Source organism: Diadema setosum, chromosome 16 (genome assembly GCF_964275005.1).
Source record: "Diadema setosum chromosome 16, eeDiaSeto1, whole genome shotgun sequence".
Lineage (NCBI taxonomy): Eukaryota > Metazoa > Echinodermata > Echinoidea > Diadematoida > Diadematidae > Diadema > Diadema setosum.
In genome coordinates this window covers 9380937-9453025 of record NC_092700.1, presented here as the reverse complement: position 1 = coordinate 9453025, position 72089 = coordinate 9380937, and the positions used below count along the sequence as shown (strand labels likewise).

Below are 72089 nucleotides of genomic sequence, written 5' to 3'. Positions count from 1 at the left end.
CGAAACAAGGCGAAAACAACACGGTATGTACAACCCCTAACTGCGATAGCAACGCCAAATGTAACAATTTTTAATCCTAAGATAATATCTTGAGAAAATCCTAACTGTAAGGACTTTTAATCCTGAATGTGACATTGACCCCAAAGGTTATAACTTTTAGCCATACAATATAACATCTACCTTTTTTTAGAGCGTTAACGTTTTAACCCTAAATGTAAAACCGACCCTCCATCAATAATAACTATGAACCCTCAATACAATCTATACCTAAAAATTATTTTGACCTAAATCGTTATGACTTCTACACTGAGTGTAATATTGACCCAAAATGCAATAACTTTTAACCTAAATAGTTATGATACCGACTGTAAATGAAATGTAATATAAAAAATGCAACCACACTGAGAAATGAAGACAAATAAGCCGATTCATTTACTGCATTAAAATGAGATCGCTAGCACAGGATACAATATATTATGACAAGCTAAATAATAATAATGATACAAATATCGACCGAGCATAAATGAGCTGCTGGTTTAATAATTGAACAAGGTCATATTTAAAGACTTTAAAATTGATTCAATGCCATAGGCATACCACTTAAAATTGTGAAATTTTACTAGGTTTTTTTTTCAGCATTGTAGTTTGTATTGTATTTCTTTGCATACCGAAATTGACTCAAATTCAAAGAGCCAACAGAGCTTGTGATCAGGATTTTACGTTAGAAAATTGTTCATCTGGCATTGTCAACATAAGAGTGAAATGTAGAAGCAATAGGACATGTAGTACATAAAAAAGCATCGAATAAGAGCATTTGACATTTGATCCTCATTTTCATGGCGAAAATGGCGCCTTGTGATTATTTTATTGAAAGATCACTTGACAGGGTATAAATGTGTGCAGCATATGGACCGATGGAGGTATAATAGGGCATGGGCTTCGTCAAGATTGGGAATCAAGTTTTTAGGCCTTTGACCCTAGTTTATCAAGATGGTGTTTGATCAAGAAGTTATTTCAGAGAAAAGAACGTGCTTTCATGAAATGATTAGTTCTATTAATCGTTTGGTTTTGGTTGAAACCTAACTTCAGGTTTCTAACATTTTTTTGATGTGCTTTTGAAATAGCTGAGATATACAGGGTAATCTTAATAAAATGTGGGACCCACCTTTTATTACGATCGCTTTGCTTTACTCTGTTATTGGATGTCTCAGCCATTCCAAAACCAATTTTCATCAAATTAACTTTCCGATTCCCCTTAGAATTGTATGCTCTGTACTATTTCATAAGTGGTTTCCTGGTACCTCACAGAAAGTTAAAAGCCCAATCCTCATCTCGACCCCTACCCTTCCCTATTTCTCTCTTTCTCTATTCCCTATTCTATTCAGAGTATAGGTAAGCATGATTATAGTCTCCATACCGTCAAGCCTCGGCTTATTTTGGAGACCCTTCTGCTCAAGTTCCATAAGCTGTTTGTATTTGTCTTGTATAATTGTACTAAAAACTATGTGTCGATATACTGTTTGTCATAAATGACATGTACATAATCATATCTGATGTAACGGAATTAAGCAGAAATAAATCAAATCAAATCAAATCAAATCAAAATACTATACCATCCCTTTTGAGTGCATGCAAGGTATAGGGTGTTCCAAGATTTTTTTTTTTTTAACCTCTGACCCTGGTTTGATAGCGTTATAGGCTTGCCTCAGTTATCACTTGGAATAAAGATTAAGATACATCGCGATTAGAGACAGGAAATCATGCAACTTATGTTAAGTCTATGGGAAACTGAATTCCGATGTCTTTTATCAAAGAAATTCATACTTAAGCGATAATAGAGAGATGCTGACAGATGCTGACAGATGCTGACAGAATCTTGGTTCCCCAGTGGCAGTTGTGTGTGTGTGTGTGTGTGTGTGTGTGTGTGTGTTTGTTTTTACGCCGTATGCAAGTAATCGGAAGAAAAATAGGAGAAAAAGGTTTTACAAAATATACGACACATATAAAAGTAAAGAACATGGTGTTGTAAATACATGTCAATGTGCATTTTTGTTAAAATCTTTTATGTATGGTGGCAGACTCAACGTTGATCTGAATTGCATAAAATTTTTACCAGGTCCAGATATTATCACCGAACGGCACTGCCGTGTTTACCAGTCAGCTTTACGAAGAGCGGTTGGACGATATATCAAGGGAGAAGTCGGCCGACATCCTCCCTCCATTCAATGCTTACTCAGCCGCGGGAATCTTCACCGTAAGTTCGTTGTTTAATCTCTGTGTGCCACATACATTTCTAGTACGTATATTAGCATATGCAATTTGTGTTCATTTGACTCGTTGGCGCAGAAAGGGTTAACTACTCACCTGACTGCATCGAACACGAGGATAAAGAATTGCCAGTTCCACTAATGAATGACTTATGAGTCATATCAAATAATCTCTTTTCCAAAAGGAGGTAAATTCTTTTCATAACATTCTTAACGCATTTATTTTTAGTCGTATACCATAAGTTATATAATAAAATAATTAAGTCATTAAATTCTTTCCAGACAATCAAGAAATCACGCAATAAAAAACAAATACTAGTATTCCAAAGGTTAATATCAATCAGAAACCTGTGTGCATGCTTGAATATACTGTGACCCCGCAGTAAGGCCAGGTTGGATAACTTTCCTGGTTCTGTAGCTTTCCAGATAACCCGCATATTACTTGACTATTACCTGCGGAATTTGTAATTTTTATTCCTAAAACAGGAGGAGAATACGAAGAGATGCCAAACCATCTCAGAAAAAAATAAGAGCCAATAATGATAAGAATTGGACAAAATCAAACGAAAAGCCTCTCAGGAACATTTAATAAAGTACAATGTATGTACAAGCTTTTTTATTTATGCGTCTTACGTATTTCTAACGATATGAGTGTCCTTTTTCTAAGAACTGCTCCTTGTGGTTATGCCTTTACGAGCTGAAAAGAGATCGAGCATCACTATAATGATTAAATGTGCGATACCTTTTGCAAAGTGATCAAACTTGGATCAGACTAATAGACTGTTTGAAGCTGTGATACCTGAAGATTTCTACCTGAAAGTGAGAAGCAAACGTTTTTGTTTTTGTTTTTGTTTTTGTTTTTTTATGGGCGCAAGTAACACTACTCTTTTGACGCTCGCGTCGGCATTCCAAACATAATTTTCCTTCCGTATTAAAAGAATAATAGCAGATCATCATTTCACAACAGGGAGACTTGATATATGTCAACTATGCCAGAGTAGAGGATTTTCAAGAGTTGGAAAGCCTTGGCAACAATTTGACGGGCCGTATTGCAATTGCACGGTATGCAAGATCTTTCGAGGTGATAAGGTAAATATCTGCTTCATAATCAGTAGGCTATTTTTCCTCCACTGATGGTCAGCATAATACTGTATAATATCGTAACGATTAGTTGGGTTAAGGTACTCAGAATATGTACACACATTCAGTGTTTTGGAAAATCTGAACTTCGTCATTCATATGGTCACAAAATAAAATAAAGTTTATAAGATATGATTTGGGGCTATGGACAGTAGAGTGGAAGAACAACGCTAAGAAAGAACTTTTTTGTGTTTTTTTTTTAATAAAATGGCGAGTAAGTACAGGGATATTTTTCCATGGATGAATCAGTTCTGTGCACTAATGATTTTGATGGACACGTTAGGAAATGAATCCAGGGCTTTGAGGGTGTGCATGGAGGAAACGGAATGTTGGAGGGAAATAAGAAAGAGGGACGCGAGGAATAGGAGTTGTGTGGCGAATGCAATCATGGTTAAGAAAAAAATCTCCGAGAAGCGGAAGGTAATGTTCAGTGCAGGAGAAAATGAGACGGATATTGTTTTTGTGTTGGCTGGTAAGGAAAACAGAAAGTAACTGAGTAAAGAAGATAGTGCCAGGGGAGTTACAGCACGGGTTGGTGGCCGTTGGTCTTAATGAGAAGAAACCCCAGAGGTTTTTGAGAAACGGTTCTGTCGAGAGAAGAAAGGTGCGGCAATTTAAGGAGGGGAAGATTAAGAGAAGAGACTTGAAAGGATAGATCGAAGAGATAGATGGTGAAGTGACGAGGAGGTGATCGAACGATGCATTAGAGAGGAATAAGGAGGCTGAAAAATTTGTATTTAGTAATGTATAGTATTATTACAGCAAGTGACGGTTCGGTATACATGTATAAGAACATGAAGAATTGTGCGAAGAAGGTGGTTGTGAAATCTATGAGGAAAGATGCTATGGATGAGTTGGGGAGGTTGGATGATAACTCACACAGAGTTTTATAGGTACAGCGGTATATGAAGTCAATGGAAAAGGATGCGGTAGGTGTTGGAGGAAGGTGTATGAGAGGGAGTGATGGAAGATGGACTGATAGATACAGTGTTTATCTTGTGCTTCGTTGACCTGGAGAAGGCATTTGGTAGGGATCCGAAGAAGGTAGTTGAGTTGGCTCTGAAAAAGAGAGATGTACCAGAGAAAATATAAAAATATATGTAGATAATAATTCAGTTATAAGAGATGTCAACTGCTCTGAAAAAGAGAGATGTACCAGAGAAAATACAAAAATATATAAAGATAATAATTCAGTTATAAGAGATGTCAACTGCGGTGTTCCACAGGGTAGTCTTTTAGGGCCGTTGTTGTTCATAGTTTATATCAATGATTTTTCTTCTGTTTCTGAAGTACTTTCTTTTATTCATTTTGCAGATGATACCACTGTTATCTTTGCTCACAAAGATGATGATATTTTAGTCCAAAAAGTTAATACTGAACTGTTAAAAGTTACTAATTGGGTCAGGGCTAACAAATTATCATTGAATGTTCAAAAAACAAAATATATTCTTTTCAGTAACACTGTCGATGTATTGAATTCTAATATAGTTTTAGATGATTTTAACATAGAAAGTGTTTCAGCCTTCAAATTTCTTGGTATAATTGTTGACAATAAACTCTCTTGGAAAACACATTGATTATATCTGCAAAATCATTTCCCGTAATATAGGTATTTTAAATAGATTGAAATTTATATTCCTCAAAAGTCATTACTTATCTTATACTCCACTTTGATATTGCCTTATTTGAATTATGGAATTCTAGCGTGGGGAAATACTCAACAGACCCTTTTGAATAGAGTGTTGTTACTGCAGAAAAAGGCCCTCTGTATTATTTGTCACTCTCCTACACGTTCACATACAAATTTACTGTTTGCGTCTAACAAGTTACTAAAAATAAATGAGTTGTTTTTATTCAACTTAGGTCAATTTATGTACATGTTTAACAACAGTTTACTTCCGTTTATTTTTGATTCTATGTTCCTAAAAAACCAAGCATTTCACTCCTACCCCACTCGACGGTCAAATGAATTCCACTTACCTTTTTTCCGAACAATTTTAAGGAAAAATTCTTTTACCTACACTGGTCCAAATTATTGGAATTCTCTAAACCACGATATAAAAATAGCTCCCTCTTTGTATTCATTTAAACGGAAACTAAAATCTTTTCTTTTGCAATTTTACAATAACATCTGTAATGAATCGGATTAGCTTTATAAATTCTTCATGCTGATACCCCTTTGTATAATCCGAATAGTTTCTTTACATTGTCGCTCGCACTGGATGACCATCACCAAGTAGGAAGCTAATACGTGAATAAAGTTTTGGGTTACATTAATTAGGATTTTTTTGAGATCTGCTCTCTGTACGCTTATATAATGAGGGAGTTCTTTCCGTCTTGTCCCGTTTTTGTCTAAATTATGTTTGCCATCGTCCAACCCCATGTATCGTTATCTCCGTTGTGCTAGTCTTGCTTTCTGTCGTAGCCTGTCTTTTGCTCTTAACTAGCCTCGTCGATGTTCCTTTGTCGCTTCATGTCTGTTTATACGTTAGTGCTGTCATTATATGTGTTTTTTTCCTTTTCTATCTGACTGTGTGGGCCTCCATTTCTATTTTCATTTTGTCTATTTCTATTTTTACTTTGTCAAATGTTTTAATTTTTTTTCTATTTTCTTCTTTCTTTACTTTTTCTTTTTCTGCTGTTACAACTATTTCCTGCTGTTGTTGCTTCAGTCATTCTTGTTCTGTTCTGATGCCGATTGCTACCAATATCATCCGCTGAATCTTTCTCTCCCGAGGGGCCCACACTCTACAAGCTCCGTCTTTTTAGTGGGTCCCTCCGTTTTTCGCCTTGTGTACGTTGATATTCCACTTTATTTCAATTTACTTCAGGCATTGCAATGTATCTTTACTGTAAGTATAATAAGGACTGCTTCACTTTGTTAAACTCACTTTGTTTGTTCTTTTATGTGATTCCTGTCACTGAAGAAAGAGTTATGTATGCCATGTTGTTTTTTATTGTCCAAAAACGGAATAAATTTGAATTTGAATTTGAATTTGAAAATGGCGAGGGAAGTGATGAGTTTTGTATCCATGATCAGAGACAACAGTTGGCGGTCATCAAGGATTCGTGTTGTCAGCCGTTTGTGGCAACACAATTAATAGAAATCGATTTTGTGACAAAGGAAGCAAGAGAAGAATTGCTATTAAATGGAGATGATTACGTCTGCACGAAGAGTGGGAGATGGATTCATGACAGAATTATGTGCAAATGAGAAGACGCTTTTACGGGACTCCAAGACAGACCAAGATTTTGCACTCAGTGCTGAATATCTGAGAAGATAGAAAGCTTGGCGAATCTATCGAAACGTTGGGTTTTGCTACTCAGGGGATATGGAAGATGCAAGCGATGGATGTGAAAGAGCTGTGTCAGCAAGAGCAAGACTTACTTGAATATAAGATTCGGCGAACGCAGAGGTTTTTATGAGGTAAGCTGCTCCTTAAAGATGACAGGAAGGACTTTGAATACTGGATTTGCTTGAGATCTGCAAAACTGTTTTTACGTGATGTTTTGTGGGAAAAGAGAATGGTAATTTTGAGGAGGAACTGATGGAGGTGCTCCCCAAAGATGTTCATGTCGAAGGAATGAGTAGAACAGCCGGCAAGGGCGAATGGAAAGTGGGTGGACGGGTATGGAATGTGTCGAAGAAGGTTGATCGTCACGTACGGAAGGAAGTGCTGGATTTTAAAAGGTGAACAAACCAAGAACATGAAGATTATCGAAGTAGAATTGACAGAGACGTGTAGAGGTAGAGCTTGGAAAGGATTACGCTCCAAAGCGAACAAGATAGTGAGCGGATGTGAAAACGATTGATGTTACAGTAAGGTAAATCCGACCATCGCTGTTACCAGGGAAAAATCCTGGGTCAAGACTAGATGACGATGAAGCCTGGGTATTGATAGTCTGTCTCGGTAGTCATTTTGTATTTAGAAACTATAGATGGCTTCATTCATTTAATGACGTAACAGAAATAATCACATAATGCCCTACCCCCCCCCCCCCCCCCACACACACACACACTCGGGTGGTCATGCATACCGCCAATGCGCGTTCCCGATTTATCCCGAAAGGGGTATATTTTCGGGGCTCAGCTCGGGGGAAAAAATTCCCGAAAATTCTTTAAAATCTGAAAATTTAGGAATCTGGAACAAGCATACATTGTATGTGTATGGTTGACTGCCCTGGGGGGGGGGGCATAATGCATTTCATTTCAGCTTGCATCAGAATGCAACAGAGAAAATTCAAAAGGAACAAATTTGAAACTCTTCCTTTCTCATGTTGAGCTTTATTCTTGAAGTGGGTTGTATTAATTAACCGTTATACAGAATGTTTTGTTTGATGATTTGTCTCAAACATCGTCTCGTGCAAGTCAACGTTTGATATTTTATGACGTAACACAAGCCGAAATAAAGTAGAAATAATATTTCCGTTGCTCTTCTTTAAGGCTAAGTTCGCCGCCCAATACGGAGCTCTGGGCTTGATCCTGTACTCCGATCCGGCAGACTACGCAAAGTCGGATGGTCCGATCGAGACGTATCCCAACGGTATCTTCCTTCCAGGCTCGGGGACGCAGCGGGGAAGCTGCATGGATGGCAACGGAGACCCGCTAACGCAGGTCTACCCTTCTGTTGGTGAGGAAGGAATGTGCCATGGATATATTGTATTTTTCAGGTCATGAAATGTTACAATTTTTCACACATTGGGTAAAATTCTAACAAAAGTATTCTAAGCTCAGAACTAAACAAGTACATCTGTATCTAAGATGACTTTCTCACTACAAAGAGAGGAAACCTCTCCAAACTGTTTACGATGATGTAAAACCATCGGCCTACTTGTTTATGTAATTACGTTTGTGCTTCTCATGGAAGAAAAATGAAGGAACATAAAACTACAGGCCCACTTGTTTATGTAATTATGTTTGTGCTTCTCATTTAAGAAAATGAGTAAACATTTACCTCTTTATAGAAGTAGGTCATCCTTTCGCATGAATATTTTGAAGTGGATATGTGAGGAGTTTGTTCGCAAGATTTTGAAGTACGGTCTCTGTCATAAATTACAAAATAATACCTCTTAAATGATATATTGGTCACTACATAATAAAGGTACATTTGTGAAGTTATGGTCAAAAGGAGCCAAAATTTTCTTATTTTTCTCTTTATTTTTCTTGGCCTTTAATCGCAAATTTCTCCATCTGGCAAATAACATGGACTGTTTTTACGAACAAACTCTTCATGTGGTTCCCTTTCCAGCGAGTGCCTACCGTCTACCCGTGGAGGAGTCTACCATGCTTCCTACGATCCCTATCCACCCAATTGGTTACGATGACGCCGCTCAGCTACTGAGGTTTGCTCGAATGACTGGCTGAACCAGCACACTAGTTTCGCTATCTAAGCAGATTAACCAGCAAACATGACGATGACTGGATAAGAATTGATGTGACAGGCAGCATCACTGACCGTTAGAATCAGAATCCCTGCAGATATATTATGTTGGCATTTCTGCCAAGAATATGCAAAAAACGAGTGGCCAATGCTCTGTGTGTTGTTGCATTTATAATACGAAACAGGTGCCGGCTATTCTCCACAAGAAATTCACAAGGGATTGGAAACATGAAATACATCACTTAAGTCTGAGGGTGAACACTTTTTTATTGTTGTTTTTTTTTTTCGTATGGTGATGTGACTCTTTAATGATTGCAGTACACATTTATACTAAATTTTAGCTACTCTTTTATTTTTTGGAAAGTAAAAGGATATCGGGTAAACTTCAAATTTAGTTTGAAATTCTCTGACAAATCTTTCTGTTCAGGTTGACGTAATATCATTCTCTTGTACGTCGCAATAATGTTGTCGTGTTCCGTTGATTATTTGCTGTTTTCTTAACCTTTCTCTCTGCCTCCCCCTCTCTGCTTCCACTTTCCTTTTTTTGCAGTAAAATGGAAGGAGATGAAGTGCCACGTGCTTGGAGAGTCGATTTGGACTTAGCCTACAGATACGGTCCTGGCTTCGGCGATACCTTCAAAAACATGTAAGCTGCTTGGAAGTATAGTTCCGTTCAGCAGGAAGCAAGAACACAAGCACCACCACGCCTTATTATATAGCGGCTTTTCTCTTTGTGCAACTAAGAAATGCGTTTTCATGATTGTTTACGGAAACTGATTTAAAGACGCAGCAGGGTATGGATTAATGGAGTTGAAATGTATCCGAACCGGGCCAGCCCAAAGGCTACACCGGTTGGATATTTTCGAGAATCCCTGTAACAAATTGTGCATAAAGATTTATCACTGTCGGAGAATGTGGACTTGAAGCGAAAGTTATACGAATGAGCGTACATTCGAAAGACGTTTTCGACGACACGTAGTTGTCGGGCGTTATTTGCAGTTTAGAATGTATCCGGGCAGAGAGTGCATGAGAACTGATTCAATCAGATGCTTTATGTTTCCCCAGAGTTATGTTTACTCCTGCTCATTCATTTTTTTTCCCTCGACACACCTCCTGTATCCTGCAGGACGGTGAAAATGGCAGTATACACGAAAAATCAGATGGCGGACATATGGAATGTTATTGGGGTGATAAGAGGAGCAATCGAGCCAGGTATGAATGAGCGTTTCAGAGTTATTACTATAATTGGAATATTCACTCACCTTTTCCTTCGTCGGATATGCATTGATGTATTCTCTAATGCATTTATACGAAAGTAAACAAATATACACGCAGTTTAGACGTCTGGAAATGTATCCCTGACAGTGTATGCGTGAGAAAATGGTGCTTTTCCAAGTTTTTTTTAGGCCTGGAGCTATTTTCTCGGTCTGATAAAGTTTTTCTCCCATGTTCACTTCGAGCTTCACGAAAGTGCATTTGGAAACAGTCAGCTATAGCATATGAAATTATCATGATTCTTCGGCGTTAACTTTGATAGTCCAATTTCGCAACGGTGTGAAAATCCGTCCATAATGGCTTACTCTCTAAAAAAAAAAATCGAGTGAAAATATTCACTCTTAAAGGAGTGAATACAAAAAAGAGTGAATTTAGAGTGAAATTGGGCTGAATTTTGAGTGAAAATGTTCATTTTCACTCATTTTGGAGTGACCTCGAGGATCACTCGAAGATTTTGGAGTAATCCCTGAGGTCACTCTAAAACGAGTGAAAATGAACATTTTCACTCAAAATTCACTCCAATTTCACTCGAAATTCACTCTTTTTTGTGTTCACTCCTTTAAGAGTGAATATTTTCACTCGATTTTTTTTTTTTAGAGAGTACTACGTTGGCATAATAGAGCAAGTTACGTGTATTCCCATAAGCCCACATTGCAATATTCCTTTCTAAGTATAACAACAACAAAAAAACAGCTCGGATTTGGCTTTGTATATAGGTTACTCCTTTACAGAACATGCAGTTGCATTTGTTGTTGTTTTTTGGTTTTTTTTTTGTTTTGCTTTTTTTAATTGTCATATCTGGAGGATGTCTTCTTTCTGAATTTTGCAAAACTGCAACTGTCATACGAGAGCATAGCAGTCTAAGTGTCTAAGATCGTTCTTTTGAAATCGATTTGTCATGCATCAATAAAGCAATAGATCCATACCGAATTAAATGACTTGTAGAGGTAGATATGCTATATACAATAAAGAGATATACACATACATTATTATGATACACACATAATGTACACATACGATAACACACAGAAACGAAAATATACTTTAAGGCGTCTTATCATGAAATTACATGGGAAAGACACTTAACAAATTTACTTATACAATAGATATAGCGAAATATAAGAGCGACTTCGTTAAGTGTCCACGTACATTTGCTATATGTGACCGTGCACCTCAAAACGAACATAAAGTCGCACACACTAATTTTGCGTGAGGACTGAAAATAAGTGAAATGGGTCAACCTAGCCGAATTTGACTTTTTCATATTTTCTGAAAGAGCGGGTCTTCTTTTACATTATGCTAAAATTTGGTATCATAAAACGGGCAGGAAAGTGTGTTTTTTTAGCAGTTTATCTCGAACATTTTTGGTAGAATAGTGTGATTAGGTGTGTCTTTAGAATCCCTTTTTCATTTCTGAAAAACCTTGTCCACACTCCTCACTTTCAACTCTAATAACTTTTGAAAGGATAGCGCTACTGCTTTGAAAGCTGGAATTAATTATGGACAGAATGTGTTAATGAGGCATGCTTAATTTCAGTTTAATTTGATAATCCCTTCATTGTTGTTACTCTGGTGATTTACTTCCTGTTTTTTGTCCCATTCATCGCACAGCCAGCACGGTTTGGTAAAGATTAAGCGCTTGAATAGACACTGTACTTCAGAGCCTGTTTTCTCAGTTCACACTTTTCCTGAGTTTGTGTTTTCTTTCCAATATTTAGATAGGTTAGGAGAGTCCATTTGATTTGAGTTATACATCATTTTAAAGCTTAAAGTCTGCTCTTTCAGAATACGGTCTTAACTAAAAATTCATGTCTGGCGACTTTTTGTTTGTTTTGAGGTGCAGGGTCACATATACATATTCATATACAATTCTTAAATTAGTTTGGTATTCATAATTTTTGTCTTAACTCCTCAATTCTTCCCATCTTCAAACAGACCGCTATGTTCTGATCGGAAACCATCGGGACGCCTGGGCTTTCGGGGCCATGGATCCTGGCTCGGGGTCGGCGGCCATGCTGGAAATCAGCAGGGCTATGTCTGTGCAGATGATGAATGGTACTCTTTTCATATTTCATATCATATTTCTATTACCTTAGTCGCATTTAACCTGTCTCCATATTATACACTATAGCAATCAATCTAAACCTACAACTTGATATAGGTAAGATATTTATCAAAGACACAAACAGCGTTTATTTATCTCCTTGATTGAAATTAATCAAATTATGTCATTGTTTTACGCATGCTTTATATCATACAAATATCCCCATTTTCATTTCTCTCTTTGTTGGATGGAAAATATAAACTGAATTGACTTGAAATGACTTAAATGTTATGCAGCTAATTCTATCACACGTGAGGTCAGCGTCAATATCAGAAAAGCGCATTGAAATGTTTAATCTCAATGACAATCAGCGACAATGGTCTTCAATCAAACGGAAAGAAAGACAACTCTTGTAATGATTATGATGATTTTTGCATATCACGATTCACCAAATTTAAAATTGCATAGTAGAATATAAACAAAACAAAATATTCTGCGACGACGTACTAACAGTGAATCATGTGATAAATCGTGCGATAATAATTATGATAATATATTGATTAGAAATTAATAATATTAAAAGTGAGAAGTAATTGTAATAACATGAACAAGTTTTTATTTGGCAAGTTAGGTGATGACAGCATGCTACAGAATAACCTTTCCAACGAAATGAAATGAATGGAATAACTTACGTCTTGAAACCAATCGTATCAGATGATCATAGCTTGCTATGTATCAATCTGATGAAGGATGCAGAAAAGAAAGTTGTGTTGTCTTCAACCTTTGCTTCTTTGTTTTCACCACTGGAAACCATATTCCAATTTAGGCTGGCGGCCGCGACGAAGCATCATGTTTTGTAGCTGGGGAGGTGAAGAGCACGGATTGATTGGATCAACTGAATGGGTCGAGGTGAGACTTCTCTCATTTTTAAGTCACTGTATGAACCACAACCACTTGGGGATGAACTTCATTAGTCTTTTGTAAGATGTGACGCTCTTGCAATTATCCTTCCAGTTATCCAGATCCTGAATGCAACGATTGATTTTACATCTTATAATATCATCGACCTTTCTTTTCTTTTTCTTTTTTCTACAGGTCACTATTAATAAGTGTATTTGACACACCATTCGTCGTGAATGCACCTGCCATTTCTTTTTCTTTAATTGTTGATCCATACAATGCTTTCAAAATATATCACGCATATAGTCGGGGTTTTTTTATTCTGTTGAATATTCTGTTCTGTTGAAATGACTGAGCCAGATTCTTTTAAAATAACGGGAGGAATTACATGTCATACTCTTCATGTCAACTACTTCTGTTTTTTGTGCCACTAAGAGAAATATCTGTGTATATTTGACTCGAAAATTACTTTTGAATGATATGATATTTCATTATATGTATATATAATAACCTTCTACGTTGTTCAATATATCATAACAGGAATTTGCAAAGATACTTGGAGTTCGAGCCGTAGCGTATCTCAATTTAGATAGTGCAATTTATGGTGAGTTGCAATTCAGATGAGGTTTGAATTTCGTTCTCAGTAAATCTCGAAATGCAATACATACATTACACACACAAACTATGTCTATCTATCTCTTTCTCCCTCCTCTCTCTCCATGTGTGTGTATGTGTGTGTATTCGTGTGTTTGTGAGTGAGTGTTGTGTAAGTATATGTGTGCGTTTGTGTCATCACTTCGAAAGCTTTAATAAGACTAAGAACATTGATATTCTCATTATTACATCATCAGTTATACTTTTACTCCTTTCCTAGCATCCAACTTGTGTCCCATTAACATTCATTAAAAAAATAATTATGTAATTAAAATCACAAAACACTGTAACAAGATAAGAGCAGAAAAAAAAAACACGCACATTTCAGAATTTCAAGACAGTGTAAATGACCATAAAATCAATTTACAATCACGATTTTATTGAAATTTGAATTACAAACTAATATAAACTGAAAAAAAGTTAATTCCGGCGCCCTCATCAGCACACTGACAAAAGAACGAATTATCTTCCCTTTCATTTATTAGTATTTTCTTTCAAGGATTTGAAACGATGTTTTTCCTCTATTTGTAGGTACTTACGTCCCAGATATTGGAGCCACACCCAATTTGAACACACTCATTTACGACGCTGCCAAAAAGGTAATCACTATGATGGATGCTATGTGATCAGATAATCATGATACTTAAACTATTGCTTTGATCTTATTAGTTGATAAATGCAAATAGTCATATCGGCTTTTAACACTGTTTACGGAAAGATTCACACTAATGGAAAAGAACAAATCTTTACAAAATTAAACTATTGGCGTAAACTTTCTAGAAATACATCATATTCTATTCATGCGTGTAATGGCATATACCATTCAATGCTTTCAAGTAAATTGAGACTTGCAAAAGCTTTGCATTTCCAATTAGCTTCAGTTACGATATAAAGCAAGAAAGTAATGCTCAAAGTGTTGATAAGGCATATAACTCTGATTATGATATTGCCCTAGATCCCTAACCCGGATCCGACACATGAAAACGGGGAAGAAACTCTCTACGATACGTGGAAGGCCCGGCAGAGACCCACCGTCCCGGCTGAAGAAGATCCAACGTAAATCGAAAATTACTGCTTGACTGCCGTGCACTGAAAGCTCGGTATCTTACGCGCACTGGTCCATGAGACTGACGTAGAATAGACTTTAATATCATAGAGCGTTTTCATGTAGAATTCATTTCTACAAGATAAACAAAATTCATCTCATAATAAAAACATAAAAAACATCAACAAATTGTGTTGTACTGGGTATTTGATTACGTTTATATCACATGTTTTCCTGTAATGAGTTCCAATTGTTGTGACTTTTACAACACTTCACTCCATCCTACCAGACCTAAAAAACAAACAAACAAACGAATCCTGCAACTTAACATGAGAAAGCAAAAGGTCCAACAACAAACTAGTGCTTTATGTTGGAAAAAGGAATATTTACGAGTGCCAGAGACAAAGAAGAGAGAGTGAGAGAAAGAGAGAGAGGGAGATGCTACATGAACAATTTAATATTTTGTTCTCCCTTCAAATGTTTTAGAGGAGTCGTTAAAGGTTAATGCCCTTAAAATATTTGCAAATTTTGTCAGATTTATAGGAAAGGGGGGGGGGGGTGTATATGCCCTGTTTAGTTACTGTACAGCAGCTGACGACTGTTTACTCCAATAGTCTTTACAAAAAATCAAATGGAACTATAGCCTAAGCGACACGCCTTTGAAATTAAGGATCTATATGATATTATTATTATATCATTTCTTATCCTTGAAAGATTGCTGAAAAGATGCATCATTGAATGAGTATACTAATAACATAACATTATATGTTGTAAAATCTTTAAAATTCCAGTGAAATTAGGGAGAAACCTGACAATATTTGGGTTTTTTTTTTCTTTCTTTCAATGCAGAATTGTCACCCTTGGGTCGGGTTCGGACTTTCGGCCATTTTTACAGATTGCGGGGATTTCCGTCATCGATTTCGTGTACACATACGACCACGTAAGGCAATTCATTATGTTTACAACTTGCTGCTCTGCACTTCACATTTATAGACATGTTTATTGGGTGAAGGCAGCAATATTAATATAACACATTAGTGAGAGTTTAAGGAAATTCAGACAATCCGTTCAAAAGTTATACATTTTGGAAGTTCTGCTCAGTAACTGCTGGATGAGAAAGCTACCACACCAGCTAAGGCCAGTCATGTGGAACAACATAAAGGAAATACGAAGAAAATCTAACATATTTTCATTTTTCTCGCAGAATAAAAGAACACTTTACTTTCCTCTTTCAGAAGGTAGGGAGAATAATAAGTACCCTTAACATACGTCAGTGACAAGTCGATGAAATGTGCACTTTTTAAAAAGGAAAAAAAAAATTGTGAATTTCTCGTTACATTTCCCGTATATCGTTGTACGCATATGACATCATACACTGAAGTAGTCTTATCATCCAGCAGTGACTGCGCAAATGCTTGAAAAATTAATGAATTTCGAACAGATTGTCCGATTTTCCCCAAAACTTTCAATGATGAGTACTACTAATATTGCAGCATTCACTCAGTCCAACTCGTCCTTTTTAATGTTATCGTATTTTACGAAGTGGCTTTGGTATTTTGCTGGTGGTGATGGAGGGGGGGGGTGCCCTTTAATTCTTTATTTTATTTACTTATTTTTCATTTATTTCCTTTCTCTTACCCACTTACCAAAGCGTGCGTTTTGGCACCACGTATCCTCCCCTTCATGAGTACATCTTTTAACAGTTTTCCTATTACCGCCATCAAAATCGGCAACTATGATGGCGGTCTCGTGGATTTTTTAGTTGTTTCTGACAAATTAGTCACATGGCTGCAGGAAAATATTACTCGTTTTAAAGGAATACAGGTCACAGTAATTATCATTGCTTTTGCACTTCGTCAAATAAGACTAAATTGTACATTGTATTTCTTGAACTCAATCATGCATCCAATGTATGCCACATTGGTTGAAAAAAAAAAGCTTTTTGGATGATTGTGTTTATGTTAGAAAAAAAAGTATTAATACAATTGAAATAGAAACAAAATGTTATACACGCGAATGCATTTAAATAGAAACTGAAAAAAGGCCACATCACACGCGTGATGTAATATTAAAGATAAAGAAATATCAAATGTTTGTAGACTATTTATGGAGAATATGAATTGTGCTTATTATGTTAGAGATACTAAAGATAATGTAGAAAATAACCGTTTATCCCATTATTTTTTTTGTTTGGGGGATGGCTTGACGTCTAAGGAGGAAAAGAAAAGAAAACGCTGTTATGAGAGAACCTTTATGAACTTGCACTCTTTCATCCTCTCAAGCGAAAAGTATTTTTACACTCTAAGAATAGGACAAAAATATGAATGTTCACCAGCAGCAGTTAACCGCAAAGACACAATAAACCAACAAGAACTATCAATGCGGCTGACAGCAGAACCGTCGATGGGACTGCAAAAAACTATTTTTTTTTTTTTTTTTGTATGAGAGGTAGGAAATATTCAAAGTCAGTTCGGTTGAGCGTGAAGACACACCATTGCACCATTAAATAGTCACTGAGATACTAGCGTTATTCCTCCTCTACATAGATTCTCCGTTCTTCTGCTCTCGTTCTTCATTCTGTTTTTCTTCTTCTCAAGTTCCTCATTCTTACTCTTATATTTCTTGGGCTTGCTACGCAGGTGAAAACCCCTACTGCCTCATATCCGACATATCACTCGGTGTACGAGACGTTTTACCTCGTGGACGAACTCTACCCGAACGCCTTCAAGTACATCCTCGCGGCAGGCCGTCTTTACGCCGAGATCCTCCGGAGGCTAGCCGACGACATCGTCCTGCCGTTGGACGTGGTCGGCTATGCCACAGCCGTTGAGGGTTACTGGGCGAGCCTTCGTGATGGCGACATCGGGAGTGAGATGGCCGTTGGAGGAATAAGCTTCAGTAAGCAGCAGTCAGGGGAAAAAAAAGAAGAAGTACTAACGGGGACGGGAGAGTATACAGGAGGGTGCCACTTCAAGCACACACGCGTGCGAAGAGCTACAAATATGCCTGGCTTTGCCACCTGGTCCAGCACCAATAAAACCACAAAAGAAACTGAAAACAGAAATATAAAAGTTCCACCCTCAGAAAGGCAAGAAAATAAAGAAAAAAGAAAGCCACCCCATTCCGTATGATATTTTCATTTTGATAGCTTCAGGGCTTTTTACTTTATAGTTATATGAAGAATATAAATGCAAACACACACACACACACACACACACACACATATATATATATATATATATATACATTTTTTTTTAATCTGTCGTTTAATCCAAAACAAAACAAAATATTTTTTTTTTCATGACGTTGTTGTTGTTGTTATTGTTGTTCATTTCCAACTATGAAGATGGCTGGACAGCCCACATTCAGCTACACTTAGCTGGTCTTCCATGGGGTCCAGTTGGATGTGCGGGGGTACGACCACTTCACCGGGTTAGACACCCTGCTCTTTGCGATGAATGAATGAAGCGGGATCTTTTACGTGCATGAGCTGTGACTCTCTCATACACGGGACCTCCATTTTATGTCCTATCCGAGGGACAGAGTGTTTTGCCTCTTGCTAGAGGGGACGGTATGTTTACACACAACATTGCTCAGTCCAGACTCGGGTTCGAACCCGGGCCATGTGATCGTGAGGCAGACGCGCTACCGACTGAGCCAACTCACCGCCCATTGACCTGGTTACTGAAAATACATTTGTATAATGAAAGCACGTATAAATTATTTGGTGGTCCATAACTTTGAAATGTGTATATGTATATACATATATTTATAGATGTATGTATTTATATTAGATATATATATATATATATATATATATATATATATATATGAATAATAAAGAGATATAGATATATAATATGTGTATTATATCTAAGAAAACCACACATTCGATGACATTGCTCACTTTGAGGGTTCGTAATGGGTATCGCGATGATATATGCCAATGATACCATTGGATTTACTCGATTATCTCACCAAATCGTAGATTATATGGATTCTGCGGTTGCAAACTTCACCTCTGCCGCCGAGAAATTCAACGCACGGTTAGAACAATTGGATACAAACGAGTGAGTACTGAATGTATTCCGTGTTTTTGTTTGTTTGTTTCTTTTAATAGAATGATAACCAAGGATAGAGTTATAACTTCTCTTTTTTTTTAAATCAGGACACAAAGAGTGCATAACATTAATATATCATTCTGGACTTCAATTTCGAACAGATAAGCTAATGATCATCTCCGGTTTACACATATATCAAATTGTGGCACTTACGTGTAATCTTACCTATAATATGACAGGTTTTCCCTTTGATAGGGTTTAAATAAGAACAAAAACAGCAGTTAATTTCCCTGATGTAAAGATATCTTCTCGTTGTCATTACAAATTGTCAGAGGAATGTTTTAAGAAATATCCAATGATTACCTTGATGACACTATTAAATGCCAACACCCAAGATTTGTAAGCTTAGAAGCGGGGTTCCCACTATCGTACGATCTATTACGAACGCCACGATTGGACATTCGTAACTGATCGTGGAAGTTTCGTTGACCTCGTCTGAAATCTCACGTTTGAATACGAGGTTATGCGAGTCAATACGTGTTGCTTCCCTTGGATGCGATATGGTCACGATTGGTCTATTTCAGGCAATACGATCTGTCACGATCTGGTCTCCCGTTCAAATACGATCCGATAGGATTGTCCTGATTGAGTCCATGATTGGTTCCGATCTACCACTATCATTACGATTGGGATCCCCGATTTGCTGCGTGCAGCTATGCTCTGATACGTTCCAATACGAATACCGCGAACCAATGCGGGCTGTTGAGATAAGATACGATATCTTTCACGATCGGGATCAAAAGCGACCCCCATTTAAGGTGCGATTGGACCCGAATGGGAATATTAAAGTCCGGCTGTCGATTGATTTCATTGTTTCCTCAACTTCTGCAGAGTGAATAGGGCTACTATCCAAAATCATTGATGATGGCAAGGGATGACAGGTTGATGATGATGAGAACGTGACCTTTGCAGTATTGCGAATGACGATTACGTTATCATCAGATAGAAAGCATCACCTAGGCCAGTCACAGCCTCAGATAGTCCCTCCTCTAAGTTAACCTAAAGAAATTAATAGATCATTGAATCGACGTGCTCACCCTTCCGCACCCCTCCCAAAAAAAAAGAAAACCCCCAAAAACAAAAAAACAAAAGACTACAAAAGATGAGATCATTGCCCCATGTTCTCAAAAAAAAAAATCAAGACAAATGTTTCACTTTCCTTTGAAATACATGAAGAATGATGAAATTGAACTTAAAAAGAGGATGGGATCTTTTTGTATGCTTACGCTATAATTATGTGTTATATGATTTATTGTTGTATTTAACAGTGTTTAACAAAACCGACATACATACACAAAAGAAAGGTAACTCCCCTAAAATAATGTCACTTTTTAACAAAAAAAAAGTCTTAAGCAAAATTATTGCGCAGGGGTATTGCTACACTTATTGACTTAACTTCTGTGTGAAAAATAATGACAGTGGTCTTCATAGCTATGCACGAGTGACCGTACATCCACGACAATGGTCACTTTTCAAAAGTCACAAAAGTTACTTTGGGGGTATGTGAAACATTCTGCTTCTGGTGGATGTTTCAGTGGTGTTGTTATTTTGTATTTCATTGTGCCACCCCTCCCTTTAATTCAACCTCGCAGAATACAAAATATATACAAATTACGATTTGCGAGTAAAATAAGGGCAAACGTGCAAAAGAATCAGAAGAAAGTGAAAAAGCCGATCCCGATCAACACGACTAAGAAGCACGATTAGATAAGATTTGTTGCGTTTTGATACGATCCAAGACAATCTGATGCGATGATCACGATCAAAAATTAATCGTGTATATCGTAGAAAATTTTTGAACCGTCCAAAAAATTTTCTACGATTAACGCGATTGCCACGATTGACCTCAAGATCTGATACAATCTAATACGATCTGATAAGATCACCACGATTGCTTCGCGATTAAGACCACGATTTCAATCGTGGCGCCAATCGTGATTGTGGGAACCCCGCTTTATGTATGATTGAATCCCCCGCCCCTAAAAAATGTGTGTATTATGATATCAATGTAAAAAAATAATGATAAGGTAGATACTTTTAATAATTTTCACCTTTGCTATTAATTCAGGTTGTCCTTTTAAATTGGGTATCGGAGCTTCTAAACGAGCATCGGAATTTATATAATCAGTGACAATACTTTTCATCTCTTTACAATAATGTTATTTTAATGGTGACTGGGTGGGCTTCTTTTATTGTCCTTACAATTTTTAACAATTCTTTTAAGTGGTCAATTTTACTATCCCGAGGTTCACAGATACCCAAAAGAAAATTATTTGTAAAAGTACCTTGCCAGTTGTCTTACAATATTATCTCAGAGAACTGAATGTTTGGAGTGTTATAATGTGTTCCCTCTGTCAGCATATTGGCTGTTCGGAGAATGAACGATCAACTGATGTATCTGGAGAGGTCATTCATCGATCCAATGGGACTCACAGGACGACCAACTACCAAGTATGTCAAATCTTGAAATAGCATCGTTGCTACGATGTTCCAACACACACACACACACACACACACACACACACATCTCTATCTCTCTCTCTCTCTCTCTCTCTCTATATATATATATATATATATTATACATAGTTATATATAACATGTGAATTATCATATATACATACATATGCATTTTCTACAAAAAAAATATATATATACAGATAACACTGGCATTGATATGAGCTAAAGGTGAATAGTGTAGAATTTTGTTGAAGGAAATTTAAAAATAAAAGTATTCAAATTTGGCATTTGGCAATAGTAGAAATTGTAAACTATACCGATGGCTCTTCGAAAATAGAGAAAGAGATACAAGGAGAGGGATAGACATCCCTTCTCTTCTCAGTTTTACAAGCGCAGATAATGTGCAGATAATGTGTGTTAATAAAAGCACATCAGCAACATATCAGATGTCTTTTTCATCTCCCTTTGAAAATAACGTTGACAGATGTCCGTGTCACAGTTTCTAATGGCTATACTGGAGCTACGACTTATCAAAACTTCCTGTCCATATCGCTAGGCACGTGGTGTTTGCACCCAGCAGCAAAAACGCCTACGTCGGAGAGAAGTTTGCCGGCATCGTTGACGCCATGTTTGACATCGACTACAACCTCGATCGTAAGAAGTGGGACCTAGTCGAGAAAGAACTCTCCATCGTGACCTACCTCGTGCAGTCAGCTGCCAACTTGCTGGAGCCGGATGCGACAGTCTCTTAATTTTTTTTTTTTTTTTTGCATGTTTATTGATTTTCTCTGATTCTTTTTGTATCTTTGTTGTTTATTTATAGCCCGTTTATTATAGCCCTAGTTTATATTTTTTTACAAGAAGAACAATAACCACTGTTATAAAATGGGTTCAAGAATGTAGCCATTAGGAAGCGTTGAAATGAGTCACGTGTGCTTTGGTTATTCTAGTCCCATCGCACTGCGTGTTAAATCCTATTGCCGATCGTCTGTGCGCGCGGCGGCTCCTTTGAATTGCATGCATACGCGCTGTCAATCCTGTAAACAACTTCTAGTTCGGGCTGCCGGCCGGCCGGCCTTTCTTCCCTTGTGCATAACACGTGTGGCGTACGTATACTCTTAGTCTTATACGTACAGACAGTACAGTGGACCAAGCGTTGTGGGACCGGACGCGTACATGGAGTCACTTTGAAGGGCAAATGCAACGATTTAGCAGGTTAATTCTCACGCCGTTTTCAGAGTATGTTGTCTAGCAGGCCTATATAAGGAGTCTATATCAAGTCTTTAAGGTAAAGGGTGCATATTCTATGTAAAATAAGTAAGTTTTCATACGGGAACTTAAGTGTCCGGAAACCAACCCACCCCCCCCCCCCCATCATACTTATGTGCGGGATTTCCGAGTGCGACGTGCGTAAATGTTTGGGACGCTGACGAACATCTTCGGACGTCTTGACCCACAAAGGTACGTGAAAAACGCTGAAAAATGCTGTTAGTTTTCGAATTTTCGACCCATTTTATAAAACAAATGATGCACAGGATTATTTCGTGGATATCCTGTGCGTCATTTGTATAATAACTGCTACCACCAAGGAAGGGGGATGCCCGTGCGGGACATTAGACAAGGGTTGGTTGCAACAATGGCGTGGCATGACAGGTTGTGGCAATTTTGGGCTCTCATAGGGATCAAGTCTCAGTGTTTGCTCCCGATTGTTACTTTCCGTGCATGATAAAGTGGTTTCCTTGGTGCATGATACATGTAGTATATAAGGACACTGTGGACAGAATACATGTTGTTGTTATTTTTGGGGAGGGGTTAAAACAAGGAAGAATCTTCGTCCGAAGAGATATGTCTGCATTTTCAAATGTCTAACTGCACGTGCAGTCCTGATTGAGATTCTGCATTCTATCTATTCCGAATGCCTTCACGCAGTTGTCCAGAGACTCATCTTCCGTAGAGCAGAAAATGAACAGAAAATCCACAAGCATCTCCTTCAAAAGGAAAAACAAAAAATTCAATGCTCTGTTTCTGGTAAAGGGCATGCATGGAAAAGGTTGAACCACAAGAAGAGCGAAAAGGAGGTGCATATCATGAGCTACACACTCACGAGTCATAACCCCTACGAGACAATTGCTCACGACTTATACGGCCCATGAGGTAGACACCACAAGTGAGCCAGGTTCACCAGCTAGGAATTAAGTAAAATATATATTAAACAGTGAGTCATATGCGCTCATTGTCCAGCTCGTGTGCTAGTTTTTACATGAATATTGTCTACGCGGGTTTGAATTGGTGTCTAGCTTATGGGCAATATGGCTCGTGGACATGTGTGATGCTTTCAAGCAGAATGTCATGGTGACGAAAGTGTTTCTTTCATGATGTGGCTGTATGATTTAGCATATTGCTGGGTGAGGTAATGAAGATGTAGTTTTGATCACTTACAAGCCACTTAGAAACAAGGGTCAGATTGAGAAGATTCAATAAGGCAAGTCTTCGCAAAAAGAATGGCTTCGTGAGATCAGTGAGAGTTTAGCTTTCTGATAGCAGTGACATTTTATTGATTCATTGGGCATTATTTAAGAAAGTGATCCAATAGTCAAGGTGCAGGGACCCAGAAAAAATGACTTCGTTCAACCCACCCCGCAGAAAAGGTTTGACTGCATGGGGTGGTCGGTTGGACCCTCTGGAACACCCCTAGGTAGTGTGTGATTCCAAATTGTGGTATATCAATAAAATTTTACACGCCACTTTAGTTGAGACAAGACATTATTGTCAAAAAAAAAGTCTGCACGCGCCAAGACTACTACACGCACCACTAGCACTGCTAGCGGCGCCCAGTGCCAGTGGTGCGTGTAGTAGTTTTAGCGCACGCAGAATTTTTCTTCGAGAAACAGGTTTTCACCTGCAAACTAACTTTTCATACCAAGCTGGGGTCGGTGTAGTCTAGTTTCTAGCCGTTTTTATTTCGTCTTTATATCTCCGAATTGCAGCAAGCCGAGTGAGAGCACATTACCAGTGATTGGAAACCTTTTTTTTTTTCTTTTTCGGGCGTCGCAGTCACTGGGTATGCGCGCTCACTCGGCTTAGCGCAATACAGCGGGCTTCTGCACATTACACAAGCTGCAACTCGGAGAAATAAAGACGAAATAAAAACGGCTAGAAACTAGACTAGGGTCGGTGACGCTTGTCGCTGATATTGACGAAATAATCACAGTTTTTTGCATTCATTTCGTGAAGAATTCATCAAAACTCCATAAAACCAAATGTGACCGTGCACTTCAAAACGAACATAAAGTCGCACACACTGATTTTGCGTGAGGACTGAAAATAAGTAAAATGGGTCGACCTAGCCGAACTTGACCTTTTTGTATTTTCTGAAAGAGAGGGTCTTCTTTTACATTATGCTAAAATTTGGTATCATAAAACGGGCAGGAAAGTGTGTTTTTTAGCAGTTTATCGCGAACATTTTTGGTAGAATAGTGTGATTATGTGTGTCTTTAGAATCCCTTTTTCATTTCTGAAAAACCTTGTCCACACTCTTCACGTTCAACTCTAATAACTTTTGAAAAGATAATGCTACTGCTTTTAAAGTTGACATTGATTATAGACAATATGTGTTAATGAGGCATGCTTAATTTCAGTTTAATCTGATAATCCCTTCATTGTTGTTACTCTGGTGGTTTACTTCTTGTTTTTTGTCCCATTCATTACACAGCCAGCACGGTAAAGATTAAGCGTAAAGCCAGCACGGTAAAGTTTGGTAAAGATTAAGCGCTTGAATAGACACTGTACTTCAGAGCCTCTTTTCTCAGTTCATACTTTTCCTGAGTTTGTGCTTTCTTTCCAATATTTAGATAGGTTAGGAGAGTCCATTTGATTTGTGTTATACACCATTTAAAGCTTAAAGTCTGCTCTTTCAGAATATGGTCTTAACTAAAAATTCATGACTGGCGACTTTTTGTTTGTTTTGAGATGAAGGGTTACATATATGTACATGTTGCTAGAGATGTCAGTAATACAATGGGATACATTGTAAGGTATGATATTGTGCGTGGTTACCATGGTTACCAGATGCCTACAGGTGATAAGATGCCTACAGGTGATTGGTAATCCCCAAAATGCCTCCTACTGATGCAAACTTGATATTTTTTGTTCATTTTTTGTAAAGATGCATGCAATTAAAACAAAATCAAATATTTTTTTATTGACTATGGTTAAAAAAGTTTTCTCCTGTTGCCATGGCAACCAGTATTATCGAATCAGAATTCAGCTGTCAATAACTTAAAATCTAAAGCCCATAATTTCAAAAAGCTCAAAAAGCATGTCCTTCTGCATAAGCGTACCACATATGGGAACAAAATATTGAAGCATTCTCAACTCGTGACAACTCGCGTAACTCGTAGTCAATCTGTAAAACTCCCCGTGAACTCGCGAGTGGTTCAACAATTTTTGAACATGTTCAAAATTTTATCTAACTCGAAGTAACTCGTGCTGAACTCTTTTAAACTCGTAATATACTCGTACTACTGAACTCTTCGTTTCTCTCCACATTCAAGTATATACACGAGTTCTGCTCGAGTTTTGAAGTGTGCAATACGAGCACTACGAATCTACTACCAGTATGTGTAAGTTGCCCGAGGGGAGTTGCCCTCGAGCTAAGCGCGAGTTTAGATCGAGCTCGGCGACTTGCAACGAGCTTTGTGTTCGCTTATTTCGCTGAACTGACCTATTGATATGGAATTATTCACATTTCACAGGGATTGCGCGAACTCATAACGGACTCGTAACGAGCTCGTAATGGGCTCGTATCAAGCTCTTTATAACTCGATGAAAGCTCGATTTAAGTCGTACACAGGTCATCACAACTCGCCCCAAGATCGGTGTGACTCGTATCACGCTCGGATCACTCGTACCACTATCGTGTTAAAGTCGATGTTGCCTCGTAGATCACTCATGCGCAGCTCATTAAAATTGACAAATTTCACGCGAGTTCACGCGAGTTCAAGCTCGTGCAGATCGGCACAACTCGGGACTCCAACTCGGCTAAGTGGGAACATTGCTTATACCCCGTTCCCACTGCCGATCAGATCAACTCGATCAAGCGAGATCAATCCCGATCACCAATTTTTACCGGAGTAATCCCGACCAAATGATCGATCGTCCTTCAACACGATCCCTTCCCGACCGCTATTCGATCTTTTACGATCCACACCCGACCATTCTCGACATCTCCAGAATCTCTCCTCGACAACCACACAGATCTCTACTCGAACATCCCGATCTACACACAATCAATACACGATCACATCACGGTCAATACTCGATTTCTACTAGACTTCTTAGACCAGGTCGACATGACTCGATCTGTGTAAAATCTTGCATCGAATGGGTCGGCAGGTTCGTACACTGATCGAGTGATAGAAGAATCGCTTACAGTTATTCGTTTGGTTATTTAAGACAACTCAGTATTTATGCTTGTATACGGCATGGCCCAAAAGAGTGCTATAAAACTGACTCTTAATTGCAAAAGCAAGAATGAACGAAAGAAATTATTATCTTTAGTAGTTGATAGACGAACACCTATTTTGAAGCCACAACCATCAATTCTCATGCAGGCATTTCGATTCTACTGTAATTTTTCCTGAAAACTTGTGATTTGCATTTTTGATATTTTTGCCACCCTAGCCATTCTTGACAGAGGGACAACTTTGACAACTTTGCAAGATAAAGTTTCCGACAAAAATTGCTGTGCTGGTCTATAAATCGAAGACAAAGACTGATCACTATTGTTTGTGAGCCACTGAAAAAGGTACAAAAATGCATTTCAGTTGTATTGATTCATTTTATCCGTTTTCAGTAGCTATATTGGATGCATTCGTTATCAGTTTTATGGCTTCACTATTGCTCGGTCAAGTAGGATATCAGTGCCCAAAGTTACAGATTTTGCAAATCACAAATTTTCAGGGAGATCAAGGCGAAGGTTGATTATCATTGTGTCAAATAAAATTAGAAGTGTTCTTTCGATTAGATAATGCAACGATTTCACTCAGTCGATCATATCTTTTTATATAAGAGACAGTTTTGTAGCACTCTGTCTGCCGGGACACCTGTGATAATAGGTTCGTTCACATGCATTCAATATTTGCAGTTTATATAAGAACACCTCTCGGGTCTCAGGTTCAAATCCCGATGGAATCCCATTTTCTTTGCTCATTTTTCCACTAAAATATATACAGTTTTCCTTCCGTCAGTTTATTCTGTCTTTATTTGTTACATACTCAAAAAGCTGCATCGCTTCGGTGATCCCTCGCATTTATCCCAAAGTTGAATTATCCTTCGGGTTTATGTCAGGTATAAGCGTGTGTGTCACACACAAACGCACTGCTATACCTTCTGACCATCCGAGCATTGGGAAATAAGGTGTTTTTTTGTTTTTTTGTTTTTTTGTTTTTTTGTTTTGTTGTTGTTTTTTTGTTTGTTTGTTTTTTTTTTTTTTACGAACAATGAACCAGGGCTTTCTATAGCTCAGTCGGTAGAGCTCCGGGCTAGCAATCCCGATGGAATTCAATTGACAGTGCTAATTTTTCCACTTATGATTTATATTCTTTCTGGTCAGTTTATTCTGTATTTATTTGTTACATACTCAAAAAGCTGCATCGCTTCGGTGAGCCCTCGCATTTATCCCCAAGTGGAATTATCCTTCGGGTTTATGCCAGGTTTAAGTGTGCGCGTGTGTGTCACACACTAACACACTGCTATAGCTTCTGACCATTCGAGCATTGAGAATTAAAGGCAAAATTTACCATTTGCAGACGAAACAAAATCCCAGCATTAGTGCTTCCAAATAGTTCTAAAGTGTGAGTTAGGGATAAAAACAACCAATGTAAAAATTTGAATGAGTATAGTCGATGTTAAGTATTGTCAAAGTGTGAACAATAGTTGTCAATAAAAATGTTTCCAGACTAAACCGTCTGCAGTTATGGTTTATTGAGGAAAATAGTGATATCTCCTTATAGGTTAGGCTTTATTGCGAAATTTTTATATTGTAGAATGTTTTGTGATACAACTAACCTACACATATGCATCAGATGTGATATCTGGAAATCTTTTTAAATCACTGCTCCAAAAGGTAAACAGGACCTTTAAGGGTTTCTGGGAAGAACATTGTACTAGGTCTCTGTATAGCTCAGTCGATAGAGGCCGGCTAGCAATCCGGAGTTCTCGAGTTCGAATCCCGATGGAATCCCATTTTCTTTGCCCATTTTCCACTAATATGATATAAGAAGAATAGCAAATCTACATGTAAGTTTGATGTCTCATTAAAAAAACAAATGTTACACCTACACGCTTCGTAAGTGTATTAGATAGGTGGAGTGAATTTAAATTGGTCTAAAATGAAACATAGGCCTATATGCCATAAATGCATCATTATAGACTTGAAAGAAATTGACTGTTCTACAACCCTAATGAGTCGTTTTCTTTTACATTATTGTTCTCATTGTTAAAGAATGAAAAGTGAATGAAAAGATATGTATGTATTCATTGAAAAAGTATAGGCCCAGGAGTGTGTAAAAGAAAATACATGTATCATATTGATTTCTAAATTCATGAAGTGTGCTGATATGTGGAAGAGAGTATATTGTTATCAAAATAAAGCATATATAACATTTCATACAGTAAGCAAAAAATGATGAAAATCTTGGTTGTTCATATTTTTTTTGTCAACTCATCCCAGTCAATCGATATCAAGGTGGCCTTCAAGCAATGTACATACAACTCTCAATAAGCAAAACCTTATCAAGCGAAGCAAAAGTGTAACATCTATGTAAATAGAAGTAAAGTAAGTCACTGAGCATATATGAATCTACGTTACAACTCCTGTTTCAACAGGTCAGCGTAAGAAATAAATTTTATACGAACGTATCCAACTTCAACTTTGAAACACACAAGCAAAGGAATTCAAGAAACATTTCTCAGGTTATAAGTAAAGTAACTAATGTAGAAAATTTCCTTTCACGTTACAGTCATATTGCCAATATGCCGATTTTTTTTTTTTTTTTTAGTTTCAGTCGTGTTTCCTTTCTTTCTTCTGGTATTTTTGTCTGGAGAGTCTAATTCTGCCATGTCTGCTGTTTGTTGTCTTTTCTCTCTATTCTTTTCTTCAGTGGGCCGGGAGTGGCTGAAAATACTGACAATATTTAACTTTCTACCGTGGCCAAGGACTGCATGTAACTTCTCTTAATACCTGAACCATAAATGAGTGCTAAGAAAGTACGTCTGCACATGCTGCAACCACTGTCAAAAAGTGTTCCGTATTTGATCGAGTGCCGGTCGAAGCGTAATCGAGTTTAGTCTAGTATCAATTAATAGCAGTCCTGTATCGGTCGTATAGCGGTCGAGTTATTCGTGAAACTGATGAATCCTGGATCGAGATGATCTGAAATCACTCGTGTAGCATTCGAGTATAACTCGAGATGATCGGGAACTGAGCTCGGGGGAAAATCCGTCCCAACCACACTAGATTTCTATACGATCGATTCCCGATCAGCTCGATCTCTTCTCGATCACTACCCGAGCTGTTGATGTTTGGGCTTCCTACTCGAATACTTTGGACATGTCCAAAATTATCGGGAAGGAAGCAGGAACGATGCCGATCAAGGTAGATCGGCCCCGAATACCAACGCCGAGCGAGGCCGACCAGGCCAAAAAAGCTTGATCGGGATTGATCGAGTTGATCTGATCGGCAGTGGGAACGCACCATTAACGACAGTTTTGATAAATAGCTACTATCTTGAATTTTTGTGTGGATGTTATTTTCGTCTTAAAATATGACACATTGGAAAATTGATGCCAGATTTCAAGCTTTCATCTCTTTTTAAAAGATACTTTCCGTTCAATATTTCCACATCTGCTTCTTAACAATCTACTTAAAATGATAGCGACCAGCGTCACCTGCCACTTGGCATGAAAGGGAAAGGCCTTACTATCACACATTTCCGGGCAAGCCTTGCGTGCGACTTGCGAAGAATAATAAGGTTCTATTTTTGCTACACGGAGGTCCCCGCAGATAACCCGCACATGACAGTACTTAGTATGAATCTCGCCCGTAGTTACCCGGAGTTGCGCACGCAAGTCTGTTTGCCCGTAGTCAAGTTTAGTATAGGCCCTGTCTCACCTTTCCGGGCAAGCTACGCGGGCTTGTTACGTGTGGGGATTTTCCTGCACTCAGGACAATTTTTGCGGGCTGACAAGGCTTTGGGCGAGTTTCACGTGCGTCCTACATGATGGACCCGTGCTACTTACGTTCGTCTTAAGTGCATTCCATATGACCTGCGTGTCAGGCGCATGGCTGGCGAATGAGGGCTGACAACTTGGTGAAAGAATCCATTTAAAGGAATTCGATTTGCATAAATCCACGGGCAACTTACGAGGTCTTACGTACTTCAAGCGGGTCAACTGCTTGCGACTTGCGGCAGCTACGGGCCTCCTACTGGTGTTTTGCGTGGACCTCTGCCTCTGGACTTCTGTTTATGTGTACACAGCATGTGTTGAATTATGCTGGCTCTCATGCGCCGAGAGTATCAGTAATGATAGATACGGTGTATTATAAATGTATTTTATCACTATTATTATTATTATTATCATTACTAAATGGAGAAATTACATTTTTTTTCCTCCATGCAGAGATACGTACCTTAGAGATGACTTAATGCCCACACTTAATTCAACTTGTATGGTTGAATATAACAGGCAGATATGAGGCCTTGCTGCCAAAGGTCAAGAGAAAATTATAAAATTTCACTGTTTTGTCTACAATTATAAAGAGGCACAAAGTCTTGTCTTGAAAATTGGTGTATACAATGTGCACATAGTGATTATTTTCCAATCCTATGAATCCGTAGTCTTACATTGGGAGGAGCTTCTGGATACCTATTTGGAAAATGATGAGAAATAATGGAGGCATACCAGTCGCCATATATAGCGACATTTCTGGGTTGTTGTTGTTGTTGTTGTTGTTTTATGCCTCCGCCAACGAAGTGGCCGGAGGCATTATGTTTTCGGGTCGTCCGTCCGTACGTCCGTCCCGTTTTGTTTTTGTCGATATCTCAAGAATCGTGAGGTGGTTTTGCATCAAACTTGGTATGAGGGTATATCCTGGGGGGTGATACTTTGTGTGGATTTAAGGGTCACGGGGTCAAAGGTCAAAGGTCACAGGTTATTTTGTGAAAAAAAAGGTTGAAATTTCATGTTTTTCTCCATATCTCGCAAAAGGTTCAAGGTATTTTCATGGAACTTAGTATATATGCGTGTACCGATGGGCAGGGATTATCTAGGGAAGTTGGGGATCATGGGTAAAAGGTCAGGGGGTCAAAGGTCAAGATCAACTCCTAAAAATATCACTACTTTCCTTCTATTTATGCAATGCCTGAAGGGTTTTTTTAACTTGATGTATGCATGTATAACCCAATAAATGTTCTGTGGGAAGTCTCTTGCCAAAATGTCACAGGTCAAAAGGTCAAAGGTCAAGTGAAAGTGATAAATTGCACTTCTTCCTCCATATCTGAAAAGTAACCCAAGGTATTATCATGAAACTTACATATTTATGCATGTTCTACCTAACAGTGATTCTCTTTGGAACTGTGAGGTCAAAGGTCAAAGGCCAGGTTTAGATAATACTATTTTACCATTTGATACTGAAATTATACTTTTTCTCAATACCTTGAAAATTACTCAATGCATAAACGTATAACAGGGTCAAAAGTCAAGTAAAAATCATTAGTTCCCCTAAACACCTGTACCCTGACGTTTCAATCATTCATCCAATTGAACCTAGTTCTAGGAAAGTGAACATTCAGCACATTTGTGGCAAACATGTCATTTTAATATTTTGCCAGTTGTGTGAAACTGTCATCACACATTGTCAAGACATTGTACTATAGACCTATTAGGAGAACCATGCATTATGGCGGAGGCATACACCAGTCGCCGTAGCGACTTTTCTAGTTCTGGATATAATTCCACTTTTGTTAGTTGAAAATTACTAAATTATTATTTTTTTACCATTGGATAACGCTAAATAATTCCGAGTGGGAACCTCTTTCCTTGGTCCTAATGGTATCTAATGGTGAAGCAGGTTATACTATTAGAAATGACCAGAAATGTTCAATTATGCTTTGCTATAAGTATTGCATGGACCAGGTGGTATCTAATCAAGGAGCAAACTAAAGCCAAAAAAATATGAAAGAATTATAATATACATACTTTATTCATGTTCCATATTCCACATTTCATACAAGTATTATATCCCATTTGATTTGAAGCCGAAATGTGTTTCACACAATGGTCAGTTTGAACCAATAATGCACAAATGTATAAGGACATTTATAATTGACGTGTAATATGAGGAACCCACTAAAAAGCAAAGCTTGTACGATGTGGGCTCCAAAACATAACATAGTGCTTTAGGACAGTATATCAATGTCATGCAAAATACGAGATATCAAGAATATTACAAAGTTTACGGAATATACAAAGTATAGTATATGCACCTCAAAATGAACATAAAGTCGCACACACTGATTTTTCGTGAGGACTGAAAATAAGTGAAATGGGTCAACCTAGCCGAATTTGACTTTCTCATATTTTCTGAAAGAGCAGGTCTTCTTTTACATTATGCTAAAATTTGGAATCATAAAACGGGCAGGAATGTTTTGGTAGAATAGTGTGATTAGGTGTGTCTTTAGAATCCCTTTTTCATTTCTGAAAAACCTTGTCCACACTCTTCACTTTCAACTCTAATAAATTTTAAAAAGATAGTGCTACTGCTTTGAAAATTGGCTTTAATTATGGACAGAATGTGTTAATGAGGCATTTTAATTTCAGTTTAATCTGATAATCCCTTCATTGTTGTTACTCCGGTAGTTTACTTCCTGTTTTTTGTCCCATTCATCACACAGCCAGCACGGTTTAGTAAAGATTAGGTGCTTAAATAGACGTTGTACTTCAGAGCCTCTTTTCTCAGTTCACACTTTTCCTGAGTTTGTGTTTTTTTTTCTGCAATATTTAGATAGGTTAGGAGAGTCCATTTGATTTGAGTTATACATCATTTTAGAGCGTAAAGTCTGCTCTTTCAGAATGTGGTCTTAACTAAAAATTCATGTCTGGCGACTTTTTGTTTGTTTTGAGGTGCAGGGTCACATATAATGTTGATGATTAACTTATGGTATAAATGCTAAAAAAAGTAGCAAGTTCATCAAACTAATGAAGTCATCCGAGCGAGGCATCATTTGAGTATGCATATTTTTTTTTTTTCAACTGATTACGGCAAAATAGTTAAACATAGGATTTTAGAAAATTGGCTTTGAGATTTTTCTGAAAGGAGCTTAAAAAAATTGAGTGCAACCGAACCGAATCTAACTCATTCCAGAAAGAAGGGCCGGTCGATGTAATTGTCTTAAGGGCTAAAGCTGTACGAACAGGGGAAAAATGATAGGATTCACTGTGTCTTGTAGGGTAAGTATGAATATCACTGTTTTTCACAAACATTGAGGAAAATATACTAAGAAGGTCACCAGTATTCAACTTATACATGAAAATTCCAACATGATACAAATACAAATCAGAAATATTTAACAATTTGCTTGAAACAAACAATTCATCAGTGTGATCAAAAAATTGTGCTCGATTTATATTCCGCAAGGCCTTTTTTCTGAACCAAAAATAACGAATCAATTTTAGTCTTTGAGCAATTTCCCCAGGCTAATATTCCGCAATTCAAGTAAGGTGATAATAAAGTTGTATAAAGAGAACGCAGTATTGGTTTTGGGAAGAGATATTTCAGTTTGTGAATAATTCCAACATTCTTGCACAACAATTTACATAAATAATCAACATGTACCTTCCATAAAAGGTTACTTTCAATATGAATACCTAAAAGTTTTGTTGAATCTATTTAACTGTAAACCGTTCATTAAAACTTAACCTGGAAGAGATTTTATTGTGTTGCTGAAAACCATATGATTGGTCTTATTTATGTTAAGCGACAATTTATTTGCCTGAATCCACTCAAACACCAACTTTAGTTCATTATTCAAAGAATCGAGCAAAACATAAGGATCTGAGTGAGAATAAAAGAGACTTGTATCATCTGCGAAGAGAAGAAAAGACAGCAGAGAGGATGAGTTACGGAAGTCATTGATGTATAAAATGAATAAAAGAGGACATAAGAGGGAGCCCTAAGGAACACCACAACAAATCGAGTTTATATCAGGTTCATGATTATTTACGGAAACAAATTGAGTTCGACCGATAAGATAACTTCTGAACCACTCCGAGGCCTTTCCACGAATACCGTAATGATTTAGTTTATACAAAAGAATTTCGTGATCTATTGTGTCAAAGGCCTTGGAGTAGTCCAGAAACAGACCGACTGTATGCGACTTTGTGTCTATGACTCTTTAATACAACCTTCTCAACCAGTAGTAATAATTATAGCATTGGTGGTTGCATGTTTTTCCCGGAACCCGAATTGATTATCAGCTAAAATATCACATTCGTTGACAAATTTGATTAAACGATTATAAACCACCTTCTCAAGTAATTTAGAAAAGGATGACAGAAGCGATATTGGTCGATAATTTCCTAACTCATCCTCTCTGCCTTTCTTATAAATTGGGATAACTTTAGCAATTGTCATTTTAATGGGCACAATACCACTTAATAACGATAAATTCAAAATGTGAACTAATGGTGACAGTAATTCTTTTTCAATACATTTTATTAGGTGATTAGAAATCCTATCATGACCTGTACTCTTCTTCGGGCTAAAGGAATTGACAATATCTAAGACTTCTGTTTCAACTACTGTTTCAAGTACTGTTTAAAGTACTGGGAGAAAAAAAAAGTACTGGGAGAAAAAAAAGACTGTGGATTGGAATTTAGTAGGTAAGAATGAAAGGGTCTGTGTACAGATGAAATATTAACAACAAAAGGGTTCAATGCTTCCGCAATATAGTAGGATGGAAGACGTTGCTTTATTGGTGACTTAGCCGTACAATCTGTTTCGGTCGAAGCCTCGTCAGCAACTAAATCAGTTTCTTGTTAAAGTACAGTGTAAGACATATGGCTTTGGTGCACTCAAGCAAGCAAACATTGAAGCTTCTTGAGGATGGGAGAGAGCAGACGTTTAGCGTTTTCACCGGACCTTTGATTTCATGACTCAAAACCTACCAAGGGAATTATTGTCAGGCTGTATGTAGGCCGGCCCCTCTATGATAATTTCAAGAAGATATCTTGAGCAATTCTCGATATATGGAAAAAGTGAAATTTTAGCATTTTCAGATTTTTTTTTAGAACTAAATCTAATATGGTGGGGAACTTAGTGAAGAAAGGGTTATCCCTATAAATAACATTATAGGCTTAACCGCCCCATCTACCTCACTAGACTTATTGTACATACACGGTGGTGTGTGTGCGTGCGCGAGTTAGTTGAGGTAGGCTACACGCGCGCGTGTATTGTGTAGTTATTCGAATGAAGTGAGGTGATTCATCTGCAGAGATGTTGCCACTTCACAGAAACCTTTTCTTATGAACTCATTGTTTTGACGCATGACTATTATTATTGGTATACTGAATAATATCACCGTAACAATTGAACTTTGTATTTCATAGCTCATTGTGAAGTTATTTTGCATGTGCTCCATTGCCGAGACTTCCAATATAGCTACTACGTGGAGATGTTTGATATCTTTAAGATCTATTACGTTTGATTTATCTCAGTATTGTCTGGGACAAATAATAATTTGTTTTACAGGGCCCCGTTTTTCCTCTCTACTACTTTCTTTAGAACACACAGAGACAGTAATAACGCACACTCGGAATAAAGGAGGTGACCATGGTCACATTGGGTGATTTAGCTATTAACCCTGAAAAGGGTCCTATTTATTTCTTTTAATTTTCTTATCCAAAGTTTTTGCACCAGATTGCTGATTTTCAGGTCTGAAAATCTCTCTCGTGTGTGGAAGGAGGACTATATACCCTTCCTACATCCTTCTTTTTTTTTTTTTTGGTATTTGACTTCGTAAAAGACAGTGTTCATGATATTGTTGCATACTGCGTATACAACAAATTTATTCAAATGGTATCCTTTTCCAGACATATTGTTAAAACAATCGACATCAAAATATCGCTACGTTATTTACAGCAGTGGAAATGTTTCAAGACGATAAAACACGCTAAAAACATGCATCAAATTTCATCATTTACAACATCAATTCGCAAAATTAAGAAGTTCTCACTGAGGGGGGCGGATATCTCCCTCACCCTATCAAATTAAGGATCGCAATTATGTATCTCATTTTGTGTTGAAAACAAGATCAATCACTTGACCGTGCTGAAATTGTACGTTATAAAAAAGGGGGGGGGGGGTTTGAAGGGTGGTTAAACCCACCTGAATCTCAGTACCACTCCTCCTATGCCTATGCAGTTTAGTTGTTTGACATTGTGTTATGAATCACATTCCTGCGATTGTTGAGTTGATTTGAATTGATTTGATTTATTGGTCAGTGCATTATCATTGCACATGCAGTATACATACAGACTGTATATGTGACCCTGCACTTTAAAACAAACAATAAGTCGCCAGACATGAATTTTTAGATAAGACCATATTCTGAAAGAGCAGACTTTAAGCTTTGAAATGAGGTATAACTCAAATCAAATGGAATCTTCTAACCTATCTAAATATTGGAAAGAAAGCACAAACTCAGGAAAAGTGTGAACTGACAAAAGAGGCTCTGAAGTACAGTGTCTATTCAAGCGCTTAATCCTTACCAAACCGTGCTGGCTGTGCGATGAATGGGACAAAAAACAGGAAGTAAACCACCAGAGTAACAACAATGCAGGGATAATTAGATTAAACTGAAATTAAAATGCCTCATTAACACATTCTGTCCATAGTTAATGCCAACTTTCAAAGCAGTAGCACTATCTTTTCAAAAGTTATTAGAGTTGAACGTGAAGAGAGTGGAAAAGGTTTTTCAGAAATGAAAGCGGGATTCTAAAGACACACCTAATCACACTATTCTACCAAAATGTTCGAGATAAACTGCTAAAAAAAGCACACTTTCCAGCCCGTTTTATGACACCAAATTTTAGTATAATGTAAAAGAAGACCCGCTCTTTCAGAAAATATGAAAAAGTCAAGTTCGGGTAGGTTGACCCATTTCACTTATTTTCAGTCCTCCCGCAAAATCAGTGTGTGCGACTTTATGTTCGTTTTGAGGTGCACGGTCACATATACAGAGCGTATCAAACAAAAAAGGTAATCCAACTTTGGAGGGCTACCATTTCATAATTGTTAGCTATGGAAAGCACAATGTTGGTTGTGAGGAAAAGGGAACTCTTCTTCTTTTTATTGATACCTAATTATTTTGACAAATGACTGAGCACATGAACTTTAAAGACAACAATGACAAATTGCACATTTTCAAGTACTTTCTCACCGAGGTACAGGTGAACAGAGTAACAGGTCATGATCGGTTAATACATGATATCGAATAATAAATTACGAACGGCGATATTTTCACGAAGGAATTTCATATACAATAAAATTAAAATGACATTTTGAGATCCCTGATATCCAGAGAGCAGCATTATTCCTTACAGCTTTCTTAGAAGAGTACTAGGACTTTAAAGTTCGAATTTCAGAAGGAATATAGAGTTCCAAATATCGGGTCCGGTGTGTCCGACAGATTTCAGAGCCATCACTGTTTTGCGATTATGTAAATGAAATCTATCAGATTGTCTTGTGGAATAAGAATGTATGTCCTTGTTTAACTGAAATAATGAGAAAAAAAAGAAGATCGCAACTGACCGTTATATAAGCGAAACATAAAGAGTGAATTTTTAACTATTAATGATAATGTCATTTACCTTGAGTGCTTTTCCTTCTGCGAACAAAGCATCTGTATGGTCCCGATAATCTGAGTTGATGTATATTCGTATACACCTGTACCTTTCTTTTGTAGAAAAGCAATAAAACTGTCAATGTGACTTTTTAAAGTTGCCCAAACAATGTTACAATGTGAGATGTGTGATGATATATATTAACGAGCTATAAAGCATAAATAAATTATTCGGGACATAATGATTAAGTTTAGGGAGTGTACCAACGTTAAGAGACATTTTATCAGAGATGTATAAAATTGCACATTAGCGTTCCACTTCATATTGTCATTTATATTCCAAGAAATTTGACACTTTATTTTTGTTCCACGCAATAATATACCATCCGTCATGATATTGAAATGGGGCATTTAATTTTCATGCTTCTTATGAAAATAAATAAAATTTGCCCTTTTTTAAGTTGAGGAAAATTCATTGATATTAAGCTTTGTAGATGATTTCGGTAATTCAGTTCTTATAGAAGAATTTTAAGTAAATACATTGGTATCATGTATAATTCATTACAGTATCTTAGATGAATTTGCAATTTCATATATATACACTATGAAGAGAGAGTATATAGCAGTCCCAATATAGATCCTTGTGGGACGCCACATTGTATAGGTAAAACTTCAGAGTTTATGGATTCAAATAGTATATGTACGGATGTCTATTTCATAATTATTCTTCAAACCATTCCAGTGGAACTCCAAAAACTCCATAACAATGTAATTTGCGCGAAAGGGTAATGTGGTCAAGAGTGTCGAATGCCTTGCTTATTTCCATGAAACTGTAAAATATATAGTCCAGGTCACCGTCTGTCCGATGTTTTTTGATGGTTTTACCCTATTTTGAAGGTGCTGTATCCGAATCTGAATGATACATCCTTGGGGGTTTTGAGATATTCAAAATGGTCGCAAAAATGGTCGCAAAAATCTGAAATTCCAATATATTTCTCTCCAATGGTGTAAAATTATGACCCCTGCAACAAAAGGATCCCTAAAGGACAAGTTCACCTTCATAAACATAAGGATTGAGAGAATGTAGCAATATTAGTAGAACACATCATTGAAAGTTTGAGGAAAATCAGACAATCCGTTCAAAAGTTATGAATTTTTGAAGTTTTTGTGCAGTACCCGCTGGATGAGAAGACTACTGCAGTGTATGAATAACTTAGATGTCACATGCGTACAACAATATAAGGAAAATATAAAGAGAATTTCACAAAATTCCATCTTTTGAAAAAAGTACACATTCCCCTGACTCGTTACCGATAAAATGTTATGGGTAATACAGTGGAAACTCGATATAACGAGATGGTCGGGACCGAGTCATTTTCCTCGTTATAGCCGATATCTCGTTATATCAGTAGGCATAAAAGAAGGCATAAAATAATGACATTAATTTGCACATATGGGACTACCCATCATATTTCAATCAATACTGAAAACTTGATATTGTGTGTGAGGGAATTACTCACCTTTATGGGTAAGAAGATTTTTTGCCAAGGAAATCCAATATCAAGAACGTGTTTCTTATTAATTGTAGATGTTTGAATTTGTAAATTTATATAGCTTGCGATTGTATCAAGATCGTCTGTGGATTGGTATGTGCATGGTTATCGTATGGGTGTGTGTTGTGTGGAAAGCTTGAATATGGTCTGCACAATGCTGTGTATGTGACACGTTCTGTATACTATGACTGCGTGTGTGTGAAGACGGGGAATTCCCTAAGTAGAAGGCCAATCACAGCGTCAGATTGCCTCACACCCGCTAAACGTCATGATGATGTCATGTATACATGGCCGTCCCACCACACTTCCTGCATGTATCAGTGTGCGTGCACACATACACTTCACACGTACAACATGCAGTGCTAGCTGGAGTGCATTGAAGAAAATTATTATGTGTGTACAAGACAGTTTTTGGCGCATCAAGCTTTACAATCTCGGAAGATGATAGCACAGGCGAAGTATAGCTTTACCGAAGGCATTTTGCTTTACCTCGCTATAGCAGGTTTGATTTACTATGTTTTTCTTTGTTTGGAAGTCACAAAATTTACCTCGTTATAGCAGTTATTTCGTTATAGCCGATCTCGCTATAAGAGTAGCATTTTACATAGACTTGTGTGGAAGGAAATTTGGGACCGAGAAAATTTCCTCGTTATAACCGATATCTCGTTATAGCAGTGTTCGTTATACCGAGTTTCCCCTATTATTCCCCCTGCCTTTAGAAAGAGGCAAGTCAATTGCTCTTTCATTATGCGAAAAAAATGAAAGTATGTTGAATTTTCTTTTATATTTTCTTTATACTGTTGTACGCATATGACTCACAAGCTGTAGTAGTCTAATCATCCGGCGGCTCCAACACAAAAATTTAAAAAAAAAATCATAACTTTTGCATCGACTGTCCAATTTTCCTCAAACTTTCACTGATGTGTTCTACTAATATTGCTGCACTTTCTCAATCCTTATGTTTATGAAGGTGCACTTGTCCTTTAAGTCGCTGACGGTTGAGCCGAAAAAAATGAAGTTTGAAGTCAAATAATGAAAATCTGTCAAAACGAGCGGATTTCAAGGTTTTTGGGCATAATTTTGTAGTCTAACATATCGTTTATCATCAGGGGAAATTTAGAAGCTAAATGATTAAAGGAAAAAGAAGAAATAAGCGGTTTTTTTTTTTTAAGGCCATGATTTTCAGGCTTTAACGGAACAGAAACGTGTCCAGTTTGGATTTAGCGGCGCAGCTACACTCCGCCCCTAGCACCAATGTGCCCCCCCCCCCTTGGGCTTTATAGGGTTAATAGTTCTAGAATACATTGCATGACAAAATAGCTTCATGACATATTTCTTTTATCAGTTCAGTTCAGTTTATTCAAACCAAATAAAACATAACAAAAGTACAAGACATGATCTGCAAAAATTCAGAATGATAGGTTTGGGACCCCAGTGAAGCACAGCTTGTAGTCGGGGCCCCTTTATACAATACACTGCGGTATATGCAAGGTGTAACATAATATTACATGGAGTATAACATATGTACAAATTATACAACATAATAAATCACAAAACAAAAGTTTGAGAGCATTCAATGATAGTAAAACTACCAGGCGTCTGATCCTTTTTTGGACTATAGTCTCTAATACACGTTAACACCAAAAGTTCTAGAATCGTATACACAGAAAAACGAAGGGGAAAAAATAAAAAGAAAAAAAAAAGGCTTCAATGGAAACACCAAATATTACCAAAGACCAGACAAAACAAAACCAAAGGCGTAAGAACACACACTACAATCTTAAAAAAAACAACAAAACAAAACAAAACAAAGGTACCCCTGTGTTGGACCCCTGTGAAAACCAGCTTTTAGCTGACCAGGGCAATCCATCCCATGAGTGGAGAATAAATAAATAAATAAAAATAAAATAAATAAATAAAAGTACTATTCACCTAGCTCATTTATGCACTCTCCGTACTTCCTTTATAACATTAACATGATAACATTATTATACACCCAGCCCTGGGCTGCAGATGCGAAGTCTCCTGTCCTTTCTCCCGGCATGGGGGGGGGGGGGGGAGGGTATTCGACGCAGCAAATCAGTGGATAATATTGGTAGTAATCGGCATCAGAACAAAAGAATGACTGAAGCAACAACAGCAGAAAATAAGTATTATTGTAACAGCAGAAAAGGAAAAGTAAAGAAAGAAGAAAAGAGAAAAAAAGAAATGTTTAAAACAGTTGACAAAGTAAAAATAGAAATAGACAAAATGAAGATAGAAATGGAAGCCCACACAGTCAGATAGAAAAGGAGAAAAAAACACATAATGACAGCACTATATATAAACAGACATGAAGCGACAAAGGGACATCGACGAGGCTAGTTAAGCGCAAAAGACAGGCTATATACAACAGGAAGCAAGACTAGCACATGGAGGTAACGATACATGGGGTTGGACGATGGCAAACAAAATTTAGACAAAAACAAAAAACTAACGGGACAAGACGGAAAAAACTCCCTCATTATATAAGCGTATAGAGAGCAGATCTCGAAGAGAATCCTAACTAATTCAACCCGAAACTTTATTCACGAACTTGGTGATGGTCAGCCAGTACGAGCAACAATGTAAAGCAACTATGCGGATTATACTAAGGGGATATCAGCATGAAGAACTTATAAAGCTAATCTGATTCATTACAGATGTTGTTGTAAAATTGCAAAAGAAAAGATTTTAATTTCCGTTTAAATGAATACAAAGAGGGAGCTGTTTTTATATCGTGGTTTAGAGAATTCAAATAGTTTGGACCAGTGTAGGTAAAAGATTTTTTCCCTAAAATTGTTCGGAAAAGAGGTAAGTGAAATTCATTTGAACGTCGAGTGGGGTAGGAGTGAAATGATTGGTTTTGTAGGAACACTGAATCAAAAATAGACGGAAGTAAACTGTTGTTAAACATGTACATAAATTGACCTAAGCTGAATAAGAACAACTCATTTATTTTTAGTAACTTGTTAGACGCAAACAGTTAATTTGTATGTGAACGTGTAGAAGAATGACAAATGATACGGAGGGCCTTTTTCTGCAGTAACAACACTCTATTCAAAAGGGTCTGGTGAGTATTTCCCCAAGCTAAAATTCCATAATTCAAATATTAAGGCAATATCAAAGTGGAGTATAACATAAGTAATGACTTTTGAGGAATATAAAATTTCAATCTGTTTAGAATACCTATATTACGTGAAATAATTTTGCAGATATAATCAATATGTGTTTTCCAAGAGAGTTTATTGTCAACAATTATACCAAGAAATTTAAAGTCTGAAACACTTTCTAAGTTAAAATCATCTAAAACTATATTAGAATTCAATACCTCGACAGTGTTACTGAAAAGCATATATTTTGTTTTTTGGACATTCAATGATAATTTGTTTGCCCTGACCCAATTAGTAACTTTTAACAATTCAGTGCTAACTCTTTGGACTAAAATATCAGCATCTTTGTGAGCAAAAATAACAGTGGTATCATCTGCAAAATGAATAAAAGAAAGTACTTAAAAGTAAAGAAAAATCATTGATATAAACTATGAATAACAACGGCACTAAAAGACTACCCTGTGGAACACCGCACTTGACATCTCTTATAACTGAATTATAATCTTTAATTGTAACAAACTGTTTCCTATTATACCTAAATAACGCAAAAGTCTGAGATACGACGCTTATCGATCGAGTCGGTTCTGGGATTCGGCTTTCCCCATGTGGCGCTATAAGCTCTCCAGCTGGAGAACCATCCTCTTGCTGAACCTCCTGCTTATCCTTGCTGAACGTGAAACCCTCCTCCTTTATCCGGGCTTGGGACCGGCACTGACTTTTAATCCAGGGCGGAGTTACTCCGGGTCTGAATGCAACACAAAGTCATTTAAACAAAGCTGTCGAGTAATATTTGAATGTAACCGTGGGAGAACGTAGAACAAGTTAATGTTTGGGTTTCAGTTGAATTAATGTACAGGGAGTTACATCGTTTCATGATCAAATGATGACAGTACCAAATGAAGATAACGCCTGGAATACAAAGAATTAACAGTAGCAATTATTTTCAAAATACCTTGTGTTACACTCAAAGCATGATAATCAAGTATAGAATGCAAAGTATAGAATTGAATACTACTGCTGTTCTCAATGAGAGTCAAGATCCCATTAATATCAAACCTACGTTGTCGAGTAGCTTATTTTCCCCCAAAAGGCAGGGTATATCACGAGGAATATTGTAAAGTAATGCATCTTGCCCAAGAATTCATCCAGCAGAGAAGAAAGTAGCTAAAACGCTCCTATCTATGTGAGAAAAGCCCTAAGTATATCACAGTGCTAAGAAATAAGAGCTAATGTGATATATATGTAAACAGTTCTTTCTCGATTTTTTGTTTCGTTTTAGTTATGTGTGAGTACGTGTTTGCGTGTGTGTGCGCGCGCGTGTGACGGAGTGTGTTACATTGAAAATAAAAAAGATGATAATAACAGTTCACATTTATAAAGCGTATGATTATAATTCTCTATGCGCTTGAAATAACATATTCAATCAATCATGACAGACAGATTAAAAAAAAAAGAAGTAATAATAATCTTAGTTCATGATGCCAGCAAAAACATTCTTTAAGATTGAATCAAGGGACCTCATTTCCAGCTCACCGCTACATTTTAAGTTGAAAAGAGCAATTCCGGAATATTTTGATCAACACTTACTAGTTACATTTACTCGTATGGAGGGGCGTCGATCCTGGAAGTTGAAATATTTCATTTTCTATTTCAATTGTAAATATGCTAACCGCTCCCACCCCCCCCCCCCACCCCGTCAAATTCCATACAGTATTCAACAGTGATACCGACACGCAATTTAGTAATTGGTACTACTTTGTGTGTGTGTGTGTGTGTGTGTGTGTGTGTGTGTGTGAATAACAAATTTTCTTGCTCTTTTGATAGAAAAAGATGACACATTTTTTTTTTCAACAGTGTACACCAGGTTGCTAAATTTCAAGCCTGGAAATGCAAAATTTCCCACACCCTCTCCCCGTTCGGTCGCTCCTCTCCCACGCACAGACCTTCGTGTCCATGTCTTGACCCCCCTCCCCCCCCCCCCCCATCGTGAAAACGGATCGACGCTCCTGTTCTGAAATAACCGTAATTGGTCTTTCTTTGTAAATGTAGTGACTATGTGTATCCCTAGTTAACTCTTCGTGCATCACGGAGTAAAACCCAATGTGTGCTCATGATATGCTTTGGGATTTTTTTCTTCATGTCCACGTAACTTTCTATAAATTTTTGTTTTACTTATCTGCAGTGATCAAAGTTACTGGGAAAATTCTGTCACCATGGTAACCATGCACTCGAAGAAGCATCTGACATATTTTTTTTTAGTCCAAATCCAGTCAAACTGAAACAAAATTTCTGTCAAAGTTCATTATGATTTTTTTTTTGTTTTTGGTATAATGTAAAGCTGCTGTATAAAACTTAATTACTATTACGCCATAGGTGCATATACGGAAAAAAAAAATCTAAGTACATTGTAAAGATTTTGTATGTTCTCTCTCCGCCAGACACCGAACACAAGATGAACGCATAATATGGGGATACTCACTCAGATCGTATCTGATGTTGCACTCACGGCTCTTCGTTCTCGTTGAAGGCGGTCTTCCAGCTGCTCCTTCAAACGTTTTAATACTAGCTCTGAAATATATAAAAGAATAACCAAAAGAAAAAATATTTTTTTCAGTCGGACGATCAGACGATCATATTATTTACAAATGAAGAAGAATTCTAAGTTTACAATTTTGCTGCATATTCACAGTATTTATTCCCAGTGTTGCCAGATGATGATTTCGGTAACCAAATTTGGTAATTTTTGGAAACCCTTGTCAAAATCTTAGTCTGGTAACCGAATTGATATTTAGTATTTTTGGTGATTCTTATGAGATTTCAAGACCAATGAAAATTAATCACAATAAATGAAACGAAAATGCATTTGCCCAAACTTCTCCCCTTACTGTACCGTAGAAACGTAGCATGTGCGTCTTTTATCACTCAACATACACACACACACACAAACACACACACACACACACATACCTTCACATATTGAGTATTATCCATACGGCATATTACACGTTTTACATTTAATGTGTATGACTATATACGACGTGTTCTGCAATAAATTTCACCGAAACTAGCTCAGTGTTTGATATCAGAGATTTTTTGACATGATTGATCATAATTATGATCTTGAAACTGAAGCTCACACTACACTTTTTCAAATTCGGTGAGTTTTGATAATTTTTCTTTGATTTTTCACGTGCCTTTGCACATATGCACATATTGCACATCATGCATGACACACGTTACACATGCTCATGATTTGTCTCTGGGGTCCCTGTCAACTGTTCTGTACCATAATCGTTCTGGTGCAAAAAACGAAAACAAAATAAAACAAAACATCGCTAAGAATAGAGTGAGAATCAAGTAAGATGTTCGGACAACGTTAGAAGGGGAAAGATGAAATAGAAGGGAAGAGGAAGAGGGAGAAATTGAATGTTGGAAAATCATGGAGATAGGAAAGAGAAGTGAAGATACTCTTTCCTATCTCCATGATTTTCCAACATTCAACTCCTCCCTCTTCCTCTTTCCTTCTATGTCATCTTTCCCATTCTAACGTTGTCCGAACATCTTACTTGATTTTCACTCTATTCTTCCTTACTATTCGCTCTGTTCCTTTCTCTACCGTCTCTACCAGTGCAACTTCAAGCCCATTACTGTCTCCCACACTTCACTTTTTGCCCTCCGTAATAATAATAATAACGAAATTTTTATAGCGCATATAACAAATGAATGTTCCCTAAGCGCTTTATAATCTCATCACAAAACATGCTGTATCAATTTTCTTTCAATACACACACACATATACAAAAAATATCAATTAACAAAATAAATAAGTCTTTAAAGAAGATTTGAATGAGACCAATGAAGATGACTGACGGATATGTTGTGGTAATAAATTCCACAATCATGGGGCAGCAACTGAAAAAGACATGTCGCCATAAAACTTTGTATTAACTTTAGAAATGCGGAGAAGGGATTGATGTTATGATCTACGACTACGTGTGTGGACAGGTGAGGTAATTAATTCCTTGAGATATTGTGGACCGATATCATTTTGAACTTTATAAACTAACAGGAGAATCTTAAATATGAGACGCTTATCAATAGGGAGCCAGTGAAGTTGAGTAAAAGTATGTGAGATTTCACTATACTTGGGGAGCTTTTCAATGATACGGGCAGCAGCAGTGAGATTGTAACAGACATACCCACTAACATACACACGAGTTAAGAATAGAAAGGTTAGAGCACGAACAGACTATATAGATTTGGGAATTGAATAGTAAACAAAATATTCTCAGAAAATGAACTCCCAAAACAAACAGCAGTTTAATCGTGCTTGATATGTCTTCATGAAAGATGAAATAAAACAAAACAAAACAAAACTATTCCATAATCAACCTAGAACATGTTCAAGGCTTTCTCTCCTGACGTATGAAGAATTATGAGGTACCTTTTCTTTTTCTTCTGCGATACCAAACTGCAACTAAACTGACAAGGACGAGCACCAGTGTGATGTTTAAGATGGTAGACGCTAGGAGGAGACTTGTCCAATCCTTCGTCAACGGTTTCTCGGGCGCAGGTTCAGTTGCTTCGACTGTTTTATTTTCAGGAGTTCCTGTAAAGCCCGAAATATTTGTAAGTTTATTTATTGTTTTACTTCTTGATCAGTTCATTCAAAAATGCCACAGACGGAACAAAGGACAAAGAATAAAGGCTTGGAAACGCATAAAGCACTAAATTGTAAAACTTGCTTTTGTGTACACTATCGAACGCGAAACATACAGACACACACATAAAAAAACATGTTCTTAAGTAATGATATATACACATCAGACTTTGCCTGTAGTGCATGGTATTGCCTCAATTTTTGATGTGATAAAGACATTAGCAATCGATAGGTGCAAAATAAAGATGTATCAGTGAAACTAGTGCGAAAGGCCTAACAAATTTTTAATGATAATGACATACAACTGTAACAACGCCCTGTTCTTCTAAGTATTCCTTCATGATCGGCTAATAAGTGCTCTCAAATTTGTAAACTATTAAACAATGAAATATGACATAAAACCTGCATGTGTAAATGATAATTTTTCACAACGTAGGAGGTTATTGGATGGGAGAAATGTTTTCAATTTTTTTATTTAAACAAAAAGAAAAAGAACGTGGAATCAGTCATAGCGCCCGTATACTGATGTTCAAAATGTGTTGATATTACCGCACTGTAGATCTCCAACTGAAGAGTTACTACCCCTCTATTAGTTCATTATCTGTCGACTGTGACCGGAAAGAGATATGTATAAAATACATGTCATGTACTCTGTTGGATGCATATATAGGGGCTCCGAACTTGCATTTGAGATTTTTTTTTAATGTTCGCGTAGACTAATTTATCCTAATGATGCAAAGGATCAATTGAAAGGAAAATCAACGTTTAATAACTTCAGTAATCTAAAAAAAAAAACAATACCTCTTCATATACTATTGTGCTTGTGCAATGGATGTGTCGTGTTGAGTTTACCTTGGTGATAATGTTCAATGAACGCGGTTATTTTACTCGATCCGTTCACCGCAACACCCGCTGCCAGGCAAGTGAACTTGCTTCTGACATCATATTTGGAAACCTGGAGGAATGACGGATTGTTCAAAGATTCCTCTTTTGTTGTTATAACATTTTGTGACTTAGTTCAGATGTTTTCGGTCATTACTACATGTAACGCACCTGAATTATTCCCCGGGCGGAATTCTTCTTTTACATTGTAAATTCATTTATCAATTTCTATTCGGTGCAGCTCCATATTATATATATTTTTATAAATCATATATATGGAGATGTCAGATATATATGTATATATATATATATATATATATATATGTGACCGTGCACCTCAAAACGAACATAAAGTCGCACACACTAATTTTGCGTGAGGACTGAAAATAAGTGAAATGGGTCAACCTAGCCGAACTTGACTTTTTCATATTTTCTGAAAGAGCGGGTCTTCTTTTACATTATGCTAAAATTTGGTATCATGAAACGGGCAGGAAAGTTTGTTTTTTTAGCAGTTTATCTCGAACATTTTTGGTAGAATAGTGTGATTAGATGTGTCTTTAGAATCCCTTTTTCATATCTGAAAAACCTTGTCCACACTCTTCACTTTCAACTCCAGTAACTTTTAAATAGATAGTGCTACTGCTTTGAAAGTTGGCTTTAAGTATGGACAGAATGTGTTAATGAGGCATGCTTAATTTCATTTTAATCTGATAATCTCTTCATTGTTGTTACTCTGGTGGTTTACTTCCTGTTTTTTGTCCCATTCATCGCACAGCCAGCACGGTTTGGTAAAGATTAAGCGCTTGAATAGACACTGTACATTAGAGCCTCTTTTCTCAGTTCACACTTTTCCTGAGTTTGTGCTTTCTTTCCAATATTTAGATATATAGTTAGGAGAGTCCATTTGATTTGAGTTATACATCATTTTAAAGCTTAAAGTCTGCTCTTTCAGAATATTGTATTAACTAGAAAACATGTCTGGCGACTTTTTGTTTGTTTTAAGGTGCAGGGTCACTGGATATATATATATATATATATATATATATATATAATGCATATATATGACAGTTCCGAATATATTAACTAATATGTAATCTATAGATTGAAATAATGCAATATAATAATAATCTAATCTTGTAATCTATATATTTAGATTATACACTACATATGTAATGCATACAATGTCATGTAGGTTACATAATATATGTTATATATATATATATATATATATATATATATATATATATATTCATAGGCCTAGATACATTTCACAGAAGGCCTGTTCAGTAACAAACAACTTATTTCGGGGTTTACAACTTGTACGTTTCTCACCCTCAGGAGATTTCTCAACGCCTACATAATAAATAATAATGCATGTTTTTGACTGCTCCATTGTGAAACAGAAATAAAGCAAAATCAGCAGAGTTAAAGAGGGTTATACAGTTTAAGCAATCAATAATGCTAACGATAGGCCACTCTATTTTGACATTTAAACGTGGTAGTCGAGAATGCACCAAAAAGACAATACAGCTGTGAAAACTACAAAATATTAAAAAGGTCTAGCCATGGGCAGTATCGAAACTGATATCTAAAATCTCTGCAAAAAAAAAGTATAAATGGTTTGACAGTTTAATGTCTACTCTCAGCTTTCCGTGGATAAAATATTCTTCACAGTTTCGAAATTGAGGATTGACTGTTTCCTCCCCCTCCACCCTCGGTGTTTTGAATGGCCCTATTGTTTCTAAAATATTTAGTGCCAACAATTCGCAGGGTTACAACACTGTAAACACAGCTGAGAACTACAATTCCTCATATTTTTTCAGTGATGCTGCCTTTCCATTCTTTTTTACAAAGGATTCGGAGTGCAGATTCGGACAAACTTTCAGCACCGGAAAGCCTGAGATGTGATTCAGGGTATCATATCATTATTCAGCAATTACACTAGATATTCCTTGAGACAAGTTTATGTTCACAAAATAAGTATTTTAGAAATCTAAGTTGACTCCATTTTTACTCCATTGCCTCGCCACTATTGGATAAGCAATTTTCAGCAGCCCCCTCCCTTTTTTATTTATTTTTTTTTTGCTACACTTAAAAATCTAAGTCGGACAAAAGGTAAATAATCCTTAATATTATTTGAGTAGCCATGGTTAAGGAACCTCTCACCTTTATGGGCAGAGATACATTCCAGAGACCCCCTTCTTCTTGTTTCTCCTCCATCAAGTTTGTGCCGCCATCGGTGATGTTCCATGAGAGGCGAACTGCGGGGCGAACCATGTTAACTCGACATATAATAGTAAATGTTTCGGAATCCTCAATTGACTCAGCTACCGTGTAGATACACACTCCCTCCCGTGTTGGTGTGCAGTAGTCAACAGTCGGGTGCAGTGGTTGGGCGAGAACTGGTGGAAAAGTGGTAATGTAAATTGATATCAGCTTCGGGAGTGGACCAATAATCAAGAAGAAGTCAACAAGTCGGATTTTCAATCATTATTATGATTATACGTGACCGTGCATCACAAAACCAACAAAAAGTGGCACCCATTGATTTTTAGGTCCAACAAAAAGTGGCACCCATTGATTTTTAGGTGTGGACTAAAAAAAAAACAAACAGTGAAACAGGGCAACCAGGTCAATATTGAGTTTTTCATATTTTCTGAAAGATCTATTCTCTAGAACTAAAAATTAGCTTAAAATAAGCTCCTGGGAATCTACGCCCTTAACGCAATTATAGACAGTCTCCGTTGTTCTCATGTATTTCTTCGACAATTCACACATTCGGTTTGTCTTTTAAAATATATTGACGATTTGTCTGTGAGAGGTGGATTTACACGTACACTGTACCATAAGTGATTGGAACACACCGCAAGTGTAAAAAAAAAAAATGACAAGAGCATAATATGCATGATGGCAACTGCCAGTCTAAGTTCCAAGGTGAGATGGAGCTGTCATAATGGAAGAATCCTTGTAGCATGGCTTAACCATTTAATGCGCCTACTGCCGATTGCATTGGATACTGGAGGATGTCTTGCAGTGAAGACAGGCAAAAAAGCTCACCCGAGCCGAAGGCTCGAGTGAGCTAATGCGATCACTTTTCGTCCGCCGTCTGTCGTCCGTCGTGTGTCGTGCGTCATGCATAAAATGTTTACATTTTCATCTTCTTTTCCAGAACCAGTGGGCAGATTTCAACCAAACTTGGAGGGAATCAGCCTTGTTCGTGTGGAGTATGTGGCCCCCGGGGCCCAAGGGAGGGGCCCCAAGGGAAAAGGGGTAAACTCTAAAAATCTTCTTCTCGGACCCAAACCGAAAAAGCAGTACTGTCTAGTTATGTTGTATGTAGATACCTTAATATTTATGACGAATGTAGTTTGTTGATGGCAAGACCCAAGATGGCACCCTTGGGCACAGGGGGGGGGGGGGGGGGAGGGGGGATGCGAATGCGAATTTCAATCAAACTTGGTGGGATCATCCTAACGGGGTAGGGACCCAAAGTTATTCACGTGGAGCATGTGGCCCCAAGGGGGCCCATGTAGAGAGCCCTCAAGGCGAAAAAGGAGTAAACTTTAAAAATCTTCTTTCCAGACCCAAGAGCAATAGATACCTTTATATGTGAAGAATAATGGTTTGTTCATTGGAAGACCCATGATGTTTATTTTTGTCTGTTATAAGTTATGTTTATTTGAAAGCCTATTATGACTTTACGAGGAGAATGGTGTGTCACAGAAATAATTCTGACATACTTTTGTTGACCTTTTACCTCTTTCAAAATATGTAATTACACATAAAAAAACAATGAAAATGGCATAGAGCATAAAACTACCGGTACATAAAAAAAAAACAAACAAACGTACAGGCGGTTTCAGGCATTTTAGGGAGCACTGAAATAGGTATTTTTTAGCAGTTGAATTTAATACTAATGGTTAACAGCATACTTGTACCCATTTTCATTAAACAATTTGCATAGCCTCTCTGAAAATGAAGTACTAAATGAATCAGTTTGTTTATGATGATTAACCAATCTATGATGTGGTAAACAAAGCCAAGCAAATGGAGTCAAATCGTACGTATTGTCTTTATTGCCTAGAATAAATACCAAATTTAAAATTTTCTCAAGAATATTACCCACAGTGACAAAAATGTCCAACGCGTTACTTGTCCCACGCGTTACTATACCCATCTTTTTAAAATTGACCTTGAGAGATGAATATGAATGAAACAAGTTGTTTTGTACTAAGAAATAGATGTGTAACAAGTTATTTTCACAATATTTGAGAAACCAAAAAAAAAAAAAACAATTTCTGGTCCTACGCGTTACTGGAGAATAAATTAGCATAAATTGATTATGGAATGATTAATTCTCATTACTGTTGTTTTGTGTGTAGGTACCTATCTACCGGAAACAACCAACAATTGAGCTTCCATCACTAACTGTAAAATATACGGTTTAATTTGTTTGATGTCCCACGCGTTTACTGGTGCAAAATAGCTTGGACTTGCCCCTAGGCATACATCTTATACATGTAGATACCTTTATAGATGAGAAATATAAGCTGTTCATGGCAATCTATTTAGGATGGCCCCTTGGGTTCCTTGAGGTGTGAAAGTTTGGAGGGGGATCAAACAAGGGGGTGGGGACCAGAATCAAATTTCCATCTTCTTCAGAAACAATGGGCAGATTTCAATCTAAATTGCTTGGAATCATCCTTTCGGTATGAAGGACCCAAAGTTTTTGGTAGGCCTATGTTTTGTTTTTTGTTTTGTTTTTTGTTTTTTTTTAAGCGAGAAGGATCTTAATTTAGAGGGAAACTGCGTCAAGTGTATTGACTGCGATACTCGGGTTAGCGGCTACCCCCCCCCCCCCCCCCGGGCCTTTTGTTAATGGCTAGGGTGTTGCCATGTCAACAATTTATCGTCGCAACAAACTATGACCAAAAACTTGCAGATCAAATTATTTTCTTTGATTTTTGCCAAATGCTCACGATAGTTGACACGCACTTTGGTCTTGGAGTGAAGACGGTCAAGACATATTCGCTAAAGGATGGGTACTGCATTGTCATGGTAATGACAAATAGCAATAAATCAGAGAAAATGCAAAAAAAAAAAAATGTTTTTGTTTCTCACGTAAGCGTACTTGGGCGTGGGTTTCATTTCATTTCATTTCATTCATTTATTTATGCACGGTACATACTTCAGTCCGAAGACTGTTCTTCCGCAGGTCCGTGCGGATAAAATACAACATAGATATACAGACATGAAAAAAGACACCAAACAAACAAAAAACAAAACTCATACATAAAAAAACAAAAACATATAGAAAACACAATAAACATGGTGATGAAACTGCGGCACACATTTCGACAGAAACAAACATGATCAAAGATAACCAGGTATAATCAGTATACAAGTACATCACTGTAGTTTAAAATGAAAGAGACGAAAACAAAGGAGAGTTCAGGAGAGAGAGAGAGAGAGAAGGAGGGAGGCAGACAGAAAGAGAGAGAGAGAGAGAGAGGAGATAAAGAGAGAGAAGCCCATGCAAAGGGGGAAAAATTGAAAAAGTTGTAAATTAACAGTTTCGGTCAAGTGCATTTTTAAAGCTTACAAACGTTGGTTTTTGTTTCACTTCCAATGTTAACTTATTCCAACGTATTTGATCCAGATGTCAAACTTTTATGTTTAAAACAAGTCTTAATCAAGTCTTAGTCAAGGCCAAGTCAAGCCCTGTCAGATTAAGCACGCAGAATCAAAATGCACTCTTTGATGTACGAGAAGCAGCATTTTTTGTTAAAAACTGAAAAATTGCATACATTTACTTCAGTTTGCATAATAAATGATTTGCATAATTATGTATTGAGGTTTGGTAGTCCCATCCCAGCCCTATCAGATAAAACAAGTAGAATAAAAATCCTATGTAAAATGTAAAATAAGCATTTTTGCTTATTTTTGAGAAAATTGCATGAATTTTGCATACATTTGAATAAATATGCATAATTTACAAATAAATATATAAATAAACTAGAGAAATGTCCAGAGTGCCCCCACCCCCCCCCATTACTGTACACGTGCTTTAACAACATTGTATCAATTTGGAAATGTCCACTTGAAACCTTACAAGTATTTCTGTTTGTATTTTCTGTATCAAGTAATACTCACTGATTACCGTCAAGTTAACGTAACTAGCATATCCTCCACCAGCATTGAGGGCCACGTAACATGAATACGTGGTTTCGTCTTCTACTGATATGTTAATCACCACCAAGGCGTACGTCGGCGTAATGCTGAATCTAGCACCCGCCTCGTTGGTCACCTTACTTTCGAGCATGTATGCAAGGATCTCAGCGTTTTCAGTGGCCGTATCCCCTAGGAAGCTGTGGCGATACCAAGTGACGGCTGCCACGGACTCGTGAATTTCACATGGTAGCTCAACAGTCGACCCAGCAACACTTACGGCTGGGAGTGTCCTGACATTGTCTGTAGAAAAGAAAATAATGAACAAATAAACTAAAGAGATTTATAAGCACTGACGTTTGCATTTGTGGATATTAAAGTGGGTATAGCATCGGACGGTGATGATGACAGCACTGATTAAATGGGAATGGCAGTGATGGTGGTTAACAACAATAATGACCAGATCGTGATGATTTTATTCAGGCCTGGAAATTTTTTTTATTTGTGTATATACGCCTTTGTGTGTTTGTTTGGGTTTTTTATTTGTTCGTTTATTTTTTTCTAAGATACGTTAAGACAATGAATTTAATCCTTGTCAAATGGAAAAGAGAGTAATCAAGTGACGCTAGAAAGATCGGAAATCCTCGAACAGCTAGTGCATGTATACTAATGTATATGCACTCCGCAGAAAAGGTTTAGATTATTATGTGGGTTTGATCTATTATTTTTCTCTTATATATTTTATAACCGAGTGTGCTTGTTGTACGCTCTAAGAATATGAATATTTCATAAAATGAATACCTTCTTGTTCTGCGTGGTTACGATGTATCTGGAGGACCAGTGCTTTGAAATATTAGGCAAGGTAACAATTAGAATGCTGCAAAATGACACTAGTCATTATTAAATCTTTTTTTTTGATAGACATACATCTATAGAAACTAGTGAAAAAAGAAAAAAAAATGAAACTAGAATGAGAGATAACCAACTTGTGGTGCTCCAACGAGAGCTGTTTCCAGGCTAACCAACACCAAGAGAATATAGGTATACTTAACCGCTCATCTCGTTTCACTTCCCTGCTCTAAATATCTATCGAGCCACCTATCGACGATTCGATCAAATTTGATGATAAATAAATCCGTACGCGCATAATAATGTTGGCTTCCACTATACACTGTAGGTCCTACTGTAAAACAAGACACACTCGAGACCTAAAACTTTCGTTAATTGGAGCCGACTGCCTTTTAAGCGGCATGATTTTTTTTTTTCCATTGGCATTCAATCCATATTATATTGTAGACAAGAACTTGGCCCTCGCGATATTCGCGAAATCCAAATGCACGCGAACATTCTTTATTTTACAATAATTATTGCTTGTCTTGTTTTCTTGTTTATTGGCGGTGATGGTTGAGAGGTTTTCTACGTACAGAAGTTCAGTAAGCCCCAGCTGTCTGTGGCAGTGCAGGCTCTCATAACACAAAACCATTACGCAGCTGCTTTCTCAAAGTTCATGATGTAGCCGAAGTGGGGACGCAATGGACTATTTTGGCTCATTTTGTCCCCAAAAGCACCAAATTCGGCACACATCTAGCTCAACCCAAAACACTCCTATCTTTGTCGGGTGCAAAGAAGGGCACTCTTTGGGTCTGTCATATAGATAAAATTAACTATGTCGGTCATCTCTATATTATGCTTAAGCGATGTATCGTTGCGCCATAGGGTTCGGACTATTCCAAATTAAAGTGTTTCCACACACGTATGATGTCATTAAAATATTAATTCCAATTGTGATTTTTCTGTCAAAATTCAATGAGAAGTTACACACTTCTCATGTTACAACGATTTCCCTTATTTGAAAGATTGATAATACAATTCTTATCGTAACTCATGTACATCAAAAGTGGAAAAGAAAACCGGTGTTAGTGCCTGAAGGGGACGCATTACTGGAATTTGATTGTAATAATTAGAAATTTGAAATATATTTCATTTCATTAATTAGGTTTCCACACAAATTGTACAGTGTAAAGTGACACAAAATTATAAGTTATAAGTTCAGTATATACATAAAGCATTTACATAGCACAAAATCAATTGAAATTATTCTCAATGGTACATTTATCCGTTTTAATCCGATTTTGAAAAAAAAAACACCTATGATAATACAACAGGGCTCGACACTAACTTTTTCCCCGTGTGATGTCTTGTTTGTGTCACTAAAACCATTGAATTTGAATATTATTCTTGGCTTGAAAAAGAAATATGGTGTGGATGAAAGAATGCATATCAATCTAGTTTGAATTTTAATCGCCCTATCGGGCCATAAAATTTCAAAATAAAATAACTTGTATGTATGTATGCATGTATATAGCAATCTTGGGATATTGCACGTGTTGGACTACAAATGTTATTATTATAAGAGGAAGGAGTCTCGAGTACGTCATTTGCAGATCCAGTAAGAAGGTTTTTATTCACAAAATTTTCGGCCCGCCTCGGGCCTTCGTCAGTGTATTCGTTCAGCTGTGCGTGACAGTTGTATCACCCCTAAATGTAATATCAATGCTAAATGTAATATCGACTCTAAATGTAATACACCTTAACCCTAAATGTAATAACAGCCCTAAATGTAATACATTTTAACGCTACTGTAAATGTAATAATCGAGTCAACCCTAAATGTAATACATTTTAACCCTAAATGTAATAATCGGAGACAACCCTAAATGTAATACAAGTCAACCCTAAATGTAATATCGACCCTAAATTTAATACTTTTTAACCCAAAATGTCATACTTTTTAACACTAAATGTAATATCGACCCTAAATGTAATACACCTTAACCCTAAATGTAATATCGACCCTAAATGTAATACAACTTAACCCTAAATGTAATAAGAACCCCAAATGTAGTACATTTTAACGCTAAATGTAATAACAATCCTAAATGTAATTCATGTCAACCCTATCAAATGTAATACATTTCAACGCTTAATGTTATTACGACCTTAGATTTAATACACCTCATTATAGAGAGTGAAACCAACGCAGAATACGCCGGGCAAAAGGTCAGGGCGTATACGAAGGGGATAATAGTATGACGCAACTTTCTCTCGCACTCTTGAAAGAACGGCAATAATTGCTTAGACTTGTTTTTGTTGTTTACCCAGGTAAAAATCACACAGTCTTATTAAATCCATTGTTTGCTGCAGAGTTAATTAGGTCCATGTGACACAGTTCATAAATCTATTACCTTTATTCAGTGTTCATGATTGCTTAGAATTTTATTAAAAAAGAGAAAAAATGCGCAAAATTAAGTCAGTTTGCCTCACCCATACATTCATATATTATCATAGGAAAGTCAATATACAAATGGTGACTCAAAGATGATAAAAAAAGACATTTATTTCCTTTTACTTTACTGGCATCTTTAAATTCATTTCGTGTACCCTCCCCACGACCAATTGTCCCAGTTTCGTGTCACTAAGTATAGTAGTGATTGCCAGGAGTAGTGAACAATGTCATGAGGCTAATATTTCGGACAGTGATTTGCTGCCATGTCAATGTGTGACAGATATTTCGTCATGAAACATTACATAAATAATGATGGTTCGTAAAAAATTTGTGAAATCTTTCTAAATCTTTCTAATTTATAATTTTCTCAATCTACTCGCACTGTCATCCCATTTCATCAGTAGGTATATGTTTTTTTCTTTTCTTGCAATAATATTATTCATATTCAGAATTTCCTAGCAAAAAAAAAAATTGCCCATTTTTTTTCTTTTTCATCAAAACTGTAAACAATCATGAACACTGAATGAAGATTGGGATACAAAATGTTTATGTGATTTTATGATAAAGATATAGATTAAAAAAAAAAAACTATTTCAAATGGACCTAATTAGCTTTGCAGCAAACGAAGGAATCAATAAGACTGTGTGATTTTTACCTTGGTAAACAACAAAAACAAATCTAAGCAACTACAGCTCCTCTTTCAAACGTGCTATAAAAAGTTGCGTCATATCTCTTTAAAAAAAAATCGAGTGAAAATATTCACTCTTAAAGGAGTGAATACAGAAAAGAGTGAAATTAGAGTGAAATTGGAGTGAATTTTGAGTGAAAATTTTTATTTTCACTCGTTTTAGAGTGACGTCAAGGATCACTCCAATGAATCTTCGAGTGATCCCTGAGGTCACTCCAGAATGCGCATGTCATTTTTTTTTACCTCAGAAGAAAGCATTATATGTTTCGCTTTTGCAAAACAAACTGAATTTATCTGCAATGTCATTTAAAAAAAAAACAGCTAAATTAATTACTTAAAAGTATTTTACAAATGTGAATATCCCTATTTCATCAATTTGGTATTACCATAACTGAATTTTCCGTGGTAAACAAAGTTGTATAATGATTTTCCTCACCCTTGGGTAACATTTTTCATGGATTTCCCAGCCTCAGATACATTGAGTAGGGTCTACTTTTTAAGGATTTTGCTCTTTTTTTTTTTTTTGGAGGGGGGGGGGCTGGGTGAATTACTCGTATGGCAAGTAAAAATTATGAAAGTCACTTGCAAAGAGCAAAAAAAAAAAAAAAGAAATCCAGTCTCTGTGTGGTCATCAAGCAAAATGCATTGTTGTTCCATACATACAGTGCTTCTATAGAATCGGTGCAATGTCGATTCAATGAAAATGGTATTTTTACAAGACACATCCCCCGTCTTCATCGACAAAAAAAAAGATACAAAATGCTACCGCCGTTAGATACTGAGTAATGGTTGTGTGTTGGAGAATTAATATTACTTTCTTTGTGTTTACAGAGTGCATATATAGTATGCAACGACAAAAATTGGCGTACAGCTAGGATATATTCGCGATCTCTTTATGATTTCAAAAAAAATCAAATGAAAAAAAAAATATCAAATCTACTTCCTTATCCTTTCACGATTTTGATCAGAATTGACATCACTGAATCATTTCGATTCCTTTTCACCTATAGGTAATGGTGACTTGACATGATTATCTTCTTATCAGTCAACGACTAGAGCTTCAAACACACATCTCTGCAATGTTGTTTTCTGAGTCTTCGTTCTCGATCCTTCCTATCGCGGACTGCGAAGTACGTGAATCCACTCCTAATGATACATAACCACACACGATACTCACCAGAACAGGGCAGGACACTGTACGTTCATAACTGATCATGTGAGCTTACCTGGTCCACACGCAAGACTCAACAAAATGGCTGTCATCAGCAGCAGCACGTAAGAAAATATGAAATCTTCCATGTTTGTCGGAGGCCTGTTAATTCTCATTTGGGACTCTCGAATCAGTGAATCTCAAACAACCATAAGGTGCAGGTGACTATATAAGAAGAATGTTTCCGTCAAGTTCGGCGCAAATATATCCCGTCTCAACTGGATTGATTTCCACAATGCATATATGGCAAGTGGGGATTCCCAGCAAACAGCATTCTCTTTAATCCGTTCACTTATGAGATGCTCAAATGAATACACACCATGTGCAAGGTCTATCGCTGTCTGGCAGGTAGTCAGTTAACCCATGCAAAATTACACCGACGGCCGTTGTATTTCGCTTTACTGAACATAATTAAATGCACAGAGCTCCACGGTTGCAACATGAACGTCACCGTCATAAAAAAAGAAAAAAATTCACGCAGGTTGCCGCAGGGCATATAGGCCTACTGTTTCCGTGGTGTAGGTACTCATGTAAAAATTACATTTCCATAATTACTGATATCTTTTAAGGCCTACTTGATATATCCTGATTGGTTCTAGAATATACCTACTTTTTTTTCCTAACCCAAGCACAAAATAGGTGTGTGAAGACTTTACTGCTATTGGATGACCGTTAACCTCCCACTTGGCTGCGAAAGCCCACGATTGGTCAATGTGGATATCATCGTTATGACAGCTGGCATGTTGACGGTCACGGTTCCTTAGGGTGTGGTCCATTAAAGGCATAATTTACCATTTGCACATGAAACAAAAACCTACCATTAGTACTTTTAAATAGTTCTAGAATGTGAGTTCAGGATAGAAACAACCACTGGGGAAAAAAATTGAATCAGTAAATCGTTTTATTTTTTTTTTTTAACCTCTACAGAGGTACTTTATTCATTCATTTCCAAAGCTTTACATCAAACAGTTTCTTTCTTTTTTTTTAAACAATGAATGAGCACATACTCAAAGAGTACAGATTCTTCATTGGTTATCAAGTAAATGATTTCATCATGTTTGTTACAATCTCAGAAACATTATCTAACAATATTTCATTTCTAAAACTAATCCATATTTTCAAACTATTGTATAAATGCCCTTGAAATAAATGCATCATGTATTGTTTATAAATTGCATACTGCGCATATATCAATATCTTATTTATATTCGTTACATTTGGACTCTTTGATTCCACTCCGATAATCAATAATTTCTCGTTTAATAAGATTGTTTCTCTAAAAGCGAACTGAATAAAATCAGTAATCTTTTTCCAAAACATAGACACTTTAGGACACTCCAAAAGAACATGACTAAAGGTTTCTGTTTCAGAGCAAAATATACACAAATTATCACTTACAATTTTCCATTTGAAAAGATTATATCTATAAGGTAGAATACGATGTAATGTCTTGAAGTAGCATTGCTTAACTTTGTTGTTCCTTAGTTTCCGAAATGTTTGTTTCAAAACAGTATTCCAATCAAAATCAGTACTCAAATCAAATCTGTCTTTCCAATATAACAGTATAGTTAGATCACTTTTCTTACTCTCACATAAAAAAATATGAAATTGTTTCGACGATGTTCTAGATAATCTGATATATTCATTGTCCTTTATTGCATATAAATCAATATCGTAATCTTTGTGCGCGTTTTCACATTGATCTACTTCTAATATACGTTCCACCCATATCTTTGGAATTGCCTTTTTAAGTTTTGAATACTTAAAATCCACTAATAAATTATCACAATTGAGAGCACAACAAATTGACTCGCGAGATTTAAAACATCCATTTTCAACTACATCATTAAGTGTCAAGATACCTTTCTTGTACCATTCTTCAAAAAACAAGGTTTTTCCATTAAAGCATATATTGCTGTTATACCACAATACTTCATCTAGTATGTTGCTCACATGAAGAAAATCAATATATCTTAATTCACACCACGAAAGTAAGCAATGAGTGTAAAAACGAGGTAGTTTATGCTTCTTGCATAGTGCTAACATATCTTTACATGAACAGTTCGTTTTCATTATCAGAGGACTTGGACCTATTTTCTCGACCCAAAATTTGAACATAAACTTCCATGGCGAGTCTGGATGACAATTTTGATAATTTGCGAACCACGACAAATACAAGGATTGAAATCGAGCATGTAAATCAAACATATTCAAACCGCCTTTTTCAATAGGATTTAATAAAATAGATCGCTTCACCTTTTCTCTCCTAGAATTCCAAAGGAAATTATAAATCAATTTATTCAATTCCATAATGAACTTCTCTGGAAATGGTAGTACTAAGGCTACATACACAAATTGTGAAATGATCAATGATTTGACAATTACCACTTTACCATACAATGTTAAATTTCTCATTTTCCAGAACTTTAAAATAGCTTTGACCTTTTCTAATTTTGAAAACCAATTCAATTGTTCAGATTCCTTTCTGTTCTTTGTTAAAAATACACCCAAATATTTCACAGGATCACTAGTCCAATTCAAATCATTTACACTATTTTCTTGAAATTTCATTGTTACTGCTTTTGTTTTCATGACATTCAAAACTGGTCCAGCAATTTGCCCAAAACGTTTAACTTCCCCGAGTGCTATATTAGCAGACTCTATCGAATTAACAAAAATAACAGTATCATCAGCCAGTTGTGAGATTTTAAATTCTTTTTGTTGAGCTGTGTTGCCGGAAATAACAGTGATACCCTGTATATGACTGTTCTGCTTAATTCTCAAGGCCATTACTTCGGCTACAAGTATAAATAATAAAGCGGAAAGTGGGCAGCCCTGCCTTATTCCCCGTTTTATTTCAAATTTCTCTGATACCCATCCACTATTTATAACGCTCCCTTTAACGTCAAAATATAATGCTTTAATCCAGCCAATGAAATATTCTTTAAAATTCATTTTATGCAATAAATGAAAAACAAATTCGTGACGAACACAATCAAAGGCCTTTTGAAAATCGATGAATAACAAAATACCAGGTAAATCACAGTAATCACAATATTCAATAACGTCTTGAACTAAACGTAAATTGTGCATAGCCGAACGCCGTTTGATGTAACCTGTCTGATCAAAGGAGATCAACTTTTCTATTACTTTCTTCAATCTTTTGCACAATACCTTTGCTATAATCTTATAATCTATGTTTAATAAGGATATTGGTCTCCAATTATCCAAACATTGTTTGTCCCCCTTCTTATACAATAATGTTAAAATAGCCAGCTTCTGAGATTCGGATAATTCTTGTTTCCGAAAACCTTCATTTACACTTTCGGTTAATAAGGACTTGACATCCTCCCAAAAACACATATAAAACTCAGCTGACAGTCCATCACTACCTGGTGACTTATTATTTTTCATAGTTAAAAGGGCTTCGTGACATTCTTTTTCAGTAATGAGCCCTTCACATGACTTTGCCTCTTCATCATTAAGAGCTGGAATTTCAATTGAGTTTAGATACTCATCACATTTATCGACATCAAATTCTGACTTCTGTGAGTACAGCTCTTTATAATAACAAGATATTTCCTTGAGTATACTTTCTTGATTTGTAACACACTTTCCGTCTCTTTTTATACAGTCTATTTGTTTTTTCTGAGCATTCCTTTTTTCAACTTGAAAGAAATATTTAGTGGATTTTTCACCATTTTCCATCCATTGCTGTCTTGACCTTATAAACGCGCCTTTACATTTTTGTGTTAAGACATCATCATATCTCTTCTGAATTTCTGTTAATTTCCTTATATTTTCCTCAGACGGATTTTCATCAGTCTTCACAAAAAACTCTTCATATTCATTTTGTAAATTTCTCCACATTTCCTTTTTTTCTCTACATTTTTGTTTCGCATACTTAATCGTGTATTCTTTAATTCGTGTTTTGCACATATCCCATCTAACTTGTGCATTCATTTGAATATTTTCCAATCTAAATTTAGTAATTACACGCTTTACATTTTCTTTATAATCATCGTCTTTCAACAAGGAGTTGTTCATCTTCCATACTCCACTTCCTCTCTGATTATGCGAAGTTGTTATTCGTAAGGTGATGGCACAATGATCACACTTTACAACTGGCTTTATTTCTGTTACCTGAACAAAAGGTAAAAGAAAGTTTGATGTTAGCCAATAGTCCAATCGCGAAAAAACATTCAGCGTTAATTGACGCCAAGTGTATTGCTTTCTGATTGGAAAAAAATGTCTCCATACATCTATCAGCTGAAATCGCTTAAGTAATTTCTGAAACCAATTCACTTGTTTATATGCATAGGATACGCCACGAGTATCAAGCGAAGGGTTTTGCACGCAATTCCAGTCCCCTCCTAGTATCATTAGGTCACTATTACGTTTCACCTTCTTTAACCATTTGAACAATTTTCTGTAAAACTGTTCTTTTTCGTTACGTTTGGTAGGTGCATAAACATTCACAATAAGATAAAAGAATTCACCACTGTACAGTCGTAATGCTACAACTCTTCCATCAAAATTAGTGTGGCATTCAAGTGGCTTGACAAATTCATTTTTACGAATAAAGATGGCTACACCTTTTGAGTGGTTTGAACCATGATTGAAATAGCAATGGTAACGGCCTTCTACTCTGATAACTGCTTCCAATTCCGGTGTTAGGAATGTTTCTTGTAGCATAACAACATCTGATTTTTGATGATTTATCCACGAAAATATTTTCTTTCTTTTGCACTTATCTCTGATTCCCCGTACATTGAGAGATAAAAGAGATATGCTTTGAGTTTTTGAGAACGTCATATTATGTACTTCTTTCAACTTTCTTTTCGATTTATCATCTCCACCGTGGGTTTCATATTCATTTGTTTACTTGTTTGTTTTGTATGTTTTTCTATTTTCGTTGACTCCCTCTTTTCCCTCCGGATTTCTTGTCTTTTTTCACTTTTTTCTTTGACTTTGGAGATTTAGGTGTGGCAATTGGTTGATCGTCTTCAGTGCAGGTGTCATCGGAGGAGATGTTATTCGAGTCGTCGCTTGCTTGCTCTCTAGCGCTTTCTCGAGTGGCATCCGTACACTGAGGTGACGCTGTGTGTTTGGGACGCAAAAAGTAGGATATATCCTGCTGGTGTGGGGTCTTCGGGCGTACGCTGGAATCATCGCTTCGCTTGGCATTCAGCGTTGGGCCCGTCTGAACTTGCGAGTTGCTTTTGTTACCACATTCCTGGTTGTTTGTTTGTCTGGAAGAGGAGTGGCGAGCTGTCATCAGGGCATCGTTAATGACATCATTCCATTGTTGCGAAGCATGTGTGTCATTCGCGTCGGTACCTGCCGCGGTTTGGTCATGTGACTTCGATGGATTCCTCACACTGTCACGTGAGCTGCGATCAGCTGGGAGGCTACGCGACGATGTACTGGGCGTGGCAGTGTTTGTGTTTTCCATGCAGCTTGTGCTTTTGTGGCCAGTTTTGTTGCAGATTTTGCATTTGATACTGTTCGAGCACTGTGACGAATGGTGACCCCTCTCTAAACATCTTGAACATGTTGTCACATGCTCAGGTTGACCATTATGAAACACACGAGCACGAAACAAATTTGCCACCATTAGGGACCGAGGGAGGGGCTGAGATGGCGGATCTATGTAGCACACTCTGTCCCCATTCAAACAGTCAATCAGTACACCATTCACTCTGAGTTTTTGCCGAATGATTTCACCTCTCACTTGACATTTCATTTTTTCTAGAGTAGATTTGATCAGTTCATCACCTACAGACAGAGGGACATCTTTGATCAACACACGTGTTAAGTGTTCATTTTCTGCTTTCGTGTACGGATTTGTGTCATAGACGGGAATTGTAGTACTTCTCAGTAGTAGGCCATTGGTAACAAGGCCTGCTCTAGCTTCATGACTGTTTACATAGACTCTCCATAGAGAACCGATGCGTTGTACACCGGTGACATACTGGCGGTCTACCGAACGAATCAACGCAAGATACAATTCCTCACCTGTAAGGGTGTTGGTGGCGTCTCGCCGTGGGACATCTCTTGCCTGTATGAAGACTGGCTTCGGTCCCTTGGGTACATACGCTTCGGACGAAGGAGTAGCCATGTCAGAGTACATCTCAAAATATGACAAAATATCCACTGGTATTCATTCAAACAGGTGACTACTGTCCACATGTATCACACACGTTGAAACACTTCAATATTTAAAGTTCCGCTAAGAAAACGAATACAACTTTACTTGAATTATCTGGAGCTGCCCGGGTAAACGTCGTAACGCTTTCACGGACATGCGCAGTAAATCGTTTTATAATTATTGTTGAGTATACAAATATATGTGAACAATAGTTAGACTAAACCGTCTACAGTCACGGTTTATTGAGAAAAAATTACTCCTTATATTTTACGCTTTATTGCGAAAAATTTATGATAGGATGGAACAGTGTTGTGGAACAACAGACCTCCGCATATGCATTAAATGTCATATCTTGATTTATTTCTTTTAAATCACTGTTCCCAAAGGTAAACAGGACCTTAAAGGCACTCAAAGTCCATTTTCTGAAATCAAATTTCGTTCTGTTCGTCTTGCTAGGAAAAAGTGTGTGCTCCAGAGTGGGAATTATATTATCAGGAGAAAAAAAAAACAAATTATCTGTTATAAATGATGCAATTTCTGCTTGGCTTGAAGTCACATTTTGTGTGTGTGTGTTGTAGTCATTTTTTTATTATATAGGATATATCGAATTAGGCCTGATTATGAGAGATAAATCGCACATTATATTACTAATAACACTCACGAACACACTATAACGAACGAAAAAATACATTTCCTCTCTAGACATTCCCCGTAGGCCCTATTTTATCATTGGATATGGATATTCATCAGTACAATTAAATGATAGCAGAGCTTTAAAGCGTCACACAATAAAAAAAAAGAACTGATATGTAATCATGTTGGATCTTACATGCACGTATACCGTGCCAATTTTTGGAACACGAACAAGTTGCTTTGCAGAGCAATTCTGGCCACTGCATTGCAACGTAACCTGTCCTTCAGGCATCATGACATCACAAAAATGATCATAATCATATCTCTGTGTCATGGAGTACAATGTTCCGCATTGTACAGCAAGCAGTTTGAATGATAACAGTATTAAATATGCACGCTCTTTTTGCATTCCATAGTTCAGTGTATTTATTTTCACAAATGTTACATTTCATAAACCATAGTATTTGAATTGTGAAACATTACAATATCATACAAATCTGTTATTGCAATTAAGGGCTATGACATTCATAATGAAGTATATCAATATAAATTTTGTAACTGCTGGAGAATCCAAACTATTACCCGAATATCATATGTCGCTATATCACAGATATATTTCTGCTGCAAGTATGAATATCCGTACTAAATTCTAGATGTAGCCTATATATAGTCCTCAGGTTTGTAACTTTTTTGTAATGAATTATGCAAATTTTAGGGGCCTAAAAAATATCTTGAAATGTTGCGTGTGGTATACTATTTCAATTCAGAATACACACCTTTGTCCAAAACCAAGTGTGCTTTAAAATAATTTACATGCATTGTAATCATGCACTTCACCTTGGTGGAAACGGGAAAAAAAAGGGTTGGCCCTAACGCTATTTTTTTCCGGAAATTATCGTTTTCTGTCAATACCAAAGAGGAAAATGCAATAATAAGTGCTCAGCTTCATCATATTTTGACAATAATGTATTTTAATCGTGTGTGCGCATGTCATTTTTTTACCTCAGAAGAAAGCATTATATGTTTGGCTTTTGCAAAACAAACTGAATTTATCTGCAATGTCATTTAAAAAAAAAAACCAGCTAAAATTAATTACTTAAAAGTATTTTATAAATGTGAATATCCCTTCTTCATCAATTTGGTATTACCATAACTGAATTTTCCGTGGTAAACAAAGTTGTATAATGATTTTCCTCACCCTTGGGTAACATTTTCAAGGATTTCCCAGCCTCAGACACATTGAGTAGGGTCTACTTTTTAAGGATTTTGCTTTCCTTCCTTCCACAAGATTTTTTTTTTTTTTTTTGAAGGGGGGGGGGGGTGGCTGGGGGAATTACTCGTAGGGTAAGTAAAAATTATGAAAGTCACTTGCAAAGAGCAAAAAAAAAAAAAAAAGAAATCCAGTCTCGGTGTGGTCATCAAGCAAAATGCATTGTTGTTCCATACATACAGTGCTTCTATAGAATCGGTGCAGTGTCGATTCAATGAAAATGGTATTTTTACAAGACACATCCCCCGTCTTCATCGACAAAAAAAAAAAGAAAGAAAATGCTACCGCCGTTAGATACTGAGTAATGGTTGTGTGTTGGAGAATTAATAATACTTTCTTTGTGTTTACAGAGTGCATATATAGTATGCAACGACAAAAATTGGCGTACAGCTAGGATATATTCGCAATCTCTTTATGATTTCAAAAAAAAAATCAAATGAAAAAAAATATCAAATCTACTTCCTCATCCTTCCACGATTTTGATCAGAATTGACATCACTGAATCATTTCGATTCCTTTTCACCTTTTGGTAATGGTGACTTGACATGATTATCTTCTTATCAGTCAACGACTAGAGCTTCAAACACACATCTCTGCAATGTTGTTTTCTGAGTTTTCGTTCTCGATCCTTCCTATCGCGGACTGGGAAGTACGTGAATCCACTCATATACATAACCACACACGATACTCACCAGAACAGGGCAGGACACTGTACGTTCATAACTGATCGTGTGAGCTTACCTGATCCACATGCAAGTCTCAACAAAATGGCTGTCATCATCAGCAGCACGTAAGAAAATATGAAATCTTCCATGTTTGTCGGAGGCCTGTTAATTCTCATTTAGGACTCTCGAATCAGTGAATCTCAAACAACCATAAGGTGCAGGTGACTATATAAGAAGAATGTTTCCGTCAAGTTCGGCGCAAATATATCCCGTCTCAACTGGATTGATTTCCACAATGCATATATGGCAAGTGGGGATTCCCAGCAAACAGCATTCTCTTTAATCCGTTCACTTATGAGATGCTAAAATGAATACACACCATGTGCAAGGTCTATCGCTGTCTGGCAGGTAGTCAGTTAACCCATGCAAAATTACACCGACGGCCGTTGTATTTCGCTTTACTGAACATAATTAAATGCACAGAGCTCCACGGTTGCGACATGAACGTCACCGTCATAAAAAAAGAAAAAAATTCACGCAGGTTGCCGCAGGGCATATAGGCCTACTGTTTCCGTGGTGTAGGTACTCATGTAAAAATTACATTTCCATAATTACTGATATCTTTTAAGGCCTACTTGATATATCCTGATTGGTTCTAGAATATACCTAAGTTTTTTTCCTAACCCAAGCACAAAATAGGTGTGTGAAGACTTTACTGCTATTGGATGACCGTTAACCTCCCACTTGGCTGCGAAAGCCCACGATTGGTCAATGTGGATATCATCGTTATGACAGCTGGCATGCTGACGGTCACGGTTCCTTAGGGTGTGGTCCATTAAAGGCATAATTTACCATTTGCACATGAAACAAAAACCTACCATTAGTACTTTAAAATAGTTCTAGAATGTGAGTTCAGGATAGAAACAACCACTGGGGAAAAAATTGAATCAGTAAATCGTTTTATGATTATTGTTGAGTATACAAATTTATGTGAACAATAGTTAGACTAAACCGTCTACAGTCACGGTTTATTAAGAAAAAATTACTCCTTATATTTTACGCTTTATTGCGAAAAATTTATGATAGGATGGAACAGTGTTGTGGAACAACAGACCTCCGCATATGCATTAAATGTCATATCTTGATTTATTTCTTTTAAATCACTGTTCCCAAAGGTAAACAGGACCTTAAAGGCACCCAAAGTCCATTTTCTGAAATTAAATTTCGTTCTGTTCGTCTTGCTAGGAAAAAGTGTGTGCTCCAGAGTGGGAATTATATTATCAGGAGAAAAAAAACAAATTATCTGTTATAAATGATGCAATTTCTGCTTGGCTTGAAGTCACATTTTGTGTGTGTGTGTGTGTTGTAGTCATTTTTTTATTATATAGGATATATCGAATTAGGCCTGATTATGAGAGATAAATCGCACATTATATTTCTAATAACACTCACGAACACACTATAACGAACGAAAAAATACATTTCCTCTCTAGACATTCCCCGTAGGCCCTATTTTATCATTGGATATGGATATTCATCAGTACAATTAAATGATAGCAGAGCTTTAAAGCGTCACAAAATAAAAAAAAAAAGAACTGATATGTAATCATGTTGGATCTTACATGCACGTATACAGTGCCAATTTTTGGAACACGAACAAGTTGCTTTGCAGAGCAATTCCGGCCACTGCATTACAATGTAACCTGTCCTTCAGGCATCATGACATCACAAAAATGATCATTATCATATCTCTATGTCATGGAGTACAATGGTCCGCATTGTACAGCAAGCTGTTTGAATGATAACAGTATTAGATATGCACGCTCTTTTTGCATTCCATAGTTCAGTGTATTTATTTTCACAAATGTTACATTTCATAAACCATAGTATTTGAATTGTGAAACATTCAATATCATATAAATATGTTATTGCAATTAAGGGCTTTGACATTCATAATGAAGTATATCAATATAAATTTTGTAACTGCTGGAGAATCCAAACTATTACCCGAATATCATATGTCGCTATATATCACAGATATATTTTTGCTGCAAGTATGAATATCCGTACTAAATTCTAGATGTAGCCTATAGTCCTCAGGTTTTTAACTTTTTTGTAATGAATTATGCAAATTTTAGGGGCGTAAAAAATATCTTGAAATGTTGCGTGTGGTATACTATTTCAATTTAGAATACACACCTTTGTCCCAAACCAAGTGTGCTTTAAAATATTTACATGCATTGTAATCATGCACTTCACCTTGGTGGAAACGGGAAAAAAAAAGGGTTGGCCCTAACGCTATTTTTTTTCGGAAATTATCGTTTTCTGTCAATACCGAAAAGGAAGATGCAATAATGAGTGCTCAGCTTCATCATATTTTGACAATAATGTATTTTAATCGTGTGTGCGCATGTCATTTTTTTTTTTACCTCAGAAGAAAGCATTATATGTTTGGCTTTTGCAAAACAAACTGAATTTATCTGCAATGTCACTAAAAAAAAGACAGCTAAAATTAATTACTTAAAAGTATTTTACAAATGTGAATATCCCTTCTTCATCGATTTGGTATTACCATAATTGAATTTTCCGTGGTAAACAAAGTTGTATAATGATTTTCCTCACCCTTGGGTAACATTTTTCAAGGATTTCCCAGCCTCAGACACATTGAGTAGGGTCTACTTTTTAAGGATTTTGCTTTCCTTCCTTCCACAAGATTTTTTTTTGGAGGGGGGGGGGGGCGGGGAAATACGCGTATGGATAAGTAAAAATTATGAAAGTCACTTGCAAAGAGCAAAAAAAAAAAAAAATCCAGTCTCGGTGTGGTCATCAAGCAAAGTGCATTGTTGTTCCATATAGAATCGGTGCAATGTCGATTCAGTGAAAATGGTATTTTTACAAGACACATCCTCCGCCTTCATCGACCAAAAAAAAAAAGAAAGAAAGAAACAAAATGCTACCGCCGTTAGATACTCAGTAATGGTTGTGTGTTGGAGAGTTAACATTACTTTCTTTGTGTTTACAGAATGCATATATAGTATGCAACGACAAAATTTGGCGTACAGCCAGGATATATTCGCTATCTCTTTATGATTTCAAAAAAATATATCAAATGAAATAAAAAATCAAATCTACTTCCTTATCCTTTCACGATTTTGATCAGAATTGACATCACTGAATCATTTCGATTCCTTTTCACCTATAGGTAATGGTGACTTGACATGATTATCTTCTTATCAGTCAACGACTAGAGCTTCAAACAAACATCTCTGCGATGTTGTTTTCTGAGTCTTCGTTCTCGATCCTTCCTATCGCGGACTGCGAAGTACGTGAATCCACTCCTAATAATACATAACCACACACGATACTCACCAGAACAGGGCAGGACACCCTACGTTCATAAATGATCGTGTGATCTTACCTGATCCATACGCAAGTTTCAACAAAATGGCTGCCATCATCAGCAGCACGTACGAAAATATGAAATCTTCCATGTTTGTAGGAGGCGCCTGTTAATTCTCATTTAGGACTCTCGAATCAGTGAATCTCAAACAACCATAAGGTGCAGGTGACTATATAAGAAGAATGTTTCCGTCAAGTTCGGCGCAAAT

General features: G+C 36.8%; 1 protein-coding gene and 1 pseudogene across 1 annotated transcript; one reads left to right on the top strand and one right to left on the bottom strand.

Annotated features, from left to right (window-relative positions):
• Positions 1 to 22036, top strand: part of LOC140240273 (glutamate carboxypeptidase 2-like) — a 24575-nt pseudogene extending 2539 nt beyond the window's left edge.
• A 23312-nt stretch (positions 22037 to 45348) lies between these two features.
• LOC140240271 (uncharacterized) lies at positions 45349 to 65883 on the bottom strand. The gene is made up of 6 exons (XM_072320056.1): positions 65781 to 65883; positions 54565 to 54882; positions 50578 to 50813; positions 48382 to 48484; positions 47314 to 47478; positions 45349 to 45431 (listed from the first exon to the last, which is right to left on the bottom strand). Exons 1-6 carry the CDS (start codon positions 65881 to 65883, stop codon positions 45349 to 45351), a joined length of 1008 nt encoding a protein of 335 aa, XP_072176157.1.
• Between the last annotated feature and the right edge of the window lie 6206 nt (positions 65884 to 72089).

Coding starts and splice junctions, on each gene's coding strand:
- LOC140240271 (XM_072320056.1), bottom strand. CDS start 65,883: ATGGCTACTCCTTCGTCCGAAGCGTATGTACCCAAGGGACCGAAGCCA. Junction 50,814..54,564: donor CGTTAACTTGACGGTAATCA/GTGAGTATTACT, acceptor CTTTTCCACCAG/TTCTCGCCCAACCACTGCAC. Junction 48,485..50,577: donor ATGTATCTCTGCCCATAAAG/GTGAGAGGTTCC, acceptor TCATTCCTCCAG/GTTTCCAAATATGATGTCAG.